At 34.6% G+C, this 72,089-nt stretch overlaps 3 protein-coding genes and 3 non-coding genes across 7 annotated transcripts; 4 read left to right on the top strand and 2 right to left on the bottom strand.

Moving 5' to 3' along the window:
* Positions 1-24,072: 24,072 nt before the first annotated feature.
* On the top strand, positions 24,073-24,199 carry LOC132643116 (U6atac minor spliceosomal RNA). Its single transcript, XR_009583560.1, has one exon. It is a non-coding gene; the product is annotated as a U6atac minor spliceosomal RNA (small nuclear RNA).
* A 545-nt stretch (positions 24,200-24,744) lies between these two features.
* Positions 24,745-27,103, top strand: LOC132639215 (EPIDERMAL PATTERNING FACTOR-like protein 1). The gene is made up of 3 exons (XM_060355682.1): positions 24,745-25,089; positions 25,385-25,600; positions 25,641-27,103. Exons 1-3 carry the CDS (start codon positions 24,955-24,957, stop codon positions 25,818-25,820), a joined length of 531 nt encoding a protein of 176 aa, XP_060211665.1. The 5' UTR covers positions 24,745-24,954; the 3' UTR covers positions 25,821-27,103.
* A 1,849-nt stretch (positions 27,104-28,952) lies between these two features.
* Positions 28,953-29,036, top strand: TRNAY-GUA (transfer RNA tyrosine (anticodon GUA)). The gene is given in 2 exon segments: positions 28,953-28,989; positions 29,001-29,036. It is a non-coding gene; the product is annotated as a tRNA-Tyr (tRNA).
* Positions 29,037-38,175: 9,139 nt separating this feature from the next.
* Positions 38,176-44,820, bottom strand: LOC132642314 (uncharacterized). 2 transcript variants are annotated; one of them, XM_060359548.1, is made up of 5 exons: positions 40,370-44,820; positions 40,100-40,298; positions 39,372-39,523; positions 38,662-39,293; positions 38,176-38,575 (listed from the first exon to the last, which is right to left on the bottom strand). In XM_060359548.1, exons 4-5 carry the CDS (start codon positions 39,049-39,051, stop codon positions 38,432-38,434), a joined length of 534 nt encoding a protein of 177 aa, XP_060215531.1. In that variant the 5' UTR covers positions 39,052-39,293; positions 39,372-39,523; positions 40,100-40,298; positions 40,370-44,820; the 3' UTR covers positions 38,176-38,431. The 2 variants fall into 2 exon arrangements, 1 of the variants encoding a protein (XP_060215531.1); XR_009583101.1 differs by having other exon boundaries at positions 39,372-44,820.
* Positions 44,821-50,200: 5,380 nt separating this feature from the next.
* Positions 50,201-50,273, top strand: TRNAE-CUC (transfer RNA glutamic acid (anticodon CUC)). The gene has a single exon. It is a non-coding gene; the product is annotated as a tRNA-Glu (tRNA).
* Positions 50,274-53,708: 3,435 nt separating this feature from the next.
* LOC132640520 (transcription factor MYB53-like) lies at positions 53,709-56,365 on the bottom strand. The gene is made up of 3 exons (XM_060357132.1): positions 56,198-56,365; positions 55,467-55,596; positions 53,709-54,931 (listed from the first exon to the last, which is right to left on the bottom strand). Exons 1-3 carry the CDS (start codon positions 56,328-56,330, stop codon positions 54,148-54,150), a joined length of 1,047 nt encoding a protein of 348 aa, XP_060213115.1. The 5' UTR covers positions 56,331-56,365; the 3' UTR covers positions 53,709-54,147.
* Between the last annotated feature and the right edge of the window lie 15,724 nt (positions 56,366-72,089).

Here is a 72,089-nt window from a genome sequence, read left to right as displayed (position 1 = left end):
ATATATATATATATATATATATATCGTATACTCCACATTTTATCTCATTTTCTTCATTTCCCCTGACCTCTACTTCTAGAAAACCCTCTCCAACATATCTAATCAATTCCTAAGTGAAATCAAGAAAAAAAAAGTGAAGATCAAGTGCCTAAAGGTTCTAAAGTGTTGTGGAAGCTTGTTTCTCCTCTTATAGTAGCTTTGGAGGATACTTCAAGGTGAAGTAATCTCGGAATTGAAGTGTTCTTGAGTTTTTGAGGTGTGTTGTTGTGACTAAAGAGATTGGAGTACTGGTCCAAATGATTCGTTGTGGGGTTGTGTTGACAACTTGAGGTATGTTAAGGCTAACTTTCCTTCTTTTGGCATGATCCTTATGAACAAAATGTAAACGTAACGCTACTCCATAATGAATCTATTCTTAGCAGTTAGGGATGTTCTACGTTGATTCATGTTCCAGTGATATTGTTCTTATTAAGTTTTTCTTCAAATTCAGTATGCTTCATAGAGTCACATATTGATGAAAATGCTATTTAATAATGATGTTACATCACTCCGATAGATTCAGGATGCACTCTTATCATATTCATGCATTGCATTATATATATACATAATATGACCCCACAAGCGTTATATGCGCCTATACTTATATTGCATCTATATGGGGTATGGGGAAGGTTACGGCGTTATATACGCACTACCACGTGATCAGCTGGTCATATGATGATGATTATGCCCACAGAGGCCGATATGATGATAATTATGCCCACAGAGGCCGATATGATATGATGGGATGCTCACAGAGGCTTGACAGGTGTTATATACGCATTTATATATATATATATATATATATATATATATATATATATATATATATATATATATATATATATATATATACACACACTTTGGAGGCAGTTCAAACATACATGTTGCATTCCTTTTATCCGATAAACTTCCATGTCTTCTTATGTTACTTTCATGCCTTACATACTCGCGGACGTTGCGTTTCAGGCCCGCAGGTTCAGGTAGACAGGTTGACGATCCACCTCAATAGGTTGTCGTCCAGCTAATATTGGAGCACTCCACTTGTCTCGGAGTTGCTGCCGTGTTTTGGTACGTTATATATTTTTTTTGTACATATATGTTACACCCCGTACCTCGGAGAAGCACTGGTTAAAAATTTGAATGTAAGTATGTCAAGTTATGGCTAGGTAAAACAACTTTGGAGTATGAGGAACGAGGCATTAATAAGTATATTGTTTAAGTAAAGGATGATTATGATCTCATAAGTCGTAATCGGGAAAGACTATTTTTAAACACAAGAACATGGCCATTATCATGTATAATAAATGATAAATATCATGTATGGAGAGTTTCGGAAGGTTTCGAGATCAAGCAAATTGAAGAAAATAAGTTTGACGAAAATTTGAGAAATGTTGGGCAGATTTTTAGTCAACTTTGGAGGGGCATATCTCCTAGTATATTAGGAGTTTTAAGTTGTTTCAAAAGCCTAAAATGAATTTCGCCGAGTCTAGTTTCTAACGCAACAAACCGCTCTTCGATAGGACATCGGAGTAGAGAATTATGAACGTTACAAACTGAGCTGTCAACGTAGAAACAGGGCTGCTACAGTGCCGCTACAGTACTGCTACAGTACTGCCGACCTTGGCTGCTATAAAAGGGGCTAAAACCCCATTTTTCTTCATCCTAAACCTCTCAAAATTTCCAGAAAATTCAGCCATCGAAAGGGTTCTTAAATCTCACATAGAATTGAGGATTTTGAGCAAATTTTAAGCTACGGAATACTAATCGAAGTCCGAACAACGTGTAGACGCAATTATAATTTCAAGTTGTGTGGAGTTAGCTTGGGAAGAAGAAGATATTGGAGATCTTGCTATCTTAGTAAAAATGAGGTATGAATCATTGAATCTTTTCTTTATCAACATTGATTAAGGAATAATTGTAAGAATAAAAGTTATAGTTGTTGTGTTGGTATTGTTGATTTATGGATTGAGGTTTGAAGAGAATTTTGGATTAAAAAAAATAAAAATAAAATATATATATATATATATATATATATATATATATATATATATATATATATATATATATATATATCTTGTAGAACCTTGAGGATGTTGATGTTGTTGGTATAGTTTGGGAATTGTTTTGGTATTTGGAGGAAGTCGATGATACAGGGGAAATGCTGCCCGAATTTCGACAGAATCTAAAGGGATTTTAATTAAGAGCTTAAGACGAGTGTATGATGATGATCCTAACAATAGTATGAATGGTTGTATATATAGATTACGAGGCTACGAATGATCTTAAGTGGATTGCAAGACAGGAAGTAGGTTGGAGGTCGAGAAATTGTCTTCCAGGTATGTTAAGGCTAGTCCCCTTCTTTCTAAAGGCATGATCCTTTCATTATAAACCTTTGTGTCGTCCTCATAATATCATTGGGTCCGCAAATGCTAGAAGTCCACGAATTTCGTGATCCTTATAACGTTATTGAGCTTCTAAAGGCATGATTCTGATGCTATGGCTTCATAAATGTTTCCATGTCTTCCTCGTTTTCAAAAGTTAAACGTTTACGACTCCAAGGCATAATTCATTTCCTAATAATTCATAGTTGTTTTCCCAAAATGCCGTATTTTCCAAACCAGAGATTTATGATTCTGTGAGCTCTTATGATAACAGCGATGAACATGTTTTTACGATGATAATGATGATGTCAAAGATGAGGCTATTTTCTATGATGATTTTATGGCTAAAAGTCTCAAGTTATGAGATCAATGCTTTTATGAGATGATTTTTATTCATAGAGATTTCCATGTACATGAGCTTTATATTATTATGAGGTGATTGAGCTTATTTTGCAATTTCTTAATTTCCTTCATTGTTGGTACTCTCACCTTATAACCCTTGTTCCTTCAAGGTGGGATAAACAATGATGATTGATCCATAATACAATCGGAGGCTACCGACCTTACGTCACTCCGATGTAGTTGTGGCTTTTGATTGGGCTCTTATGCATGCTTTATATATATGTATGTATTTTCTCACACCGCGCCGCGCTATAGTCGGCTGGGCATGGCATGTAGATGTGCACACCACTGCAGTGGGCATGTTATGATATTGCCCCGGACGCGGGCTAATGATGATAACACCGAGCCTTAATGGCTGGGCATGATACTATATATATGACACCGAGCCTTAATGGCCGAGCATGGTACTATGTATATGTATAGAAATGTTTTTTTAAAGGCTAAGCATGCATGACATCCGCCTTACGAGGCATTCAGATGTACAGATTATCTCTCTTATTCCTTGTTACTTTTCATATCTATGTTGTGTTGTTACTCATGCCTTACATACTCAGTACATTATTCGTACTGACGTTCCATCTTGTGGGCGTTGTGTTTCATGCCACGCAGGTGTATACGGATGAGTAGAGGATATTGCTAGAAGATGTTCCAGCCGGATTGGCGAGCTCCATTCTTTCCAGAGTGTTGCCGAGTCATAGTATCTATGTTATGGAATATTGATTAATGTTAGAGACTTTGCAGACAGAGTCACGTATGTAGCATGTCAGTCTTGCAAGCGACTCTGCAAGCCAATGTATCATTATGCATTATGTTACAAATTTCATATGATTACAGATTTTGCTTGATTTTAGAAAGACAAAAAGAATGTTTCTGAAAAGCTTTCATTATGCATTTCATTTCGTGATTTAAGAGTCCAGTGAGATTATGGATATAACGAGAACCAGCGGGTTCGCTTGGCCCTAAGGAAAAGGGTCGGGTGCCCATCATACCCTATCAGGACTGGGGTGTGACAAATTGGTATCAGAGCAGTTCGTCCTAGGGGTTGTCTGCAAAGTCGTGTCTAGTAGAGTTGTTTATGGGTGTGAAGCGCGCCACACTTATAAACAAGAGACTGCGGGCATTTAGGAACCATTGACCTTTCTTTCTTATCTTAGATCGTGCCATAGAGCTAAATCATAGGATATGACGTCCCTGATCCTAACCAAATGCTTTGATCATGGATGAGCGGTTGATTATGTCGCTACGAGGAAATTGCTTCGAATTGAAGTTGTTCATTCGAAAGGTATGTTTCCTGTTTTATTAATATGGATAGATGTTGATATAAGAACTTGAGCAAGATATTATGGTATTTGTGATTGCTCGGTAGGGCATTGGATGTATTTTCTGGGCTGTGTGCAGGAATGAGGTAGTAAGAATTATAGAGGAAACTCTGCCAAAATTTTTGCAAATTGAATTGTTTGCATGTCTATAGAGAAAGAGTAAAGGGAAAATGTGACCATCAGCCGTTTGGTAAGTCATGATTGAAGGAACAATTATGAGACGCTTTCAAAGAGAAATTTTAGAATGATCTTAATTTAATTTAAGAGAGGAATCCTGGAGGGAAAGATGATTAGTAGTTAAGAAACTGGGATGAGTAGCATCCGAGATTTCGACGGATTGGGACCTATTAGAAATATAAAGAAAATTGACATTAAAAACTCAAATACAGTGTTACGATTTATAGATTAGATTGGCTAGTAAGTGATAACAAAGAGATATTGATATGGGAAGGAAGTCAACGAGTACAGGAAAGTTTCACCCTAGAAGTATATATATATATATATATACTATGAAGATGGGTTTGTACTCATAGTGAAATGTTTTGCAAACTTCCAAGTAGATACTATGAAGTGGCAAACGGGAAAAAAGTACTTTAAGAGCAACGAAAATCTAGAAGGACCTTCAGGACAGAAGTACGAGAGAGTGCGGTCATGAATTGATTAAAGGAAGTTATGTGATTAGATAATATGAGAGAAAGTGTTGACTTTTACTGGTATGATATAAACCCAACTCGGAATCGAGAACTAAGAGTAAGAGGAATCTCAAGGGTGCTGGGGAAAGTATGTCTGTGAGTACTTATAAGTTGATGGAAATGCGATGAAAGTATGATTCATGATATATTTTTTTGATATATAGGCTCGGGTGAAGGGCAAGCTTCGATATAAGGAACTCTATAAGTGGTGGCTTGACGGATAAGGTATGTAAGGTGTTTGTTTCCTTCCTTCTTTGGCACGAACCCAACTAGAACATGAACATGAGCGTTCCGTAATAAATCCACTCCATTCCCATGCTTGGTATATCAAATCTTAATGTCTTGTTATTTGATCGATTCTTGGAAATATTATTTTACTCATCATCGATTACTCCTTTCAACTCGATATGAATTCCATAAGCTATTCGGAGACTATCGACCTCATGTCACTCCGAAAGGCCAAGGCTAGATCATTGACTTCTCATTCAAAAATCAGCCTCAGAACATTGCGCTTTCCTTCCGTGATGCGGAAGGAAAGCGGAGTCTTGCGCAGAAGGCCTCAGAACTTTCCGCTTTTCGTCTGCATCGCGGAAGGAAAGCGGAAGGTCTCAGAACATAATCCTGCACAGTTTTTTTTCGGTCCAGACCAATAATGGTATATACGTATGAATAAATGTAATGCATTATTTTACGACTTAAGGAGCATGGTATAGTCAAACATTATATAAGGAGCCTAACGAATTCTAATGTCACCATTGATTCATTAACCTAGGGGACTATTAGGCATGAAGGAAGGAAGTGGTTCGAGTTGTGTCCAATATGTGTGGACATTTGGCTTGATACAAGAATCCAGTTAGCAAAAGAGGAATAAGTCAACCCATGCGATAAAAGTAGCTCCAACATTATATGGACTAGAAGATTTGAAGGATCGCTAGGGTCGGTCAATTGAATACCAAAGACGGTCAAAACTCGAATGCTACTGGTATATGAGAACCTTCTTAGACGAATTAGAATATTTCCAAGTACAGAGGAGGGAAATGTACTGGCTTAAAGGAGCCAAAATTCGAGATGAACTAATATAGCAAGGATGTGCTAAAGAAAAGTGGAAATGGACTAAATGCAAGTATATTATGAGACAGACATGGGAAAGGAGGCATGAAAATATAATGAAGGTTTAGCAAATAAAAGAAACAAAGTTTTGTCAATGTAATACGTTGTGTTCCGGGCTATGATTCGAATCGCTCATACCAGAGAAAGTTTTTGTTACAATTAAATATGCAGAAAACGTATCCCAAAAAGGTAACGGAGGAAGTGAGAAGGCCTACAAGTGATCAAGGATAAGTATCAGGGACAGACGGGATTACTAAAGAAAAAAAGAAATCGTGGTGTTAGAAGAGATGAGAGTCTTAAAAGAGGAATATTTATAGGAATCTCAATGATCGTCAAAAGAAAGAAAGACAGTATGCCTATGGATAGCATGACAGGAGTACTACCTGAGATTTGAAAATATCTCCTGCGTCGGGAAATTATAAGTCACCATTTATATTAAATCGTGAGAGTATATGTCATAGGACCATATAAATAATCGTCCTGATAAAATAGCTAGTAAAATAGTGTGGAGACGACAATAAATATTTGAAGAGGAATGAAAGCTAGTTAAGTCTCAATTAGTCGCTGCTATAGGAGAGCCAAGGACTTAAAGAGGGAAGCACGCTTGTATTGAAAGGGAGTTGTAATTAAGTAAGATTTTATTTTAGTCTCATGCTAATTAGTTATTTTGTAATGATGTTCAGATTAGAGGAGAGGAAATTGGAGGAAAGATTCAAACAAGGATTTGAAAATATTTGGAAGAGTGGATTAGTATGTTGTAAGTATAATCTTGTGATAGGGGATAACAACGATGATAAGAAAATATTGTATACAAGAGTATAAGGAATGGTGCTGAGGATTGTTGTATGGGTCGAATGGGGTCCCATTTGAATATAGATCCCTTGGCCATGGTATTTTTTGACACATCAGATGAGTAATCTGAAGTACAGTAATTAAAGAGAATAATAAGCCATTGGCAAGGAAATGCTATTGCAAGCCATCTGGGCGCTACCATAGGTGGAACTATGATGACATTGTAAGGAATTAAGGAGTCCGACCAAATAATTGACAAGGAGATGAGATGATATGTATGTAAAATCGATTAATACTAAGAGCATAATCTAAAGTAGCACTAGAGAAGCAAGCAAGGAAAAATGTCACAGCTAAATAAGAAAGTTGCCCACTAGTAGAGAATAGAGGGCTGCGAAATAGGAGGGACTAAGTCAACGGAAGGTGAAGTCATGGAAGTAGATGAAGACAAGATCGCATGAAAAGGATTCAAGGATATAACTAAAGGAGATGGACATTTAAGGAATTAAGAGATCCACTTGATTGGTAAATCGAAATGACAGATAATTGCATCAAACTATGGGAAAGACTTATTAAGTGATAATCGGGAAAAGGTTAAAAGTAGAAGGAGAAACCCAAAGGAAATGATCAAGGGATATTGCGTTTGATTAGATCAATCAGGTGACAATGAAACCTCGTGGAACAAGTAACATGATGGCTCTTATTGGAAAAAGGGATGAATGAAGGTTACAGACAAAGGAAAGAATGAGAAGATTCGAATTCGCTGCATGACTAAGAATCTTGGTTATTTTTCGACAAACTTCTGAATTCACCCCTAACTTATTAGCCAAACTAAGGATCAGAAACTTTAAGAGAAAATTGAAGGAAAAGAATCATTAAAGAAGAGATTTGATAAATTTTTGATATAAGTACAAGAATTACCGTTAGTTAGCCAAATGCCAGAAGTCCAATTGAAAGAAAGAGAAATTAAGCGAGACATTTCGGTGTTAAACTAGTTGAAAGATAAATTACCGCAAAGATTAATTCGACTGCTATAAAAAGCAAAGGATGCTAAATGGGATCAGCCTTGAGGTTATCTTTAAGGAAGTAAGAATAAGAAGAGGTCAACTCCAAGGAGACAAAGGCTTGGGATATCTGTAAAACGTAAGAAAGGCACGTGGAGGTCAAAGAGAACAAGAATTTCTAAATAATAAAAAGATGGGATCAAAATTGGATACAAGTATATGGTAAGTACCGGATAAAAGATCATATAAGGATGTAAATTACAGAGGCTGAAGAGACAATGAAAGCGATAAAGCATGGAGAGTTAGTAGACAGACAAATAATAAGAAAATGGATGACCTCGAGTACAGGCGTAAATTTTGGCTACAAAGAGGAAGGATAAACTGCAAAATTCGGATAACTTCATTGTTAAATGAGCAAGTAATATGGCAAGTAAGTAGAGTAAATACCGACAAATACAGGTAAGAACATTGACATCTATCTCAAACCGAACTCTACCTCAACATTCAAGGACGAATGTTTTTGAAGGGGGGAGAATGTTACACCCCGTACCTCGGAGAAGCACTGGTTAAAAATTTGAATGTAAGTATGTCGAGTTATGGCTAGTTAAAACAACTTTGGAGTATGAGGAACGAGGCATTATTAAGTATATTGTTTAAGTAAAGGATGATTATGATCGCGTAAGTCGTAATCGGGAAAAGACTATTTTGAACCAAAAGAACTTGGTCATTATCATGTATAATAAATGATAAATATCATGTATGGAGAGTTTCGAAAGGTTTCGAGATCAAGCAAATTGAAGAAAATAAGTTTGACGAAAATTTGAGAAATGTTGAGCAGATTTTTAGTCAACTTTGGAGGGGAATATCTCCTAGTATATTAGGAGTTTTAAGGTGTTTCAAAAGCCTAAAATGAAGTTAGCCGAGTCTAGTTTCTAACGCAACAAACCGCTCTTCGATAGGACATCGGAGTAGAGAATTATGAACGTTACAAACTGAGCTGTCAACGTAGAAACAGGGCTACTACAGTGCCGCTACAGTACTGCCGACCTTGGCTGCTATAAAAGGGGCTAAAACCCCATTTTTCTTCATCCTAAACCTCTCAAAATTTCCAGAAAATTCAGCCATCGAAAGGGTTCTTAAATCTCACATAGAATTGAGGATTTTGAGCAAATTTTAAGCTACGGAATACTAATCGAAGTCCGAACAACGTGTAGACGCAATTATAATTTCAAGTTGTGTGGAGTTAGCTTGGGAAGAAGAAGATATTGGAGATCTTGCTATCTTAGTAAATAGTATCTATGTTATGAAATATTGATTGATGTTAGAGACTTTGCAGACAGAGTAACGTATGTAGCATGTCAGTCTTGCAAGCGGCTCTGCAAGCCGATGTATCATTATGCATTATGTTACAAATTTCATATGATTACAGATTTTACTTGATTTGAGAAAGACAAAAAGAATGTTTTTGAAAAGCTTTCATTATGCATTTCATTTTGTGATTTAAGAGTCCAGTGAGATTATGGATATAACGAGAACCAGCGGGTTCGCTCGGCTCTAAGAAAAAGGGTCGGGTGCCCATCATACCCTATCCGGACTGGGGTGTGACAATATGTGTATGGCGGGGCCCTTTCTCGACCTTGTTATGTCATGTACTCTATTAGAGGCTTGTAGACAGTTGTGGTACAGTTAGACGTTGTATGGCCCCCTCGGCCTATATTTTTTTGAATATTTGTCTATGGTCGCCTTGTCGGCTTATACAGTTTTTCACAGCATGGTTTTATATGTATGTCATTTGGGCTCGCTCCTTTCCAACATATTTCTCTTATGATCTAGCAGGTTGTATCTGAAGACCCTGGTGGTCCACCCCTGTTTATGATTATGATATGAAAGCATGATTAGCGGTGCTCGACAGGTAGGGCCCGGATGCCCATCATAGCCCTCCGATTTGGGTCGTGATAAACTTGGTATCAGAGCAGTTCCGTCCTAGGGTTGTCTACAAGTCGTGTCTAGTAGAGTCTTGTTTATAGGTATGTCGTGTACCACACTAATGAATAAGAGGCTATAGGGCATTTAGGAAGGTTGTCCTTCTTTCTCATCTTAGATCGTACGTTAGAGCCGTATCATTAGGATTCCTTTCTAACAACGTGTTCTGATTTTAGCGATGCTTGTGACAAGGAGCGCTTCAGTTGGCCAGAGAGGCAAGACTATGACAGATGAGGGTACCAGTCAGGTGCTACCGGTAGATACGGGCCAGGGTGGGTGCTAAGGTGAAGTCCCATCTCGATCTTCTCAGAACCCTTCCGTTCTAGATAGGTTGTAGCTGCAACAACCCTAGTTCCTCCACATGATATACCCGACCAAGAGATACAGAATGTTATTTGGTTATTGACTCAGTCAGTGGCCACTTAGGTCCAGCGTCAGGGCACGGGTACTGTTACGCCCCGAACCATGGCCTGGGCGAAACAGGACACTCGCTGCCTGACGACACGTGACCGAGCGAACCACATGGCTTGATGAATCATTATGAGGCATATCATAAGTGGAATATAACGTGAATGCATGATGAGACTTTATAAAACATAATAAGTCATAATCCTTAATAAGATACTTGTTTAAACATGAGTGCGGAAATAACATGAATGAGCCAAAGATGGCTATACGACTTTGAATATCTGACATGACATAACTGACTAGTCTAGTCTATGAAACCTCTATCATGAGTCTGAAATGGAAAATCATATTTGCTGGTTGAGATGGAAAATCATATTTGCTGGGACAAGGCCCCCATCATACCTTTAATGCATAACTACTATAGGATGAATGACTGACTAAACCCCGAAGGAGATGGGGCTCACCAATAGGCTGATATGAGGAAATTCTACTGAGCAGATGCGTTGTCCTGTAAATCCGTACCTGCATCATGAAATGCAGGCCCCCGGGCAATAAAAGAGACTTCAGCACATTGAGTGTATTGGTATGTGAAACAACTGAATGAAATAACATGGGACATAGAAATAATATCATAAAGGTTGAAACTAAAACTGAAGTCTAGTCATGAACATGAATACGTAGAGATATAACATGAGTAAAAACATTATAAGTAGGGAAAGCATAAATATAACCGACAACATGGTTCTAGTGCTTGCACCCTACCAGTAGAGCTCTCATACCTTTCCAGGGATATGAGATATAAATATAACATGAAAGGATCCAATCATTATTAAGGAATCGTCCTAAACATGGGCGGAGTGATCCTCATCCTACGGTGGCAAACGTAGTTTCAGGCTACTTGAAGCTTTCTCGATAATCTGTGCAACTCCCAAAAACATGAACATGAAAAATAGGTGGCACTTGAGCCCATGGTTTTCATAAATAATAACTTGCATGTATATGAATATCACTTCATAGTATTCTGGCATGAAAACGTGTAAAGCATGTAGAGTATTTTCTTGAAAATAAACATAATGAATTGTAACTTGCATGTAAGAACCCATGGAATGCAAAGTATGAGTTTTCACGTATTACAGACAAATTCTCTATAATCATAATGAAATATCAAGAACTCAATAATGGATTAATAATACCTCAATACTTAGTATAGCATGGTACATGGACCTAGGGTTATCATGAGCATAGTTAAAAACCCTAGTTTTCGTATAACTTCATACTTTATGGAAGAAGTGGCGTGGGGAAGAACAAATATGTTCTCACACGTAGATAGTGACCCTACATACCTGATAATGTTCCAAACTCGTAACAAAAATCTAAACTTTGTAGAAGAATTCCAAAAGGTTAGACCTTGAGCCTTGAGGTGGGTTTTCTTGAAAACCCTAGGTTAAGAATGATGAACTCTTATTTAGAAGTCATGGATACATGTTAGAATTCACTTGGAATGGTTGGAATAGGCTTACCTTGTTGTCTTGGATTGTTGGGAGAAGAAAACCTTCGTTCTAGGGCTTGGAGAATGTGAAAAGTGAAAAAAGAACTTAACATGACGTATTTATACTTAACTGAGTCGAGAAGTCATACGGTCCGTATAACTTGATAATATTAGACAATGATTAAAATTCCAGAAACTGGAATTTCCCAAATGAGTTTCACGGACTGAATATACGGTCTGTATAATATTATACGGTCCGTATAACATTATACGGTCCGTATCGAAGTTTTTCACAAACTTGGCAGAAACTTAGAATCTCCATCTGTGTTACACGGATTGGTTATACGGTCCGTATAATAATACACAGTCCGCATAACTAGTCGTATAAATGGAATTTTGCTGAACTGAGACGAATTTATTTCCCACACTTCCCATCTAGTTTTCTAAGTCTCAAATCATGGACGTAACCTAGATTAAAGATACGAGGTGTCACAAGTACCAGTTATACTGATAGGGCTATTAGTGCCAGGGTTCGAGACTTCATCAGTTTGGACCCTTTACTATTTACAGAATCGAAATCGGAAGAGGACCCGCATAATTTTATTGATCGGATGCAGAAGACATTGAGGGTAATGCATGTTTCTGACACTGAGTCAGTAGAGTTGGCTTTCTACCGTTTGCGGGAGTTTGTCGTTCAGTGGTATGAGACTTGGGAGTTGTCTAGAGGGACTAATGCACCTCCAGCAGTATGGCAGGAGTTCACAGAGGCTTTTCTTTGACACTATTTGCCAGCGGAGATCCGATGGGCTCGATTTGATAGATTTTTGAATCTACGCTAGGGGAATATGAATGTTCTAGATTATAGTCTTCGGTTTAACTCACTAGCCAGGTATGCTTCCACGATAGTAGCTGAGATGGAGGATCGGGTACACCGATTTCTGATTAGACTTGAGCAGCATTTGATTAATGATTGCATGATGGCCTCACTTCAGGAGGGTATGGATATTTATTGCATTCAGGTGCTCAGGGCTTAGAAGAGTGGAAGCAGCAGCAGCAGCAGCAACAGCGAGCTGATCGAGAGCGTGATAGGGACCAGAGTAAGAGGGCTAGATCTTCTGGTTCCTTTGGCGAGTACCGCGGTAGTCATAGACATCAGCTTTCTAGGCGTCCAGCCTATTTAGCGGCTAGTGCGCCTTCACAGTTTCCAATATCGAGATTTGATCGACCCACTTATTCTGGGTCAAGCCAGAGTTATAGGGCTTTCCGTTCCCAGTCTAGGGGTGCTTCCCGTCAGATGAGACCATCTCTACCACGATGCGCTCAGTGTGAGAAGTTACACGGCGGATAGTACCATTTGGGTTCAGATGTGTGTTATACTTGCGGTCATCCAGGCCACATTATGCGAGATTGTCCGTTGAGAGGTGGTAGAGGTGTAGTTCAGCCAACAAGATCTGCAGCTGGTTTTTCGTCATCGGTACGCCCTTCTTGTTATAGCCCGCATTTTGTACGTTCGGATAATTCAAGGTAATTGTGGGAAGTTAAGGGCAAGACCATTTTCAAAAAATTATTCTATTGCCCCAAGTTGTTATGAATATTATTTATGAACATTATTAATATGGAAATATTGAGAAAGACTAAGGGTGAAAAGGGAAATTCGCAAAATGGTTTATGGTAATATTGTGGAAAGGCTAGGGGCAAAATAGGAATTTCACAAAAATTGTCTTGAAGATTCTAGACCAAGTCAAGGCTTGGCCGTGTGATGTGTGTGTGTATGTGTGTATGTGTGGGTCCCACTCTTTTATGGCCATGTGATTGTATATATGGGTCAAAGCTTGCATAGCAAGACTTAATTATTCATCATATTTTAAGAAGTTTCAAGAAAAAGGGAGAAGACCCATGTGTCCATAACTTTTATTTGAGGGACTTAAAAATAAATATGGATAAATGGTGGAAAAAGAAGGATAAATAAGACATATTTCTCATCTTCCACCCTTAGAAAGTTCAAGAAACATGGAGAGAGACCAAGAGGGGCCATTCGGCCATGTCCAAGAGTAATTAGCCCCATGGAAAGTTGATCAAAAAAAATTATTTCTTCTAGGATTTCCACCCAATGGAAGGTCCTCTATAACATGGAGTGATTGTTGGAGCAATTAAACCATTTATTTGTGCAAGTCACAACCTTAGCCAAGTCAAGAAGATGAGTGAAAAAGGTATGTATTCAATCTTTCTTTACATGTGTTATAGATGATTTATGCATGTTGAAATATGTGGAAAAGGGTGAAATTCATGAAGTATATGTGTGTGTAGTATGGCCGAATATAGTGGTGTCATGTAGAATAAATGAAATGATTTTATTTAGCATTTTGATTGTTGTTGTGTTGTGGATTTTATGATGTTAGATGAAGGTTTAATGATTGGAAATGAGGTTGAAATCGTTTGTGAATTGTGGAAGAAGCTAATGTGATATTAGTATGGTTCCTTATAATTATAAGAATAGAGTTGCTAATGTGTAAGTTGCAAATATAATTCATGAATTTGGAAGGTGAGACATGTGGTTGGAAGATTGTAAGTTGGGTTATTGTGTTGAATTTGAAATAAGGAAATGTGCTGTTATTGTCCTTTTTGAATTTGGAAGGCTTTGGGGGAAGTAGAATGTTAATTGGGTTGTCTTGCATATTATGAGAATTGAATTGAATGTAAATGGAATGTTGTTGAATCATATGACAAAGGTTGTTAATATTAGAATGTACTTTGGATTGATTGTTGAAGTTGTTGGCATGATTGTTAGTATGGTTGTCGATAATTTGGCCGAGTTGCACTCTCGGATTGTTGTTGACAAAATTGGCCGAGTTAGATTCTCGGGGATGATGTATTTACAGGGGAGGTGCTGCCGAAATTTCGGCAGAATATAAGTGAATTTATTTGAGAAGTTAAGACAAGTGAATGACAATGAATCTAATGGTTATGTGAATTCTTTTGTATGTAGACTAGCAAGTTTGGATAAATAAGCGTAGCTAATAAGGCGTGGCACAGGTATGTAAGGCTTACCCTTTTCTTTCCTTTGGCATGATCCATATGAATAAGTACATGATGTATATGCATGATTTCAAAGAGATTCCGATTCTTAGAACCACTAGGATGGCCACTATTTGATCTCCGTAAGCCACTTCATATGGTTTCGATACGTACCATGATTTATTTGATAAGTTTCCGAAGTTGTCTACGATTCTTATTGGCCTATTGATATGAGAATACTTACTATGGTTAAGATTATTACATAATTGGATAATGAGCCAAGTAGAAGAGTTTATGTTTTAAAATGGTTTTGTAAGTATTAATGTTCCTAACTTTTGCATACAGTCTTGGATCGGGCCGAACGTTCCTCGGCAGTAATATGTTATATTATGGATCGGGCTGCACGTTCCGCAGCAATATATTGTATGGATCGGGCTGCACGTTCCGCCGCAACACTTTGTTTGATGTTCGATAAGTATGCATGCATGATTCTGTATATGTATATACGATATATGATGTCGGCATATTGATTTGATCCATAATAATATTCAAAAGGTACTTAATACAATTTTTGCTCCGATTTTCCCAAAACGGCTTCTGAAATGCTCGTAGAAGGTTCTGTACTTCAAACGCTTATAACTTTTTCATACTAACTCCGATTGTCTCGAAACTTGTTTCTGAGCCGTCAGATATCGGTAAGTGTACGTACCTATCGAGTCTTGATTTGTGTGCATATGGTTTCGCACTACTCTGTTCGTGCAAGTCTTAATATGTCTATTCACTGAGTCTCGAGCCAGGATATGTTATCGTGCGTATTCCACTACATCGTTCACCGAGTCCCTCATTAGAGGGCCGGGTACGGTATATGTATATGATGATATGATTATGGCACCGAGTCCCATGATGGGCCGGGTACGATATATGTATGTGATGACATGATTATGGCACCGAGTCCCATGATGGGCCCGGTACGGTATATGTGCACATGATTTCATTTACCGAGTCCCTTAACGGGCCGGGTACGATATGACTCCATTCACCGAGTCCCTCACTAGAGGGCTGAGTACGGTATGTATACGTATATGTATATGCATGCATGATGATATGAGCGCAGGATGCCATGATTTTATCACCGAGTCCCTTAACGGGTCGGGTATGGTATGTGTATGATATATGATGTTCGCACGCATGATTTCATTCACCGAGTCCCATAAAGGGCCGAGTACGGTATGTGATAATGATATGCATGATTTATGTTCTAAAGGCGAGAACTTTGGTATGCTGGACATTGTATATGTTTCTGTACTCCTTATGTCAGTTATGATTCTTTTATTATGATTCTTGCCTTACATGCTCAGTACATTTTCCGTACTGACCCTCTTTCTTCGGGGGCTGCGTTTCATGCCACGCAGGTACACCCCGATGAGTAAAGGACATTGCTAGAAGATGCTTCAGCTGGATTGGCAACTCCATTTGTTCCTGGAGTGCTGCCGAGTCAGGATATGTGTGCTATGATGTCGGACTAATGTTAGAGACTTTGCAGACAGTGTCGTGGGTATTGGTGTCAGTTTTGTAAGCGGCTCCCTCAACCGACATATCATTATGTGTTATGTAATAAATTTTATATAATTACAGATTTTGTTTAATGTTGAAACGATAAAAAGAAAGTTTTTGAAAGCCTTGTTATGTATGTCATATTTATTTGATTTAGAAGTTTGACAAGATTATGTGTGTACTAAGGGTCAGAGGGTTTTCTCGGCCCTAAGTAAGGGTCGAGTGCCCATCACACCCTAGTAAGGTTAGGGTGTGACCCACATCTAGAGTCGTCACTTGATGTTATTACAGGTATATTATTAGTCTCCTCCCATGACGTGTATGCATTGATAGATCCAGGCTCTACTTTATCATATGTCACTCCTTTTATTGTTGGTAAGTTTGAGATAGAACCTGAGAAGATTAGGTCTTTTGAGGTGTCTACACCTGTTAGAGACGTTGTGATAGCTAGAGGAGTATACAAGAATTGTGTAGTTATAGTCTGTAATCGTCATATCATCGAAGATTTGATTGGATAGGATATGGTAGACTTTGATGTTAGTATGGGTATGGATTGATTGGCTTCCTGTTATGCTAACATTGATTGTAGAACAAAGATGGTTCAGTTTCAGTTCCCAGGAGAGTCAATTCTGGAATGGAAAGGTAATACAGCTTCGCCGAGAGGTAGGTTTATTTCCTATCTCAAGGTAAGGAAGATGCTCGTAAAGGGTTGTATTTATCACATTGTTCGAGTCCAGAATACAGAAGCAAAACCACCGACCATTCAGTCTGTTCCAGTGGTTAATGAATTCCCAGACATATTTCTAGACGAACTTCCAGGCATTCCGCCAGAGCGAGAGACTGACTTTGTTATTGATGTGCTACTAGATACTCAGCCTATATCTATTCCTCCTTATAGGATGGCCCCTGCTGGGTTGAAGAAATTGAAAGAGCAATTGCGAGATTTTCTCGAGAAGGGCTTTATTAGTCCTTGTGCGTCTCCGTGGGAGCACCGATGTTATTTATAAGAAAGAAAGATGGCTCGTTGCGGATGTGTATAGATTACATACAGTTGAATAAGGTGACGATAAAGGACAAGTATCCGCTCCCAAGGATTGATGACTTATTTAATCAGTTGCAGGGTGCCAGATGCTTTTCAAAGATAGACTTGAGGTCAGGTTATTATCAGGTCAGGGTCAGAGAGAAAGATATTCCGAAGACAACATTCAGGACCAGATATGGTCACTTCAAGTTCCTTGTGATGTCTTTTGGGTTGACTAATGCGCCAGCAGTATTCATGGATTTGATGAACAACATATTTAGACCCTTCTTAGATCTATTCATGATTATGTTTATCGATGATATTCTAGTCTACTCTCGATCAGAGGCTGAGCATGCAGATCATTTGTGTGATGTGCTTAGGGTTCTTCAGGATAAGAAGTTGTATGCGAAGTTCTCCAAATGTGAGTTCTGGTTGAACTTCATGGCTTTCCATGGACATATTATATCAGGTGAAGGCATCAGGGTTGGCACCCAGAAGATAGAGGCTGTGAAAACTTGGCCTAGACTCACGACACCGACAGAGGTTCGTAGTTTTCTGGGGTCGGCAGGATATTACAGGATATTTGTAGAGGGATTTTTTTCTCTTTCAGTACCATTGATGAAGCTGACTCAGAAGGCGGCTAAGTTCCAGGGGACAAATGCTTGTGAGCATAGTTTTCAAGAGTTGAAAAACAGTCTGACTTCAGCACCAGTTCTGGAACTTCCATGGGGATCAGAGGGTTATACTATCTATTGTGACGCCTTAGGCATTGGATTGGGTTGTGTATTGATGCAACACGGTAAGGTTATTGCTTATGCTTCAAGGCAGCCAATGAAGCATGAGAAGAACTATCTGACCCATGACTTGGAGTTAGCTGCAGTGATTCATGCACTTAAGATTTGGAGACATTATTTATATGGCGTCCAGGTTGATGTTTACATAGATCATAAGAGCCTTCAGTATATATTTAATCATAAAGAGTTGAATTTATGTCAGAGGCGATGGTTGGAGCTGTTGAGGATTATGATGTTAATATTCTATACCATCCAGGGAAGGCGAATGTAGTAGTTGATACCCTTAGCCGCAGATCTATGGGTAGTTTGTCTTACTTGCGAGCAGAGAAAAGGGAGTTAGCTCATGAGCTTCATCAGTTAGCCAACCTAGGAGTTCGATTATTGGACTCACGCGATGCAAGAGTCGCAGTTCGGGATATAACGACATTATCCTTAATAGTTGAGGTTAAGGAGCACCAGTATAAAGATCCTTCCTTGATTCAGTACAGGGAGACAGCCCCATAGAAAAAAAAAAGTCACCCTTTGAGATTTTTAGAAACAGAGTTTTGAGGTATCGAGGCAGATTGTGTGTTCCGGATGTTGCAAGGTTACATCAGCAGATTATGGCAGAAGCTCATTATTCCCGCTACTTTATTCATCCAGGGTCGACGAAGATGTACCATGATATCAGAGAAATTTACTGGTGGAATGATATGAAGAAGGATATAGCAGAGTTCATAGCTCAATGCCCTAATTATCAGCAGGAAAAAGTTAAGCATCAGAAGCCTGGTGGCCTGTTTCAGGACATAGAGATTCCAACATGGAAATCAGAGGCAATTAATATGAATTTCATTACAGGCTTACCTCGTTCCCAGCGCAGGTTTGATTCGATATGGGTGATTGTTGATAGACTTACAAAGTCAGCACATTTTCTACCTATCAGGACTACTTATTCCGCCGAGGATTATGCAAAGTTTTATATTAAGAAGATAGTGCGACTTAATGGTGTTCCAGTATCTATTATTTCAAACAGAGGTACACAGTTTGCAACTAACTTCTGGAGATCCTTCCATAAGGGATTGGGGACACAGGTAAACCTTAGCACAACATTCCATCCCCAGACAGACGGGCAGGCTGAGCGTACTATTCAGACGCTCGACGATATGCTACGAGCATGTATGATAGACTTCGGAGGTAGCTGGGATGATCATTTGCTGCTTATTGAGTTCGCGTATAATAATAACTACTATTCTAATATCCAGATGCCCCCTCTGTATGAGGCCCTATATAGGCGGAAGTGTAGGTCTCTTATCAGATGGTTTGAGGTTAGAGAATCAAGGTTGATAGGGCCTGAATTGGTCTAACAAGCGGTGGAGAACGTTAAGCTCATTCAGGAGAGGTTACTAGCAGCTCAGAGTCGCCAGAAGTCTTATGCAGATAATAGAGGATGAGACTTGGAGTTTTAGGTAGATGACTTGGTATTCCTGAAGGTGTCGCCTATGAAGGGTGCCATGCGATTCGGTAAGAAGGGCAAGCTTAGCCCTAGGTACATCGGGTCGTACAGGATTATACATAGAGTGGGCTGAGTAGCCTATGAGCAAGACTTACCTTCAGACTTGGAGTCTGTACATCCGGTCTTCCATGTATTCATGCTCCGTAAGTGCATCGGGGATCCTTCCAGAGTTGTACCCGTAGATGATGTCCAAATTATAAGGCAATTATCATATGAGGAAGTCCCTATTACTATTCTAGATCGCCAGGTTCGTAGGTTGCGAACCAAAGATGTAGCTTCCGTAAAAGTACTCTGAGGAATAAGAATGTAGAAGAGATGACTTGGGAAGCCGATGAAGATATGAAGTCTAGATGTCCTAATTTGTTTCCGATCCCAGAGCAGATGCAGACCACGACATCACGTCTTTAGGTATGTATTATTTATCAGTTACTCTTGTTGGTCGTGTGGGACCATTGTTATTATTGATTGTTTTAGCCCTATGTGGCATTGTACTGTAATGTTGGTCTGTGTGGCAGGTTGATAGTAGTGTGATTATAGAGGACACTCTGCCAAAATTTCTATAGACTTCTAAAGGTTTAAAATTCGAGGACGAATGTTTCTGGGGAGGGGGGGGGGGGGGGGGAGGATATTGCACCCAGTACTTTTGTACGTTAAATATCTTCGTGAGTTAGTGCTTATAGATTTGGAGAGCGGAATTATCTTCGAGGTTTTATAAGGATAGACGTGTTCATCTTAAGTATGCGAAGGTTTAAGTTCAAATTTGGCATGTCTTGGAAGGATTAAGGGATAAACGAATTGAAGAGAATACGTTTAGTCGAAGTTTTATTTTGGGAAGTGGAAATACGGACCGTATATTGGAAATACGGACTGTACTTTGGAAATACGAACCGTATATTGGAAATACGGACTGTACTTTGGAAATACGAACCGAACTTTGGAATACGACTTCATTAGACAGAGAGGGTGATTTTTTTGTTGGAAATATACGACCCAAAAATACGGACCGTATATATATACGGGTATGGCAGGGCCCTGTCCCGACCTTGTTATGTCATGTACTCTATTAGAGGCTTGTAGAAAGTTGTGGTACAGTTAGACGTTGTATGGCCCCCTCGGCCTATATTTTGTTGAATAGTTGTCTATGGTGGCCTTGTTAACTTGTACAGTTTTGCCCGGCATAGTTTTATATGTATGTCCTTTGGGCTCGCTCTTTTCCAGTATATTTCTCTTATGATATAGCAGGTTTCCATTTAACGACCCTAGTGGTGCACCCTTGTTTATGATTATGATATTAAAGCACGATTAGCGGTGCTCGGCAGGTGGCTCGGGTGCCCGTCATGGCCCTCCGTTTTGGGTTGTGACATGATTTTAGTTCCCTTTTAACACCTTCACTTACAATAATTTCACATTTATAGATTTGTGCATCTGGCAATCAACGGAGGACATAACCATGCATATCATCGTAAGTGACCTTCTCTCATTTTATTCTTGATGTGTGTTACTAGTTGAACCGTCTCAGGGATGTACTCATTATAACTTTGTCAAATCTTGTATGAACACACATTCATCTTAACATCCGCATCTTTACGACATTCATATAGTAGATGTGTTGGACTTTATCCGGCCAATATTCACTGTCAACAACAACAACAACAACAACAACAACAAATCCACTGTAATTCCACATGAGGGGTCTGGGGAGGAAGAGTGTACGCACACAAGTACTATTTTGAAAAAAATCATTTCTGGTTTGCTTTAGCTTTTCCAGCATTCGCCACCCCTTCAATAGCCTTTTGCGCGGATCCTGCACCTGCGCTTCCAGACCTCAACGAGATTCCAGTAGGCCTTTCTCCTGCTGAAATTGCCCAATTGCATCGGGAGACTGAAGAGAATGCCGCCCAGTGTGGCAGGCTCTTGCAAGAAATATGTGGGCAGGCAAAAGATTTGTCCGTCAGGCAGGAGCGCAGGACGAGCTCACGCTCGAAAAATTAGCAGACGCCGTCAGGTATCTTGCAGACATGGACGAGTTGCCCGAAGAGGAGCAATCCCCACTCTCATTGAGTTCAGGGCCCAAATCAATACCATACCCCTGCCTTTAAAAGGTAGAAACGTGTTTCCAATAGACTCATTGTCATATAATATTACTGGTCTTATATACTCAATAGTGAACAACATAAACATCCATATAAAGCTTCAAATAACACAATATGTGCACTATGTACCTAAATTTTAAACAATGAGGCGGGAAGCCTCGGCTAGGCCCAACAAATTCTTAGCACAATCCACTTATCTACAATCAGCTTTCTTGACTTAGAGGTCAGTGTTGTTTAAGGGGCAATTCGCAGTAATGCACTTATTTTGGGGTGGTCTTTAACTTTTGCCCATCAAAACGAAAGTATTTAATTTTTGCCCTTCGCATAAAACCTCAGGGTTCCGGGTTTGAACCCTGCTCAAGCGAAAATTTTTAAAAAAATTCGCTAGGCAAAGGTTCCCCACAAACTCTACCCTATAGGGCAGTTTGCTTGCAAAAGTCTGCTTGAAGGCAGAGTTCGCAGGCAAATTAAGCTTGATAGGGCAGAGTTTGCCTGCAAACTATGCCTAAAGGTAGAGTTTTGCAGGTAAACTATGCCTTAGCAAACTCTACCGGATAAAGCATAGTTTGCAAGAAACTTTGCCCCATCAGGCATGCAAACTCTTCCCCATTAGTATAAGTGTTAGTTTGCAATCATCTGCCAAAATCCCATAGTAGTCCTCTGCATTGAAGATAACTATCTTGATCTGTAAGGTAGTTAGGCTATATTATACTAATGTGCATACGAACCAACATGGGTACATTTAATTTTGGGATCTTTACATACACTATACTTAAACAACAGCTTAGCAAAGCCCTCAATTTAATAGTTATACGAATCAACATGGGTACAAGATAGTTATACACTTATGCCTTAATTTTGCCTTGCGAATTTAAATCTCTGCTTTGCGAAATTCCTTTTTTTTTACTGAGCTGAGATTCGAACTCAGAACCTCAGGGTATTAGGCGAAGGACAAAAATTAAAGACCACCAATTTGAGAGATAAAGATTAAAGACCACCCCAAAGGAAAGGCAATCCGCGCAAAAAATGTTGATTAACCCATCATATGGGCCTAGTAAAAGTTGAATGGACTAATTGTGATCAATAACACACCAGAATTGCTTTGTACAAAATGTTGCCTATCCTTTTGAACTCATTGTGTTTGTGTGCGCGCTTTTCACGTGTGTCACTTTGTTCTGCGGGCAAGAATTTATCTGCACTGAGTATTTATACCAAATTAATAAATGAATGATATGTGTTGGAATATACACAATTATCACTTAAGTATAGTTAATAAGGTATATTTTTACTTTATAAAATTACTTAACTATGGTAAATTGCATTGGTTTGATATAAATATTGAATTTGAGTAATTAATAGCCTGTTTGGCCAAGCTTCTAAAATCAGCTTATTTTAAAAAGTACTTTTCAAAAAAGTATTTTTGGCTAAAAGCAGTTTGTGTTTGGCCAATTAATTTAAAAAACACTTTTGAACAGCAATTAATGTTTGGCCAAGCTTTTAAAAAGTGCTTTTATGTGTATTTTTCTCAAAAGTACTCTTCAAAAAAGTGCTTTTGGGCAAAAACTATTTTTTTTAGCTTCTAAAAAACTGCTTCTGCTACTCCCCAGAAACACTTATTTTCTCCCAAAAGCTTGGCCAAACACCTCATTTTTTTCAAATAAGTACTTATTGAAAAAATAAGTACTTTTGGGGGGAAAATAAGCTTGGCCAAACAGGCTATAAGTATTGTTTGACAGAGAGACAGAAGGGGAATAAATGAGGGTATCTGTGTGAAGATTCTTTTGATTGACTGATGATTAATAAGAATGAGATTCACAACAACAGCAACAAATATGGAAAGCTTCAACTCCAAAAGCCTCAACTTTCACGTCATGCCTTTATGCATTGTTGCTCATACTACGCTGTTAATTTGCTGCATATGCCTTAATTTTTACTAAAAGAAGCACCCTAAGAAAAACCAATCTTGAAGTTAATTAACAAAAGAACCCCCCCCCCCCCCCCCCCCCCCGCGGCCCAAACTCATCAAAAAGCAAATGGAACCATCATATTGTATTGTCTCCTCAACCCAATTTCATTTACTATTGTACCTTCACTTATTTACTACCCTTGAACCATGTTGTCCTTTGTTGGGGCCATGAAGGGCAGGAAGCTTGCACATGCTTCAACATTTAACAAGCACTAAATTTAACCAACGTACGTGTGGTCCATATCTTTGACAAAAAAAAAAAAAAATTCAAAGCAAAAATAATGGCATTTTAGCTGCCCTTTTTTATTTCTTAATTATATGCAATAATCATCTATAACAATTGTGGACTTCTTTAATCAGAGGTCTCGGGTTCGAGCTCTGAGTATGAATTTTTTTTTGGTAGGGAGCATTTTTCCCCGAATGGAGCCCTATGCAGTGAGAATCCGGATATAGTCGAGTTCCAATGCGAATAATGAACACCAAATATAAAACCAAAAAAGAAACATACAAAGATTTATGCTCTCTTAGACGGGAGAGATGATTGATATCTCCCCTGATAGGAATAGGAACAGTTTTCCGGCTTTGCCTATTATCAGACACATCCAGCTAAGCCTACCCACTCGGTGGATTCTTACCCAATTTTTTACCATTAAGAGTTACTCCGTGAAATGAATAGTCCCTCTGTTCTTGACCAGAGCTCTATGGTTTGACCCTTGGGCATACAAAAATGTCCTATAGAAGTCCTTTTAATGACTTTCACGCGACGCAAATCTGAATTAGTTGGGGTTCAATTACGTGGATACTTGAAAAAGAAAATTTATGTCAGTGTTGTAGAGTATAAATTAAATGGACGTCTATACTAAATTACTAATAATGAATTTTAACTAATTATTGTAGTAATAGGTTTCATAATTCAAGTTATTACTGCACATTTATTGTAGTAAATATTTATTACTTAGAATTTAAATTTAAATTGCTTGATAAACAAAGAGATTTTATGTTGGCAGAGAAGGAAATTAAAATAGGTGGTCCAAAGCTTCATTTTCCCTTTTTTTCCTGCCACCAAAATCTCCCTATTACTTTCTCTCCTTTTCCCTGACTTGTTCTTTTCACTCTTCTTGTTTTTTACCTCTGTAATTATTTTGTTTTAGAAACAAAAAAACATAAAGTGATGGAGCCCCCACTCTGCATCTCTTCCACCTCTTAATTTGTTCTTTTTATTTCCTTCTTCTCAAAGCTAAAAAACTTTCAACATATTTATTTCTCTCTCTCTCCCTACTCATTCTTTTTTCTTCTAGTTGAAATTTTGATTTTCATCTTTTTTGTTTCTTAATTGGTTTTTGCCTTTCTCTTGATTTTTTGAATCATATGAAGTTATATAAAATGCTACCAAGGCAACTATGAGTATAACTTCACTTATTTCCTCATTAATTTTCTCCATCAAAGAAATAGTTATTGCATTTCTCCTTCTTCTACTTCTCTCTCCTAATTCCTATTCCTTAAACCCTAAACATGAGACTCTAGACTCTACAAAGGTAAACCTCTTTAATTTCTTCTTGTAATCTTTCATCTAGTACTTGTAGTAATTATGGTACATGGGTGCCTATGCAGTTCTTTATTATGCAAATTAAGTTGGTGAATTCGAAAATTAGAATTAGTCAGAATGAATGTGATCTATTACATATTTATATTTTTTGAATATTTATTTATATATGTATGTATTCGAGCCGAAATAGTAGGTTTAGGTAACTCTGCGGAACTGTGCTATAGATTTAGATATGTTAGATATATGATTTTTCATTTTTTGTTTGTTTGTTTTGTGTTTTATAGGACGTGTTAGTTGAAGAGAAATCAAGGTTGGGTTCAATGCCACCGAGTTGTTACAATAAGTGTAACCAATGCCATCCATGCATGGCGGTGCAGGTCAGTGAGGTACCTAAAATTTATCAATTAATGTCAATTGATTTGTACAAGGATTTGAATTGGGATGTATTTTTCTTTAATTTTTATTTCAAATTATTGTTATATTTTTCGTTTATACATATATACATATAATTTAATTATTTTCACGAACAAGCCGTGTTAGTTGACACCACTAGTGCAGGTACCAAGCCTATCGAGTCACAAAGAAGTCGGACTAAGTGGCGATGTGACTCGAACCCAGTCTAGGTCCATGGACTACAATACTCTAGAGTCCAACAGGTACTCCAATTACAAGCCACTTGGATGGAAATGCAGATGTGGTGGTCATTTCTACAATCCTTAGCTAATAGCTATGCTTAATTAGCTCATGAGACCATTACATAATTAATTGTCTAATTGTAAAAATTGTAGGAGTAAGAGTTACAATTAACTTGTGGAGGATGTAACCTTTTTGCCGCTGATTAGAATATTAATAATTTTTTAACTACAATATTTTGAAAATTAGCGGAGGTGGGACAATGCATTAAATGAGGCTGTTAGGCAGCATTCACTACGGTGTACATGTTGATAATTAATACTGATTTTTACATAAGGTGTTGCAAATGTAATGGGGTAGGTTTTGACTATTGATCATGCATAAGATTTTTGATACCATCTACTCAATTTAATGGGCTATAGCACGTTGTACTTTATTTTTCGCATTATAACTATCATATTGGAAGCTTAATATGAAATATATTTTATTTGGTACTATGGGTGTATTTGGTCGAAGGAAGAATACTTTTAATTGGAAATATTGACTTGAAAAGTATGTGATTTTCTTACTTATTTGATATTTCGTAAGTAAACAGAAAATATTATTTCAAAAGATATTCATACAAAATTTATTCAAACACCATGGGATGAGGCGGGAGTATGGGTATGGCCTGTGGGGGTTGTGGGGATGAGGGTTATGGGTGTGGTTCTGGGGATGCCGAGGAGATAAATTAGTATGGAGTTATGTTCACCAGCATAAATATCAGAATTGGGTCGATGACCTTATTCTAGCCGATGTGGCTAGAGAGGAGACAAGGTAACAAGGACGGAAGCAGCCACACCAACAATCGTCTTGTATGGATATCTAGGAAGCGTTGCTTTTAGGTGCGTGTAGGGGTTGTATTTGTTCAAACCTCACTTCCTTTTCAGCTCTTTAGACCAATGTGATTTATTCCATGTGTATATTTTAGGGCATTTATGAGATTTGTTTTTCATATTTTTTACTAAAAAAGTCATTTTACACATTTTAAAATATTTATTTTTTAAAGAAAATGTTTTTCAAAAATTTAATCATCCAGGCATGAAAAAACTAAAAAACATTTTTTCCTCTGTACCAATTCCAAGCAGTACATACATCTACCTAATTTGATAGTATAAAAAATTGTATTGATAGTACAAAAACGTATTGATACGATAAAAAATTCTTACACTGTTAATTACGTAATACTTTATCTCGTTGAATCAGTAGGAAATCTTTATCTTCTTTTTTTGAATTCATTTCAGTACCAGGCACATGCATGAGCAGTGTAATTCCAACTGTCATGGCAGCCCACAAATTGGATTCTAATATTACTTTCATTTTTGGATGAATTCTTTTTCCTTTGTTGGATAGTCCTTTTTTATCCTCTTGGGATTTTCATGGCCTTCTTTGTCAATTCGTGAAGAAATTGTCACTGTAGATGACCTCATATGCATCTGTCAATTTACCAAGAAAACCCTGAATTTTTTGTGCATGGAAAAGACAAAAGGTGAGGTTATAAATGTCAATCGATGTAAGTAGGCAAAATATTTTATGGTAGCGTGTGAGGAAAAAAAAAAGTAGAGTATCACAAAAGTAGAAGAGGTAAAAGAAAAGTAGTTGTTGTAACGTCTCTTCAGATTTAATTTCACTAGTGTCCATACTTGCCTGTTGCCTGTTGCCTGTTGCCAATTGTAGTGGGCATTTTGGTTCCATGTCCGATTTACACAGTTTCCCATGCTCTAGACCCACTATTAGGGGTTATGATGAGATGAATAGGGATTATTTTGATGTTAACAAAAATTTCGAGTTCAGGATTGAAAATAGAAAAAAATAGACGGATTTAGTATTTAAAATTTATGATTTTTTTTAATAATCTCAAATTACCGCTATAATAATTGGGTCCCCACGCATACATATATATCAGACCTCTAGATTCACCTCAAGGTAGGGAATGCTTGCTCTTTTATAAGCCTTATGCGACTTGAATCAGGATCAATTGAGATACACAACGAGTACCAAACTCCGGGTGAAAAAAAAAAAGACGAAGAAGAAGAAGCTAGATAGCCCATAAGAAACTTCAACCTCGCAAGAGAATAACTGAAAGAGATTTGCCTGCAGTCTAGGGGTGGATATAGTCTTTCAGCTATGGGTTCGTATGCATTTACAACTTTCGATACGGAGTATAAATATGGGCAATTTGCACGATTTCCCTTCATATGGACTGGTCTTTAATTTTTGGCCTTCGCTTAAAAAGGTAGCCGAAGATAGTCTGAAGTTTTGGGTTTGAAACCTAGCAGAATAAAAAAAAATAAAAAAAATCACAAGGCATAAGTTCATAGAAGCCTATGCCTATTCGGGTGAAGTTACATAGAACCTATGCCGGAGAAGGCAAACTTTGCCTTGTAAGATAAACTTTTAGTTATGCCTAAAAGTCTGACGGAGACGTCAGACTTTTAGTTATGCTTTAAGACAAAGTATGCCGCATAAGACAGATTTTTTGCAAAAGCCTTATCTTGCAAATTTTTTTTTTTTTTTTGATTGAGCGAGAGTTTGAACCTAGAATCTCGGGATATTTTCGGCCACTTTTTTAAGCGAAGGACAAAAATTAAAGACCAACAATTTGAGGGACAAAAATTAAAGACCACTCTAGAAGAAGGGTAATCCGCGTAAAAAAATATATAAATATAGAGGTAAAATCGTACTACAATATCAAGAAATACTAGATTTGAACTCATAATTTAACAGGCAATAAATACAATACTAAAATCTTAAAAGTGTTAGATATATATCTTTGATCCCCCTCTGCCACGCACCTTATATTTATGTCCAAATTAACAAATATATACTCCCTCCGACACAAAATAATTGAGGTTTTAGACTTGGGTACATGAATTAAGAAATTCACTTACTCCTAAAAGTTAAGAGGTGTATTGACTAAAATATCCTAAATTAAAAGGGGCTTTGAAATAATAACAAGCGTTAAATTTGTTCATTAAATTAAGCATGTGTCAAGAATAAATTTGAAAAAAGAAACAAATACAGTCTTGACAGACTAAAACCTCAATATTTTGGACCAACTTTAGATGTTAAATCTTCAATTATTTTGGACCGGAGAGAGTATAAGATACGTTTTGCATATAAATTCCGTGTAAACAAAAACAGAATTAAAGATGGATACAGCTTTCAAGTTTCAAGTGACCGACCTTAGCTCAGTTGGTAGAGCGGAGGACTGTAGTTGTTGCTGAAATCCTTAGGTCGCTGGTTCGAATCCGGCAGGTCGGATATTTGTTTTTAGTTTTTTTGGCAACTTGTGTATTATAATCTTACATTGTTTGGCAAGTGGAAAAGGGAACAAATTCTCGTTAAGTTTAACTAGTTTAAAAAATGCGATTTTGAATTTTTGTATTTTTGAGAATTGAATTTCCCTTTTTTTTTAATTCAACAGTTGTTTAATCTAGTGCATAAGTATTTTTTTTTCTGCTAATGATGCTGTTAAGATGATTCGGGTGTTAACCTAAATTTGAATAAATACTCTTTATTTTTTAAGCAAATACTGTTTAAACACCTCGATCTAAAATTATACTCCAATTAAAATTTCTTACTCTTTAAAATTTTGGTTATACTATACGCCTTCATATCTTGAATCTACTCTTTTTCACTGATTATGTATCTATAATTTGATGCCCTGTTGAGGCTACATTTATTCACAATTCAAACACTATTATTTGCATAAATTTTAACTATGTGAAATAATTAGGACTTTTTAATGAGTTTGTTTATTTAATTATCAGATGCTAAAATCAATTCAATGATACTTCCTTCAACCGGGAAAAAGATATGCATATTCATTTAATTCTATCATAAGGTGGTGATTTTGTTTTAACGGCATGAATAAGCTGCTAAATAGAAGCAAAGGTAATGAAAGTTGAAATTTTCTTTCCAGTTGCTCAACGAAGACTATTTTTTTCAATATTAAATTAAAATCAATTCATAAATTCAATAATGACCTGACTACCCGATAATCATCTTGCAACTGCTGTAAGTACGCCTCAATAGCCTTACCTTACAGATGAGAGCCTGTGTCACTATATAAAATGGCAAGATTGTCAAGAGAAAGTCAAGGCAAATTGGTTAACTACTCCATGAGCTCTCAGTGAATTGCCAAAAGGGCATATTGGTAAATGTCCTGGCTGACCCGAAGCTCCTCTCTTAGAGGCTAATATAATAGTAGTAAAGTAATACTTAGCATAATTTGTTAAATATTTAATAGAGACTAAAATATCCGCTTTTGAACATGAATTGCATAATGAAGGATTGGAGGTCCTTAACAATAATATTCACTTGTTTGATCTTCGGCTTTGCATCACTAAGTGAGTAGTTTTATGTTGAATTAGCAGAAGTACTAAATTATACTGTTATATCCGAGCTTCTGTTTTTTCCCAATCAATAAAGACAATACTTATCCTGCATGTGAACTATTTTACTTTCTAGGATCTATTGAGTCCGCGACTTTTGTAGTACAAAAAAAAAAAAAAAGTTGAACCAAAATAGCATTTAAAAAAAAAAAAGTAGGTTTCATGCATGAATTTTGTGCGTGAAAGGACCAAACTGTAAAGTTAAAACTTTGGTCCTTTCATGCACAGATTCTGTGCGTGAAAGAGGCAACCTTTTTTTTTTTCTTTTTTTAAGCTATCAAAATTACGTTTTTTCCATACTTTGGGCAAAGATTAGTCATGTTTCAAAATCCCGAAATATCAATATTTTATAGAACTTAATATCTTTTTTTGCGTACAATAACGTCGGCTCATTACATCAAGTATACCTAAACATTTGGATCGTCGTTTTAGGGGTTGTAAAGTGTCCCGAAGTAAGTTTTGTTTATTTGGAAACTTGCCATCTTTAGATCTAAGTGTCATATTTTATAGGGTTTTGATTTAAGTGTTTTATTATTTAGTCAAGTCGAATGTACAAATAAAAATATTATATTAAAAAATAATTCATCCAATACGAGATGTTCAACTAAGGTATAATATATCTCATTCAATGTTCCCACCAAGGTTTGATCCCATGTTGTTGGCATAAAAAAGAAGCAAGTAAAAAAGAGAGGCTAAACCACCAAGCCAAATTGGTGAAAGCAACAAAATAGACACTTTTTATTTTTTATAATGTTCACTAATGCTATCTAACTCGTTTTCATAAATTGAATTTCGAACCTCGAAATTGACATTCAAAACATCATCACCACGGGAATTCCATCTTGAAATCTACTTTTTATTATCAGATTTTTACCAAGCAAGAATGAAAATTGTGCACCAATTTGGGGGAAAATTCAAATTGAATGGGATAATGAGTGTTTTTTGAAAAATCGGCCCGGCCAAACGCCCGGCTAGATCTCGAAGAAATACCCTAAGTCAAAAAAAAAAATCGCGCAAATCGGACATCCGAGCACAAAGTTATGACCATTTAAAGTTTCAACAATTTACAACTAGTTTTCTACCTATGCTTCTGTCCTTATTTTTTATTTACGTCAAATCTTCTATGATACATAAATTAATTAAGGTCATGCCACAACGTTAAGGGTTTGGAGCTACTCAAATTTAACATTTAACATGGGAATATATCAATTTTTTTTTTGTCTCATTGTAAACACAATTCAACATTTGTTTCCATTAGCAATCATAAAAATGCAAATTTGTCTCCCTCTATTTGGACAATTTTCAATGTATATACCTCATATGTATGGGCAACACGTTTTTTGGCCTATCATTTTTTGGCATCTCGTGTGGGCAACAAGACCGTGGTGGTGCGTGCAAGTATGTCTCGTGGTGGCTGTTATACCCCTTTTTAATCGAGTCAAAGCAGAGTACAACATATTAGTGATTCCTATATCATTTAACTTAAGGAGCCGCCACCTAATTATTTTTAAAGGTGAATTAGGACACCTATTTTAACTAAGTAAATGCTAAAAAATTAACTCCGATTAATGGTCTACTTAACTAATGTGATTCCGGGTTCTTAGTTATCCTAAAAGGAAGGGGTTAAGCATCCTTTAAGATTCGTTAACTACGATTAACCGGCCAAACTTAGGTTAATTAATTCGAAGGTCTAAAATTTAAGGAAATAGCTTTGAGAAAAAATAACTTATAACTAAAAAAAGTTTAAAATATTATTATATGAATGATAATAGTAAACGTTCAAGTTTCAAAGAAGATCCAAAGATGAAAATTCTCTCATGTCCGTGAAGGCTTTCAGATGGCAAAATAGCTACAAGAATGATTTGAGCATTCATGGTTTCTAGGAAAATATTTAACCATTCAAAATGTTTATCCAATCAAATGATCATGAAAGAAAAAGTTGTTAACTTAAAACATGGCCAAAATCTCCAAAGAAGTCCTTATCCTTAAAAAAAATCTTATTAAATGGAAGTTTAAATCCATCTGTTTCAAAGCCGTCATTTAGCACAAAAATAATATTTACGAAAGTATACAAGTTAAAATAGTGCACGTCATATAGTAAGTAAAACACTGTTGCTTCCAAGTTTAGCAAATGGCCGAGTAAATAACTATCCCAATAAACTATCTTTTATTTTTGATTATGAAGACAGGTTTTGCATTCTATATCGTGATATAAATACTTAATATTTAGAGCAGTAATCCTAAATGATAAAACTATTTCCTATATGTTACGCCCTATTTTGAACTGGTCCAAGATAGTTTGCAACTTCACGGTTCTTCTAACTGGTTTAAAAAAAGTTAGAGTCGCCACCTTATTTTTTAGGAAAATCAGGAAACCTATATATATATTTGTGTGTCTACTCCATTTTAGTCCACGAAACCTATGAGATTCTAGATAAGGGTTTTATTTACCCCGAGAGGAAGGTATTAAGCATCTCTCAGAGCCTGTCCGAAGACAGTCCTTAAACTTAGTTTAACTGAGCACTAGAGGGGGATTATCTATCTGTTTATCATTATTATTACCTGTTTTCAAAATGTTATGACTTCATGAAAAGCTACACTAGGTGATAATATATTAAGTATATACAGTGTATAAAAATGTATTCATATCAAGTATCAAGTATTCATAAAGAATATATAGTAAAAAAAGAATATATAAAAGAGTATAAAGAGAATGTACCTCGTAAGTATAAAAGTGTATCTGTTAGTACAAAGGGTGTACATATATGTTAGTGTGAAGAATGTATAACCATATTAAGAATATATAAAAAAAAAATGTAAAACTAAGTAAAAAATAAATATATGAAGGATGTAAAGAATGTGCGTCTATGTAAGAATGTATGGATATTAAATAAATAAAGAATGTATTTTCAAGAATAAAAGAGTGTATATCGAACATAAAATGTCTAAAGAATTGTATAACTAAGTATATTAGTCCATAAAGATTGTAAAAAATAATCTACGAATATTCATTGGTGTAAAGAGTTTATATAGCAAAATTATTCAGAAAAGTAAAGTTTATTTGACTTGTTTCTACCATTCAGTTAAAAATAGTGTTTGTTTAATGGATATCCTATCAAAAGAATAAGGAGCAACATCATTGTAAAAAGTATTGGTAAAAATTAAGTATAAGGAATTGTGGATAAAAAATGAGTGAAAATGTATAATGCCTCTAAAGAATAAAAGATTTGTAAATGAACGACTTAATATTTGCCTAGCGTCAAAAATGTGAATTTAACTTAATTAAAAAATGTATTAGTGTACACAAAACAATATAAAATGCAAGTTGTATTAAGAGTGTATAAAGAATCTAAATTAAAGGATGGACTAGTATTTTTGCCTAATCGTCAAAAGTGTGAATTTATTTAACAAAGTATTTATACCAAGTCAATTTAATCTAGTTATGAAAGTATTGACGGCCTAATTCTTGCCTAAAGCGAATGACAATTTTAAGTTTAACAAACAAGGTGACAAGTAAATAAATATATCAACCCGTCATTCCAAAAATAAAGTTTCCACTATACTATGAGTTTATGTTTTGTACAGTTATAAAAAATGCGGAAAGTAAATACAAACAGAAGTCTTCGGATTCCTTCTGAGTGTCGTCTTCGGGATATATCTCCGGGTACCTGTATAAACACTTAGTAAAAGTGTTAGTAAGAGAATAAATAACTATCGAATGAATTAAAGAAATAATGAATAAACTTAAAATAAAAAACTCGTCTTTTGTACATGGGAGGCCTTGGAAATCGACGGAAATTCTTCATCGGCCATTTGGGTTTAGTATTCGCCCAAATGATTTTAACAGAAGCGATAAAAGGAATAACAATGTCAACAACATTCCCGGGCACCGAGCTCGTAGCTAGTCGGCCGAGAAAGATTAAACACAATACCAATGGCCACCGAAGTAGTATTTTTCGGGCACAAAACCAACATGAGACTATCAAAATAATGTAAACAAAAATACCATCTAAAATCGTGAAGCGGAGGAGCAGCAGTGCAGTGAGAATGAAGCAAAAACAATGAACATCAAGAAGTTAGAAAGTAAAAAATATTTGCCCGAAAACAGAAAATAAACACAGCCGATCAACATATACAAACACCAATGTTACAATAACGATGATAAAACAGATATAGAGGAATATTAGAGCAGCAACGACCTCAAACCAAGCACAAAAAGAGCTAAATGGTTGTTCGCCAGAAGTGGGCCAGGTTGTCGGCTCTGGTGACGACGCGACGGCGCAGCTGCGGTGAAAGAGAAGAAGACGACACGGAGTAGCGGGAAGAGAGGAAAGGGGATGGGTTTGTGCGTTGGTGGTGGCTGTTTGGTTGTTCTTGGTTCGCCGGTGGTGGCGCTGATCAGTGACGGGGAAGAGCAAGGGGAAAAATGGGGGAAGGGCGGCGTGATGGTTGGCTGCTCCGGTTCACCGAAGATTGAAGCTCCTCACCGGAGCCGTGACAAGGACAAAAAAAAAAAGGGGGGGGGGGGGGGGGGGCGATGATGTGATGGTTTGCGGTGGAGTGGGCGAGAGAGAGGGGGAAACGAAGTGGTGGGGTGGAGAACGGAGGGAGTAGAGCTAGTGGTGTTGGTGTAGAATTCCGGCGAGCTCGTCGCCGGAGAAGATGGTGGAAAGGGGTAGGGGCGGTTGTTTATGGATAAGTGAGGAGGGGGAGAAAAATGATTTTATTAGATTTAGAAGAGGGAAGGTAAAATCTGAAAATATTTGTATTTTTGTGTGTATAAGATGAGAAATGAAATTAACCCCTCCCTTTTCCTTTATAATACAAAATGGCCTCTTATTTTGTCCAAAGCATAAAAGAATGCACCCCCTAGAACCCAACCCATCACCTCAAATGTCAACTTTTTAAAAGGTGACGAGACTTTGACTTGATCGAATTCTTGCTCTGTGTTTAAAAATTACTTGCTCCGATTTTCTCTGCACTGTCGGACTGTACTAAAATATAGTTAATTAATACATGTATAAATAATAACGTAAGTATAAAATATAAATATTAATGTGTAAGATATGAAAATGTATTGCTATAAAATTAAGAAACAATTATTAATTGCACAAAAATGGTAGTATTCCGCTGTACATGTGCAAAATAATGATTCTTGAAAAATGACAATAAATTGATAAAATTCCTAAAATAAGGATAATCATCAATAAATTATCGAAAATTTTAAAAATGTGTAAAAAAATGTATTTCGCGCTCTTTAACGAATTAGGATCACCCGAAACGTTAATTTCAATCACGTCGAGCCAAAATTAGGTGTCAACACTATAAATCATAAGTCCCTCACACCATTCAAAACAGGGACATATCCAAAGCACGAATGAATTAGCAATCATAAGGAAAGGTGAGATAAAATGAAAGAATAAAGATGCCATAAGCGGTCCCAAGCAATTTCGCTCGTTCCTTGCGGGTTCAGGAATATGAGATGTATTGACTCCATGCGCGAGTATGGTAATAGCATCGAGTGTCATTTCGAAACTCCGTTTTGAGAGGGTCCCGATTTATGACCCCCATTTGCTCCAAAGTGTACATGTGAAAGAAGGGGAGATAAAGATTAACATAAGGTTCAAAGAATAATAAGAGAGCGTCAAACAAGATGTTCTATTCCTTGAAAATGTAATAACTTGGTTCAAGATTTGCAAATAGGTAAAAATGACAAGAGTCAAGTTCCTAATTATCAGAATAATATAGTTCAATCTAATTCTAGTGAAAGCAAAATAAAACCAGCAGTTCTCATATAAATCGTGCTTCACTATGAAAAAGGACTAAGTGTCCAATTCAAAACAAGATTAAACTAAGATTATTATACTGAACTTGGACAGAATTGAAAAGCAAAACTGTGAGAGGAAACTGAGCCAATTCGTGCTTATATTTTTTAGGGAAAAGTATTCAAAACACACTCAAACTATGGCCAAAATTGCCATAACACACCTCAACTTTGCGGGGTCCTATGACCCCCCTAGACTTATTTTTTGTGTATTATTTACGCTTTCAAACGGTGACCTGGACTAGCAAGTGAAGCAACTCTCCTTCAGCGCGTAAGAGATGATAAAAACTATATGGACCAGTGTATATTTGCCACATGGTCGTCCAAATAACGTTTTTAATTCCCCAAATCCAATATCAAATCCCCTCAAACGGCTAGATCTTGTTCTCTTCTTCCACATTGATTTCTTCCCCAAATTTTGTGGTAAATTTCTTCTCTTTATGTTTCAATTCTTACCCAAGATTGGATTGTTACAATTTCTTTCCCCAAATTTCTAATTAAAAATTCGGGTTAGCTATGGAAGAAACAAGATTGGATTTGAATAAGCTTTGTATGGACAATGAAGATCCAATGTTGAATGCGGAGGTGCGATGCAGTCATGGTGTGTTTCTCCCATTGAAGACTTCCTGGTCGGACAACAATCCCGGAAGAAGGTATTGGTCTTGCCCCTACTATGGTTCGAAGAAGTGTAAATTTTTTCGATGGAGGGATCTTTCCAAAGTTGATGAAAGATCGAAATACATTATTCCAAAGTTGGTGAACAAAATGAAGGAGATGCATGGAGAATTAGCTTCAAAAGAGAAGAAAATTAAGGAGATGGAAGAAGGATGTGGAAGTTCCGAAATTGCCGAGATGTTGAAAGAGATTGAAATGGAAGAACAATCTGTCTCAAGTCATATGAAAATGAAGGAGATGGAAGAATAATCAAGTGTGATTAATCTGGGCGAAATTGAAAATGCAAAAGAGATAAAATCAAAAAAGAAGGGGATCAACAACTTTAGCTCTAATTTGATTTTCACATTTTGTATCTTGTTTTGTTTTGCTAGTTGGATCAGTTGGTTAATGCGAGGAAATGCTTCAACTTGTCATGACCAATTGCCTTAGTGTTTCTTGTATTTTTGAAGTTCTGGGTTTAGTTTTGTGCTTGATGTTAGGTAGGCAGTGCTTGGGAAAATGTCTTTTGTGTTGTGGTTAATGTTAGTTAGGAACTACTTTTCCCTTTTCTTTTGTCTTGTGGTTAATGTATGTTAGGAAATCCTTTCTAGTTTTCTTTTGTGTTGTGTTTAATGTAAGTTCGAAATTGATGAATGAAATCCCTTTAATTTAGAAAGCAAAGGTGTTACATGTGCTCCAACATAAACCTTGCTTAAATTGAAAACACGGAGACCAATCTAATCTATTTCTATGATCTCCTACTTTTTTTCAACAAGGAAGTGTATCCGGTCCCTAGCAGCGTCACAGGCCTTGAAACACAATACATCCCCTGTCCTGAATCCGTTAGCATCTATAAATTCTTTCCATCCTTGATAGAGCCACGTATGAGAACCAACTTTGTATTTCATTAAGTACGCACCTCTTTCAGAAATTACAACAGCTTCACGGTCATCGTCTGGGAGAAATTCAAGAATACTATTTGGAAGGATCTGCGAAAAAACATGTGATTACTAAAACTAAAATAACAATTGAAAATAACAAATAAATTAGATGAACACTTACGAAATCATCCTTGTCGACGTATGATTTGGTCAGTTTTTTCTCAAAATAAGCTACCATTTTCGAATTAAGGCTCATGTTAGAGGCTGTGTAGAATGCTATTTCATAGTATTAGTGTGTGAGTGAAAGCCTATATTTATAATGTGTTTTGCAATAAATTCCCCACTACTTAACCCCCAACCACCTTAGCTGTTGTTGACCACCTTTAAATCCGGTCAAAAGCTTGACCACATTTAGTGAGCAACATTAATTTCGTTAAAAATGCTTGACCAGATTTGGTGAGCAACATTAATGTAGTTCAAATGCATGACCATATTTCACTTGGTCCATAAACTGCACTTTCAAAAAGAAATAGCTGCACCAACATAGGTTGCACATTCTGGACATTAAAAATGTGCACTAACAATTTCAAATAGAAACAGACATTTTGGACATTAACTGCTGAATCAACTGCTGAAAGAGACAGGACTTAATAATAGAAACAGACCTTGCTATATATAAACAATTGCACCAATATAAGTTTGTACAAAAGTAGTGCAGTAGCATAATGTCACAAAACAAACATCTAAACCACAGCTACTTTAGTTTGTTTATGAACTGCAAAAACTGCTAACTACATTAATTTGTTGTGCCAACTACCAACATATTAACACTACTTCCATGGATCCTTTGTCTGCGAGTTCTGGGTTGCTGTCACTTTTTTCCTTTTCTTTACCCTCATATTTTCAAGCTGGCTTGATGTCATTGATGTTTTGCCCTTCCACCTCACTCCATTCCTTGCTTTGTGACCAAGGTCCCCAAGTAACATCAGCTGACCTTATATGCTTTGTTGGAGCAGCATCAATTATCCTACTACTTGGCAAGCCATGCTGTAGACAAAGCAAAATAATTGTTTATAGTTAGTAAACTCACTTACAACAAATATACCCATTCCAACAAATATTTCAGCTCTTACACTGTATGTTGTAAATCCATTTTCTGCGACAAATATACCCATTCCAACAGTCCTAGGCCTTTTGTAAGGGGTAGTTCTTCTTCTTTCATTATCAACAACTGTTACACTAGAAGCTTGAGAGGTTTTTCTTGGTCTTCCCCTCCTCACATTAGACTGAGAAGCAGCAGGTTGATCAGGTGCATTGGCTACAACAGGTGCAGCATTAGAAGCTTGAGAGGTTTTTCTTGGTCTTCCCCTACTCACATTAGACTGAGAAGCAACAGGTTGGACAGGTGCGTTGGCTGCAACAGGTGCAGCATAACTTGTTGCATTTTCAAACCATTTAGCAGTAATGGTTGTCCTCCTTGTTCCCATACCTCTTGTTGGTGCTTGAGAAGTACTTCTGGGCATTGCACTTGCTGTTGGTGGTGCTTCAGAAGTACTCCTTGGCCTTGCACTTGCTCTTGCTGGTGCCTCAAAAGTTAATGGATTTTCCTTGGCCTTCCCCTAGCTTTTGCTGGTGCTTCAGGTGCTTGAGAAGTCTTTCTTGGCCTTCCCCTAGCTCTTACAGGTGCAGCACTTGATTCAGCAAAGCTTGCCTGAGATGCTGCAGCAATATCTGGTCCATTACCATAGCTTGTTCTACCAGAATCCTACCAAAACAGTAGTGTCAAATCAAAACCATTACTACAAAGAGTATAAAAAATAGAGTTTACTTTAAAAGCTCATACCTTCAAAGGACAGCCTCTTTTATTATGGTTTTTACCATGACAAATGCTGCAAGTCATGTCAACTCTTTTTCTTGACAACTTATCATATCTTTTTGACTCAGTTGCTTCTCTTCTCCTGACCTTCTTTGGTCTGCCTGGCATAGGCTTTACAACTGGTGGTGCAACATAGGGGTTATTAGACTCAGGCCACATTTTCATATTGGTGACTGGTTGAAGAAAATGACAATAAGTCCTCAAGTAGGTCTTCTTACTGTAGCAGCTATCAACAAACTCAATGGGTTCATACTTCTTATATAATATGGAAGCAAGGGCATGTTGACATGGTATTCCCTTGAGCATCCAGGCCCTACAACTGCAAGTTCTATTTCTCAAACCAACAGTATGTTGATATGGCCCATCACTAATTACAAACCCTCTCTCACCATTGAAATCAATATTACATTCCATTGACTTCTTTATGTTGATTTCTAGTACCCTCAGTGCCATTGGAGATATATTGGTTAACCATGTTTTTGGAAATTGACTCAACTAACCTATTCTAGTCATTACCTTCACTCTAATCTCTTCAAGCATAGTGATAATGGTTTTATGCCTTGGTCCTAAAATCCAGGCATTGAAGCTCTCAGACATATTATTGTCCACACTATCACACTTAATGTCAGTTCTAAAGTACAGTTTACACCAAGTTTCAGGTGGGTAGTACAGTAAATCTGTAACAATATCCTTACCATCCTTGGCAGTACCAAGCTGTTTCATTTTATCCAGATTTATCTTCATCTCTCCTTCAAAGGTGCTTTTTGCACACTTCCAGAATTGGTTCCTTCTTTGAAGACCTCTCCATCCTTTTGCCCAGTTGGCTAGGATGTGTCTTGCACACATCCTGTGCTCCACCAGTGGTAACAATTCTTGCATAGTTGATTGAAGCCCCTACAATTTTGAGAAACAGTTATATATGAATGGACAGAAACTAAATGAAGAAAAAAAAATGATTGTCATACCTTTGCATGTCTGATATCACTGTGTAGTTGCTGCCATCTCCCATTCCCAAATCAGCTATCAACAATTTAAAAAACAATGTCCAAGTGTTCTTATTCTCATATTCCACTATAGCCCAAGCAATAGGCAACATTTGATTATTAGCATCTTTAGCAACAGTAGCCAATAGCTGTCCTTTGGTTATTCCCTTTAAGAAACAACCATCCAAACCAATACATTTCCTACAGCCACCTAAAAAGCATTTTTTCAAAGCATCAAAGAAAATATAAAAACTTTCAAACACCAACCTACCACTTTCACCAGAGTCATCAACCTTAACAACACAAGTACTCCCAGGATTAGTCCTCAACATTTCATCCCTATAGTCAAATATTCTTCCAAACTCTAACACATGATCACCAATGATTTCTTGGAGTACTTTAGCTCTAGCTCTCTTGGCAGTGGTTTTTCCAACATGTATGTTAAGTTCTTCCCTAATCAACTGCTAAAACTTGAAAATCCTAATGTTTGGCTGTTCTGTAATTCTATTCTTGTAATGCTTAGACAAGAACTTAGCATTGCACATGTAATTTCTAGTAGTCTTGACACACCTATGTTTAGGATTGTAGGTTTTGATCATGAAATCATTAGTCTTCTTGTCAAGACTTGCATATAGCAGCCATGGGCAGCCATCCCTACACCTCACTCTAACCTTTTTGGGCTCATTGACAAATTTCTCTAACTGCACACCCCTTTGAAGTGCATATTTTGTAACAACATCCGTAAACTCATTTACATCCTCAAAACCATCCCCAACTCCCATATCACTTTTTCAACAGTTTTGTCAAAAATTATCCTTCTCCTAGCCCTCCTAGACCCTGACTCATCATCTGTATCTGATTCAACACTATATGCATCAGAACTGACATACACTGGCTCATCCCCAGCAACCTTACCTTTCAAGCTTATGTCAGGAGTAGCAGTTTCATCAAAGCCCAGATCTGGACCAACTTCACCAATAGGAATTTCTCCAGGGTCATTTGGTATCCTTTCTCTTCTTTTCCTCCTCTGATATGACCTCCTTTCTGCCCTCAAATTTATGCACTCTTCATGAACATCATCACTTTCATGTCCAACATCATGTTCATTAAATAGTTCAGCTTGGTCAGACTCAGAACTATCATCAGTGGACTGGTCAGATTCAAGAATAGGAAATTCACTACTTAATGGGTTTTCAGAAGCAGCAGTTTCAGCAGCTACTGGTTCAGCAGGTGCTGCAGTTTCAGTAGCTGCTGGTTCTTTATTAAAAGCAAACCCATCCCCTTCTTGGATACCCCCATACCTTTCTTCATTAAAAACACCCAAAGATTCCTCATTGGGGGCTAGTGTATTCCAAAAAAGCAATGGGACCATCTAAATTATCTAAATTATCAACCATGCGACAGACATAGATTTCAATAGTATCCCCATTTTCAAAACTTTGTGAAATTTCCAAAATGTCCCTATCAGTTTGGATTTCTACAACATTGTCACTATTAGGTCTCCTAACACAAAATGAACAACTTGTAGTATACCCTAGTTCTTTAATATAATCCCATAGTTCAAAAAAGGACATCCTATCCACATCAATATCCAAAAACTCTGTTATTTGTCCACCCTCATACTTTGGTTGCCCACTATTGACATCCAAAACCCCACCATGACACCATCTCAATGTTACTAATACAAACCCACTCATACCTGAAATTACAATTCAATAATAGTACAAACAATCAGTACCACACATATACAATAACAATATATGGTCAACAACGATCATAACCCCACACACACATCAAATAACAATAATTAAATTCAGACTTCTGACAATACAAGGCCAAACAGACCCCAAAATCACATTTTGGGGTGAAAATAAATTGGACGCACTTACAACAGTAATACTACACGACATAAGATTACACATCTCTTAACCCCAAATAACCCCAATTTAAACTAGGAAAAACCCATAATTTTTTAACAAACCCTATAAATTCATACGACAATGTCACAAATCCTATATAATATAGAAAAAAATAAACTTTATGCGTACAATACTGACAAAGAACACTACTAACCTGGTATTTTTTTCAGTTCACTAAAAGCTTGACACTACCTTGAAGATAAATCGACGATTTCGGGTCAAAATCCACCGCGATGTTACCACCTAAACTTAGTTTAACTATGATTCACACTAATTTGCAGAACAAAATAGTATTTGAGTGATTAAAATGGTAGAAATCGAGTGGAAGGTGAGTGAGAATTCTGGATTTCAAATTTCGGAAAGCAAAATAATGAAAATGACCCGTCTGGTTTTAACTTTATGAGCGCGTGCATACACTCAATGTCGTTTGAGTGACTTTGTCCGGTTGAAAGCATAAATAATACACAAAAATAAGTCCAGGGGGGTCATAGGACCCCTGCAAAGTTGAGGTGTGTTATGACAATTTTGGCCATAGTTTGAGTGTGTTTTGAATACTTTTCCCTATTTTTTAAGATCTCTTATTCTAAACCAAATTATAGGAAAAGAATAACAAACAGGAATAATATCATGAAAGAATATATTCAGCTTGAAAGAACATGGTGAAATTAGTCCAGAAGCAAAGAAAACCAAAACTCCTTATTCTTTCCTTTTTTTCACAAAATTTCACTTAGCCAGTGTAGAAAAGAATCTTTTTTACAAGCAGAAAGGAACAACTTTCAATCATGCTGAAATCATACAGAACTTAGAACTAACCTCATGTTGAGCTTTTAGAAATCATGTAGATTTAGTGAATGCAATTGAAGACAAAACAGTTCTTTGAATCCTTTTGAAACTCTTTGGTAGAGAGATTTACACTAGATTTACACTTAGCTATGACTACTACATTATTCAAACCTTTCTAATTAATAAGAGGTAACCATGATTCAACTAATTTTTTTTTGAAAGGAAATGTTATCAAAGATAAATACCACTGACTACTGTCATTAACTTTTAGAGCTATGCATGATGTCTTTTGGCCTCATACAAATCACAAAATTAAACTTACTTCATAATGGAAAGGAAGTACTTGTCACATATTCCCCACAAGAAAAAAAAATCCAAGGATTTCAGGGGTTTAACCTCAGAACAGATTACAAAAACTTCACACCAAACCTGGTTCCCTTAACTTAAACTCTCCAATTGAGATCATTGAAGCCACAAGTGACACAGATCCTGAACAGCTGAATCAATTTAACAAACATTTGCAACATATATCCTACTTGAGTATAAACATCACACTCATATTCATCCATGTACTAAGTGCCATCCTCCTTTCAACTTAGCCTTTCAGTACTTATGCTAACTTTAGACAACACTTAAGTCACATACAGTTAATGAAAGCAAACATACAGAGTCACATACAGGGTCATACAACACATGACTAACAGATTTTGTCAACAGGGGACTTCAAACATCATTACAAGACTCAACAAAGCATTAGTACAAGTTCACAGACGCTAAACTAAGTTAAAAATGCCTTTAGCTCTTTTAAAATACAATCTGAGACTTATAATAACAAAAACCAATAACAGACCAAATAGCGCAGACCTCATAGTTTTTTTTTTTTTTTTTAAAACAGAGTCATTAAAAGGGGGAAGAGGCATGCAAAGGTTTGGTGCATCTTATTGAATCAAGTAAATATCATTTTTTTTATTTCAATGAATTCAGTTTCAGATCCAGTAGGCATGAGGGTACTATCCTAGTATCAACAATACATTTTGAAAACAAACTTTGACTCAAACAACATATCACAGAGAAACCATTCTAGTATATCAAACACCATAGGTCACAAGTGACCTTGAACTTAACTTAAACAAGTATAGGCATGCCTCAAGTATCAATATCAATTTACATATTAGTCTAAGTCAAAGAGAATGTTAAGCAAATATATGAGTTTATGTACCGCCTAGCATGTTTAAATCAGATTGAGCAATCCCCACACATATTAATGAAGATTAAGCAAAAATAGCCAACAAGATAGCCAACCACAGGGAACTTAAATTACATTGACATGCTTAGCAGGTTCCTAGATCAAAACTAAACATAACACTGATTAGACACACTCTAGTAGTGAGCCAAACAAACCCAAGTTTTAATCAATATTCAAGGATTAAATATCATCCTTCTGAACAGTACATAGGAGAAACAAAACAGGCATGAGATTGGTTCTTATCATACTTTAATCAGATAGGTTCAGATCAAACAAGTAGTGTCATAAGGCAGGATTTATGCATTTTGAACATGAATAACTGGACAAAGCAAATAACATGACTCCACACAGGCTTGGACATTTAACACTGATACATTTAGGCCACTTATAGTGCCATTATCCCATTTAATCAAACTAAGGACTACATCTAACACAGTACAGGGCTAAATCACATGCTCAGAAGATTAAAAGACAAAGACTAGGCTAACACATGCTAACAATAAAATTTAAAGCTAACAGCACTTAAATCATGCTATAAACACTATATTAATTAACTTATCTAACTAAAATGACATATAAAACATGCGTAACCATAAAATAAACTAAGTTAACACATAATCAACTGCAAATAGATAAAACAAAACATAATGCCAAAAACAAGAAGGGAATTACTGACCTTTTCTGAGTGCAGTGAAGTGGGGCTTTGGATCTCCGATCTACACTCGAACGCGAACGATGCTCAGATTTTTTTCGAGTGCAGCCCTTATTGAGAATGGAATTGAGAATCTCTTCCAAGACCCTCGAAACACTCAACCACAAAGAAAAAAGAAGGAAGTTTAAAACTCAAAAACCAAATTAGGCTCGGTTAAGGTTCCACTTAAAGTTGGATCCCTAATTAAACCAGGACTAAGTTAGAAAACCTCTCAATCAAGAATTTCAGTATATCAAAAAGTATGTGAACACTGGGGAATGGAGTTCTTTATATAGAACACCGAAAATCCTAGATTTGATGCCCGTTTTAGTGTGGGGCGAGTAGAAATGGAGGGGAAAATCCCTCCAATGTTGATCAGCCAATCACAAACAAGTATTTAAACTAGCAAATGGACAAAACCCATCAAGGAATTTCAGATGAAAAGCAAAAAAAGAGGGAAAATTCACCTCTTCAACGGTTGAAACATGGTGGAGGAAGGACGAGGCACTAATTTCCTTTCCCCAAACAACCACGCATAGTCTGTAGAAGCAAAAGGCTTCTGCACTTTTGCCATTTTCGTCTGAAGAGAGAGAGGAGGAGAGGCGTTGCTGATGGGTAATGAATGTAACCCAAGTTGGTTTTTTAGATGAACGGGTCGGGTCGGTTTAAATGGTAGTGGGCTGGATATTGGACCTATTTTTAATAAATGTTCAGATGGGCCATTTATTTGGCCGAATTGGCTACTCATTTTGGGCCATTATTGACCAAATTAGGATCATATTTTATATGAATTGGGCTAGTATGAAGCCTATTTGTCTTGGACTTAACATGCTTTCTTCCTTATAGTTATTTGGGTTCCTAAATCAAGATGAAAGACACTTCTTTAGTTAATTATATATTAACGCGTGGTAAAGTATTACCTAATATAAAAAATATATTTATTAGTACTCAAACAAAATTATACGATATCGGAATAGTCGCGCAATAATATTTTTTTAAAGTTCAACAGTAAGTAATGCTATCGTCTAGATATATAAAATAAATGCGATGCGTAAGATGTTAAAAGTGATGCAATATAACGAAAATAATAATAATAATAATAATAATAATAATAATAGTAATAGTAAAAATGATAATAGCTAATGACTATAGTAGGATAATGAAAAACGACGATATTAATAGAAAGCTAATAATTGCAGTAAAGTATAAATAACTATTCTTAAGTTGTCAAAAATATTAGAAGCGCAAATAAATATTTTGGAAGAAAGGCGGGACAAAATTGGATGTCAACAGTGGCAGAACATCTCGGAGTAAAAGAGCCTCTCGTCTTGAAGTTTTATTTTGAATATTTTGTTATTGTAAAAAATGATGTATTACTTAATGCAATGAATTTTTTTGAATTATTTTGAACCTCTCGTATTGGATAAATTATTTTTTAATATAATATTTTTATTTGTACATTCGACTTGACTAAATAATAAAACACTTAAATCAAAACCCTATAAAATATGACACTTAGATCTAAAGATGGCAAGTTTCCAAATAAACAAAACTTACTTCGGGACACTTTACAACCCCTAAAACGACGATCCAAATGTTTAGGTATACTTGATGTAATGAGCCGACGTTATTGTACGCAAAAAAAGATATTAAGTTCTATAAAATGTTGATATTTCGGGGTTTTGAAACATGACTAATCTTTGCCAAAAGTATGAAAAAAACGTAATTTTGATAGCTTAAAAAAAGAAAAAAGAAAAAAGGTAGCCTCTTTCACACACAAAATTTGTGCGTGAAAGGACCAAAGTTTTAACTTTACAGTTTGGTCCTTTCACGCACAAAATTCGTGCATAAAACTTATTTTTTTTTTTTTGTACTACAAAAATCGTGGACTCAGGATCTACTACTAAAATCACGCGAATTTTCGACAGAAACTTTCAAAGGAGTTCCATCAAAAATTGATTCGTCGTAAGATATTTCGACATAGGGTCCCATGCATATTTAATACATGACTTATTTATACAGAATATTCAAATTAAAGCCTTGCTGTTTATAAATTTGTCTACCCAAATTATTGTCTCAACAACCCCACCCCACCCCCCACTCCAAAACCCACCCCATGATCCAGAAATAAATAATTGAGTATCAATCTTTAATTTATCTACACATCCTATGCTTTTCATTCATCAAAATTAATTAATCAATGGATTGATAAAAACTACTATTGGAAAAGAAAGAAAAAGAAAACAGTTAAAGGTGTTAGTTGGCAAACTGATGTTAGAGGTGGATTTAAGATTTAAGTTTTGTGGGTTCAACCTCTAAAGTTCCTAGAGATAGTGGGTCACTGGCCACATTGTTGAAATATAGCCACCGTCGTAGAGTTTCAAATGTGAAACTTTATGATAATATATTAGAGTTCCAGTTGTGAAATTTAAAAAACTCAGTGTAATGCCTGGCTATTTTAATTTGACCCTTAAGATTATTAGCATTGAACTGATTGTATTTTTAAAATTTTGGGTTCAAACCTAATACTTATTACTAATAATTTTATTGATTTTTTACATATAAATTTGTACCCTGCATTGAAAGTACTACATTGACATGAAACCGGTATCACAATCACTACTAGAAACAAACGTTTTTCCCACCGAAATTCAGTGGGAAATTTGTGCTATAAAACATGATTTTCCCACCTCATTCCCTTTGAACCAGCTCATTGGGAAAACGCATTGTGGGAAACAGGTTCCCATTGAAATGCTGGGAAATTCCTAATTTTTCCCGTGTCAAAACACTACTCCCTCCGGATAAAAAAAAAGTGTCCACTTAGCCTTTTTTTCTTGGGTCAAAAAAAGTGTCCACTTATTAAATCAAGAAACAATTAACCTTATCTTTCCATATTTGCCCCCTATTAAGTGTTATGTTTAATTATGGGTAGTTTAGTCAATTTACATATTTTTTTTTCTTGGAGTAGTTTCTTAAGAGGTGTGCAAATGGCTAAGTGGACTCTTTTTTTGATCCGGGGGAGTACTATTTGGGTTTTTCCCACCGACATTCAGTGGGAAATAGCCACTAAACATTTTTTCAGTGGGAAATAAGTGAGAAAATAGATTTTTTTTAGTAGTGAATGTTGCATCCGCCTTTGACTAGTGCTTATAAATTCTTGCGTTGATCTTGCAAAATATATGTGTAAATAAAACAAAAAATTTAAAATTTAAAAGTAAAAAAAAAAACACTTTTAGTTATTTTTTATTTATTTATTTTTGGGTAATAACTCGTAAGACATAAGTAATATCTTTACTCGTCAGTGCAAAACAATATCCAGATGATTTTGGATGGTGTTTTAGTGGCACAATCATTTTAATTTGCTTCTGCAACGGATGGTGAATATGAAGCTTTCTCATGTATGTGCAATCTCTATTGGACGTATAAGTATAACCCATGAATAAATACATTTGAGATTACTAGTTAGCCTAGATGATGTCCGTTTTATATAAACTGATAATATAAATTATTTATACACTTTTAAGTGTAATTTGATCATATTACCTGTTGTCGTTAAATTACTTAACATGATCATGTAAAAATCATACACACTATTGGTGCACAGATCTTAAACTATATAAAACCGATACATTATATGATAAGCAAACTTTTGAAGTGGACTTGGAATTTTGTTTCGATTGATAAATGAAAATGTCACGAATTGGAACCTTACGTGGCGCAAGTCAAACTCATAAGTATTCAATACTAGATTATTTAAAAGAATGCTAGTGCGTCAAGTTCGCATTTTTAAGAAAAATTCAAGTGCTTCAGCTAGGGAATTTTAATAAAACAGAAACATCAACATTTTCATGATTAAATAAAATGGGTCTAACAGTAACTGAATCAAAAACTTCATTAGAACAATTAGTTACATCATTTCTTAGAGGTGTAAAAAGCAATCAGATTTTCGTATAATATCAAATGATCAATAGTATTCAAGTTCTCATACCTAATCTATATAATGATATTTTCAAATTTAACCCATTCAAATAGTAATATTATGACATACATAAAATCTGAGAAAAGGCCATAAATAGTCTCTTATCTATAGGAGTAGGTCTAAAATGGTCTCTTAACTATACACTTACCGGTTTTAGTCCTTTAACTATTCAAAAACTTATCAAATTTGGTCTCCGTCTATTTTTTTTATACAAACAGTGTACAAACTCATAAACCTTCATCAGATTAATCATTAAACCATTCCTCAGGCCTATATTTCTATCTCCCTGCTTCTTTTTCCTCAAGTTCCTCTTGTTTTTTTTTTTCTTAAAAAAAAGAAGGTAAAAACTGGTAAAAATCGATAGAAAAAAAATCGATGGAAAAAACCGATTGAAAGACCGACAGATTCTGTCGGTTTTTTCAATAATATTTTTAAATATTTTTTTAAGAAAACCGACGGACTGCGTCGATTATTTTTTACACAAAAATGCGCGAAAAAATATAATTATTTGTTATATTATTTTCTAAAATAAACTGATGGAGTCCGCCGGTTTTTTATTTTTATTTTTTATTTTTTATTTTTTTATAAAAAAACCGACGGAGACGGAGTCCGTCGGTTTTTAGAGCGAAACAACAGTATAAATTAAATCAATGTAAGTATATGAATAAAAAATATCAGTGGTCTAGTGGTAAAGCCCTTTAATACCAAGGAACATAGCCGAGTTTGACTCCAAATTCCTACAATTCATTCTTTAATTTTCAAAAAAAAAAAAAAATTGACGTGAGACCGTCAGTTTTTTTTTTTTTTTTTTTTTTAACAAAATCGACGGACTAGGTCGGTTTTAACTGACGCAGTCCGTCGGTTACGAAACGCGAGAGAGAACTTGAGGAAAAAAGTTGAGGTTAAAGAATAAACTTGAGGAAAAAGAAGCAGGGAGAGAGAAATATAGGTCTGAGGAATGGTTTAACGATTAATCTCACGAAGGTTTATGAGTTTGTACGCTGTTTGTATAAAAAATAGATGGAGACTAAATTTGATAAGTTTTTGAATAGTTAAAGGACTAAAACCGGTAAGTATATAGTTAAGGGACCATTTTAGACCTACTCCTATAGATAAGGGACTATTTATGGCCTTTTCTCCATAAAATCTTCATGCCACATGCTATGATACGCCTGGAGCCTTATGAGAACAGCAATCCGTTGTAGTCTAGTTGGTCAGGATACTCGGCTCTCACCCGAGAGACCCGGGTTCAAGTCCCGGCAACGGAATTTTTATTTTTGTTAGCAAAACAACTTAAATCACTTTACCATGGTAATTCTCGGTAATTTTTATACCAATCAAATGAATACATAAGATGTGTTAACCTAATTTTTTGTTGGAATAGTTAGTGTTGATGGGAGTGTATGAGAGAATGAACTTTGAAAAGAAAAGAAAGTTACTCTTTTCATAGAGAAGAAAGTTATTTTTTTATAAAAAAGATTTTTTTTTTCCAGATATTAAAACTTCGTGGTTAAGTATGAAATTAATTAAAACGTATTTGGTAGATGGCTGTAGTGCATATTCCTAAAGGATGTGTCTATTACGAAAAGTCATCTTTGAACAAACGCGTCTGCTGCGAACAGACACCCAAGGTATTATAAATATCTTGTACTGCTTCAGAACAAAGAATAACAGACCACATATTCTTCTCTTCTTCTCTAAATACTCATTACAAAACACAATTATGTTTTTGTGGAAAATTCAAGTTAATTGCTGAAACTTGAATTTTATTGGCTTTGTAAAATCCTGCAGGAATTCTGCCACCATCCCTGCAGCAACGAAGTGGGAGGCTTAAATAGGTCAGAGATTACGCTATTAAAGCCGGATTACTTCTTCCCCACTTCTGAAACCGATTTTTCTAACACTTTTATTGCTAAATCACAGTGAATTAGTACACTTTTTAAGTTTACCTTTGCATGAGAATGTCACATTTCATTTCATTAGATTGAAATTGAATGAGTCTCGTGAGATTAGAGCCGCTTGAGCCATTAAATACATTGTGTACACAAACAAATAAACTAGAACGACCAATAATCCACTAATTAAGACAATGATGGATTGGGTGATGAATTTTGCTTACTGTTTTATTGAAGAGTATCCAAAAAATAAAAATAAAAGAAATTGACTGATTTTAATATGCAATATGTTTATGTATGTATCCACAAGAACTTAGAATTTACTTTTGACAAGAATGACCTAGATCTTGACTTTTATCAAATGACCACTTTTTTCCTTAAAAGATAATCTTTACTTGTAATGACTAAATCAAACAATTGGACTCATTTTAATCTTCTAAATCATTGAATTAATCATCCTAGTTTTCTAGAACTTTATGCAGTAAACAAATACTAACATTATATTAATTTTCAAATGATTGTGATAGTCAATATCTTGGTAGAAAAGGAACTGAAGTGCACCTACTCACTAAGAAAATAACTGGCACCAAAGATAATTCTTTCAGCATTTTGTTTTATTTATTTATTTATTTATTTATTTATTTTATGTATGTGTGTATTTTCTTGATCTTCACGTATTCAGATCATCCTTTGGAGTTTGGATATAGCTTCATGACTTTCTTTAACATCGTTGTTATAGGGATCTCGTGGCATATAACCGAAACAATTCTCGCGAAGTAAATATTCTGTGGCTCGCAAAGAGTTACACAAGAGAAAGTCATATGTGTAATGTTAATCAAATTAATTAACACGATATTGATTCGTCCTTTTGACTGTTGTTGGTGTGGTGTCTTTTATTTTGAAATCGGCTTGGCTAAGTTCTTGAAATTATCGAAATTGTATACAATAATGATACTTTATGTGGATAAAATATGTTCTAAGAGATATTATGAATAATGTGATGTGTTTCTCTTCAGTCTTTTCATTAAAGTCTGAATCATGAATCAAATGATTAATGGGTTAGGGATGTTGTAGCTATCCATGCCCAGAGTTCATTTGTTAAAAGACATCAAAATAAGGGCTCGTTTGGCTTAGTTTAAATAAAATAGCTTATAAGTAAAAAAAAATAAAAATTGAGGTGGGCTATCCCAGCTTATTTTTTTAGACTTATTTTAAGCACAAAATGACTTATAAGCTGGCCAGCCAAACACTCAAAAAAACTGAAAACAACTTAATACTCAAAAAAGCTAAAAACTTCTAAGCTAAGCCAAACGGGCTCTAAATGAGTTCCTAGTTACTCCATTTCCCAACAACTTGGGACCCCCTTATCATTGAGAATCCTTTACATCATCCTTTTTGACTTTGCTGCTATGGTCAACTCTCCTCCCCCCTTCCCCCCTTTTCTCCCAACCCCCACCCACCTTCAGGCCTCACTCTTCTTCTCTTGCTTTCTCTATTTTTTCTTGGTGGTGATAAATAAAAGTCCAAACACTAAAGAGCTATAAACAAATTATATATATATATATATATATGCTTGTTAATGATCATATCATGGAATCTCTGTTACTCATAATTCACAGTAATTCCAATTTCCAGTAATAATCCACAGAAAATTCAAACATTATCTGCATAACATGCAAACACGCAGTATTCCTCCTGTATTAATTTATGTATCACACTTTCCTCTTTCAATATGTTAAAGAGTATGTGTCATACTTCATGATTTAATTAAAATATAACTTTAATGTGAGATTTGTGTTAAAAAAAATATTATTTTTTATTTAATATCTCAAAAATAAAAGGACTATTTCTAACGTTTTTATTGACTTTAATACAAAAGAAATATTGTTATTCATTATTTTAGTACTATATTAATGACTCTTTAATAGGCTAATTATTTTATAATATTATATCAGCTTTACTGTTTAAGAGATTATTTGACTATTTTAAGAGCCTTAATGGATGCTATATTAAAATGATTTGAATGGTCATAATGACATTCAATGTGGTAAAGCTGTTAATTGCTATCAGTTTGTAACGTTATGTTTGGCTATGGAATTAACCTTGAACCATTTGAGTTCTCAACCTATATATATACATATAGTATTTTCTTTTGGAGGAAAAACAGATCAATATATAATAATCTTACCATATATTATGTGTGCTGGGTTCCCTTTTTATTTAAATCTTTGTTAAATTATGCTCCTAATTTTGTACTAGAAGAGCTTGTTAAATCATGGGGGATACACCCATACCGGGTGAAATATCCTTAAGGACAGTCTCTTAATTGACATGCCTCAAACTTTCAAGAATTCCTTGAGGTGTTCGTGATCAAGTATTTTCTAACAAAATTTGTGATCAAGTATTTTTTTTGTAAGATTTCCACCAATTTGTTCGCATAACCAACAGTAGGATTATTATAAAGTGCGCGATTCAACTTTACGATGCTTCTTGTCAGCATGCGCAGCTGCTTTTTGCATGATTAGAAATCATCATGCATGGCTTGTTTAGTTGCATGTATTTAATACAGTGTACAAGCGTATGAAAATAAAGAAAAAGGGGATAAAGAAGATGAAGGACAAGGTAAAAGAAGATGAAGGACAAGGTAATTGAAAATTACATAACTTACATACTACTCCATCCGTTCCAATTTACGTGACACTTTTCGCTTTTCGAGAGTTAATTTGACTAAACTTTAAAGCAAAATTGGATTAAATTAACTCAATGTTTTATCATTAAAAATTATATATTTGAAAACTATATGAAAAGTACTATAAGTTGCAACTTTTCTCATATCAATTTGGTGAAAAAATACATCTTAAAATGTTGGTCAAAGTTCATGCAGTTTAAATCTCGGAAAGCGAAAAGTGTCACATAAATTGAGACTGAGGGAGTACTATTCTTTAATCAGTTGTGCGTTTATTCATTGACTCACTATACTATTGGATAATGTATATCCTATCTAAGAAAACCAAAAATAGGAAAGTGAGAAAGATGAAAAAAAAAAAAAAAACTGAAAGATGAAGCTCCAAGAAATTTATACCACACATTACTCTTTTAGAACTTTGCAATATCCGGGCAAAATGTTTCTTCAAGTAGAAGGTCAGACCAAAGAGAAGGTGGAGCTCTCCTTCTTTGTTGAGTGATCGTTCGCTATCTGGCTGAAAAAGTTGAAACTCCAAGCGACTATTTGACATATATTACTATTTTAGAACTTATCAATATCTTGGAAAAAAGAGTCTTCAAGTAGAAGCTCAGGCCAGAGAGAAGGTGGAGCTCCTTCGTTGTTGAGTGACTGCTCGCTATCTGGCTGGAAAAAATGGTCTGCAGCCTTCATCTCTTCTGGCAAGCAAGATGAGATCGCCATTTCTGAAGAATTTTTTCTTTTCTGATCATTTGTTACTGGTGGAGGAGGAGGAGGAGAAGGAGATAAAGAAGGGAGCCATGGAGAAGTCGGTGATGTTTCTCCATGGCTCATAACCGTAAACTCAGTGTTTTGAGGTTGAACCCTATCTTTATTTAGAGAATTTTGGAAACTACAACTAGGGGTTTGTAGTTCCGGCAAATGGGAGAAAGGGATTGAATCTTGAATAGCTTGATATTCAAGACTTGAAGGAATTTGATGAACTGTGTGATTTTCCAAATGATTATTATTAGTGCCTAAGAATTGGCTCTCTTTTAAAGAGTTTAAAAGATTGTAAGCTTCCATATTTTGAACAGCACTTAAAGTACTCATATTGTTGTGAGGTTGTAGAAGATTTTGCAAGTAATGAAGTCTCATAACTTGTTCTTCCCATGAGGGGTTTTCCATTAATTCCTTCAAATTTGTCAAAGCTATAAGATGTTGCAAGCTATTGAAGATGTCAGTTCTAGGCCTATGAGTCATTGGGTCATATCCCATTTGAATTAGCTTCTTCTTCAAATGAGTGTTCCAGAAATTCTTGATTTCATTGTCAGTTCGTCCGGGTAGATGAGTTGCAATTGCTGACCACCTTAAACAAGAGAAAAAAATAGTTTAATAAATAAAATTCTCTACATAAGTTATTAAGTATAGTGCTTGGTTTGCAATACTAAATAGTACCTACATTAAATTATGCGGGAATCAATATTTTAATATATATATATATATATATTTTTTTGCAACTATAATATGGAATAAAAATACATGTATTAATAATGCAAGGATTGATTAGACTATTTTAATTGACAAAAATACCCTTTTAGAGTAATTAATTAATTAATTCATGTATAATACTTTTTAAGTATTAATCTCCACATAAATATGAATTCATGCATTACAATTCCTTCATTATCACTGTATAAACAATCCGTATATTACTGATCTCCGCATGAACAATCTTTGCATTACTATTCCTGTATAATTTGCTTCTAAACCAATCTAAACGACGACCCCTTAGTGCATGCAGTTTGAATCTAAAAAGAAAAATATTAAAATTTCAAGCCATATATAGTAAATTTCGACAGAGCAAGAAAATAAAAGGAGAAGAAAGTGAGTTAAATAATTACTTGTTGCCAAGGACAGCATGGAGATTGAGAATTGTTTGTTCCTCTTCTTGAGAGAATTTGCCTCTTTTAATATCTGGCCTAAGATAATTACTCCACCGCAATCTGCAACTCTTTCCACATCTATTAAGACCTATTGGCAGTATCAACAACAGCAACAATAAAATTAGTTAATCATACATGAGAAAGAATTTTGGAATAAGAGCTTACAGATTAGAGTTACATAATTAATTAGATCACTCAAAGGATATATATGTACAGATAAGTCTTCTTAAAATATGAGATCTATAATTTTGAAAACAAGATAGATTACCTGCCACAACAATTAAAGGTGACTTAATGATGTAAAAATTCCTTACAATCCGATTGAAGAAACGAACGTGAGCCTATGCTTTCTCTTTAGACTATTTTAACAAAATAATGTTTATGTCAATCCTATGCTATGCTATGATTCCTCATCCTATGAAATTTTTAGTTAGATGCACAGTGTTCTACGTACAGCATATGACAGAGTGATCTTTCCCTTATGTAAAAGTCAATATTTCACTTTCAAAAAAGAGTCAATATTTCACTTTCAAAAAAGAATCTCGATGTGCCGGTGTATATCTAGCTCTACAGCAGAACTAGTCACAGTCCAGGGCAACCGACATACTGGACTGAAGATAACCAAGAATGTTGTGTAAGAAGTACCAAAGACGAGTAGGTGTATATAACTTAAACTCAATTATACATACCTGCAAGTTTAGGGAGGGCTCTCCAGCTGCCATGGCCATGTTTATTGATATAATCGGTGAGTTTTTGATCTTCTTCAGGAGTCCATGGCCCTTTCTTCAGACCTCTCTCATCACAACAAGGAGACCTTCCCATTTTCAAGAGTTTAACTAATTCTCTCTGATTTGGTTGCTTCCTTCAAGTCTTAACTACTCAAAGTTGATATGATTACCCTTATATATAGAATAAATACTTGTCTTTATGTTGTACAACATAACTTACGTGGGAGCTTATTATTTGTTTACACATTTATGCGTTGAAGTAGCTAGTTTCATATCAATTTTGTGTCTGCACATTGTTTATGTGCGGTTATTTTCATACATTGTCATTAAATTTTACCTCTTATATCAGTAAAATTATAAAATTATTATTTATCTTATTAAAGATATTGAACGTTACCTATTGTACCCAAAGAATTTAAAACTAATATTATGACATGTTTGATATCATAAATTTCAAAAATCTTTATGTAAAAATTGTCGTAGTATTTATTTCAGACAGCAAATTTAATTTTGAATATCTCTTTCTTACTATCTTTATTTCTGATTTCTCTTTTGAGAGCGGTGTATAATTTGATATTAGATTATGTAAATTTTATAGTAATTGCTAATTGTCTTGATTTAAATGTCCTTCAATTCCTGTGATAATAAATTAATGTAGGGAATTGTTGTGCCTTCCTTGAATATTTCGATACGTATAAGGTGTTAATTAATATGATATAATTGAGATGTTTCTTGAGAAGTCAGAGTTGTAATCATCTACTATATGTATGTCGAAGTCGAACAAATTGGTTACAGACTTACCGTACTTTATCAACCCAATTTAAAAGTGTCAAACCATAATTTTCAATAACGTATCGTACCGCACCGGGAACGGCCCTTATAACCATAATTTTTAAAAGTCTTCCGTTTTTTCTTAAACTCTATGCTCAGTCAAACTATGCTGCATAAATAAATTAAAAGGGAGTGAATCACTTTCAAGTTTCAATCGTTGTCTCTTCCAAAAATAATTTCAACTTTCAAGTAATATCAAGTGTATGATTAATCCCCCATATAAAGTCGAAATAAAAACAAGGCCATTTTTACGTCGGCACAAATTTTACTCTTTAAAAGAAACCCAATGAATTGTATTACCTTTCATAATTAATTAACCCCTTCTTCACGAAAGTTAGTTAAGGCTTTTTCTCCTAGAAAGCAACACTGACTTCAATTTTCATCCACATAAGATTGCTTCTTCCACAAAGGTTCTTTGTCTGGTAGACCAACTTAGATCACATTTTTTTTTTAGTTAAAACTTAAAAAAGTAAAGTTTTAATTTATAGAAAGAAAGCAAAGGGATTAGTTTAAAAGAGGAAGTGATGTCACCTAAAGAGAAATTGGAGTAATTTTTAATAAGTATTCAACATTGTGTAACTGTCAGCTAAACAACTTATTTGCTTGCTGGATTGGGTTTTCACCCAATACTGCATCTATACTAGGATTTTGTATGGTTCTATTTGCCACGTATCTACGTTCATTCCCATGCAGAGACCAGAGGCGAAATCGGGGAAATTTCATTAAGGGTGATCAAGATTAATATATATATATATATATATATATATATATATATACCATGGCAGACGAGATATTCTTATATTACTATATAGAAACAAAAAAGAATTTAACTTTGTGTTCAAGCCCTGGTTATGGAATCGCCTTTTAGGAAGCATTTGCTTCTAAGGTGAGATTTTTCTGTGCAAATTCAAATTTAGTTGGTCCTCAATGCGAATACCGAATACGAATGAGATTTTTTTAAAAAAAAGATTTAACATAAATACAATGTCAATATATGTTCGTACCGTAAACAAGGTTAGAAATTAGAAAATATATAAGAAATTGAAAAATACTCTCTCTCTAAATGACTGTGAACTCTTAAGAGATGAATACAATAAAGTTTTATGGAGTACTATTTGGTCAAGTATTTTATCCTAGAGGATTGGGTTGCTCCAATACAGTATAATGAATATTTTATATATAAGTGCAATTTGGTCTGCTATATATAACAGGTAATTATCTGATGGTATAGAAAACTATACATTGTCGGAGCGCAAAGAAGGAAATATTAAACTTATTATCAAATCTAATTGTGAAAAGATTAATACAGACAAGCTTAAGATATGTCACTCTAAAGATTAATTCTGTCATATTTTTATACCATACATTTCATAGAAGTCACGACCCACCAAGATTTCTGAATATCCAATATATAGTAGAAACTGGTATATAGATATTTATATGTATATTACGTACGTTTAGATTAAGATAGAGTGTGTATAGCCCTATATGTATAAGGAGATAGGACAACCTTGTATATTCGGTGGACATACATAGAAATAAGTGAATTTTTAGGTTTAGACTCAGTTCTGATTAGAAAATCACTTAATAATATTTAACTAAAAGAGCTAATATTTATACTAAATCACTCCAATGAACTCATAGAAAAATGTAAATCATTATGGAAAGAATTTATAGAAGTTTAATTTGATCAGATCATTTATTAGACAATGTTAAATTTGAAAAAAAAAATAGTAATACCTATTTGTTTCTTAAAAAATCATTTATTTTTGACAAAATTTTGAAAGACTAAATCACTTGCTATATATGGACCGAAAAATGACCAAAACTAACAAAATTTAAGTTAGACAGCTTCCTAGAAATTTTTCTGATTAGGTTTGATCCTTGTTAGTTTTAATCTTCTTTCAATTATATGTCTATAACCAGCAATATTTTGCCACTTATTTTGGGTTATTTCCTAATTCGTAATTATTCACTTTGAAATGACGATTCCCTGGGGCTATCTTTGCAATTAAAAACTGGTGCTTACCTTCTCAAATTTCATTACGACATTATCCTAAGTTGCTGTATTTGGAAATTAATAGCCATAATAAGTCAACAATTTAATAGAGTAGCTAAGGGATAATGTTTAATTGTAGGTGACCTGCTTGTTAAACAAGAACAGTGTATTGCTTGATCTCTGGACCTAACTTATAGCTAGCTATATGTTTTACGTACCAATTTTATGTACCAGCTGCTTGCAGAATTTTATCACGTAAGAGATTCAAAATATAGAAAAATAAACAGAAAAGGGCCAAAAATGCCCCCGGATAATCGGAAAGGTTTAAAAATACCCTTCATCCACCTATTTTGCTAAAAATATTTCTCTAGATACATTTTTGGCTAATTTAAATAAACTTTTTTAAAAATATTCAGTGTTGACCGTTAGTCAAAGGACATAAGTGAGCCAAAAATGTAACCAGACGGTATATTTAGTAAAATAGATGGATGGAGGGTATTTTTAAACATTTTCTGATAGTCCATGTGCATTTTGGGCCTTTTTTCCCAAAAACAATATATGAAGAAAAAAAAAATTATCATCTACTATGTATACATAAAATAAAATAATTTTAAACTTATATATACATTAAAAAATTTCGACCAAGGAATTCAAACCCCCTTGGGGCACCCTAGTTCCGCCACTGCCAGCTTGTCTTGCTGATTATAATTCTACTGCAAGTTTTATGTGTAAAAATAAGCAAACTCAAAGCCAACTCTGACAAAAAGTAACTATATAACCGATTCTTACACCATTAAATCATTTTTATATGTTCTAATAGATAACTTGTTTTGCTTTTAAAATTACAACATTGTTATAAAACTTGATAATTGTAAATAAATGAAAGAAGCAAACAAATAACTTTGTAGAGAGCAGGGAGAGATTGTATTATCACTTTTTTTGGTATTACAAATGAGAAGACAAAGCTCCTTATTTATAGAAGAAATTTGCTCCTCAACCTACAATATACAACTTGTGCAAGTTGATGGATTCAACTTGGTACAACTAAGAAACAACTAAGATACAACTTGCAAGTGTAAGTTGCAAGTGCAAGTTGTATTTACTACTTTCAAGTTGTATTTATCACTTTAAGTCAAGTGGTACAATATATACTTCTAGTTGTATAATCATTAATAATACATCCAAATTATAACTTGACAAATGGTTTATAACACTCCCCCTTGGATGTTTATTAATAGATAATGTGTCTCATTAAAACTTTACTAGGAAAAACCCAGTGGCAAAAATCCTAGTGAAGAAAAAAGAGTACACATATGTGGTAATACACATTTCCAGTTGTCTCATTAAAAATCTTATCAAAAAAACCCAATGGGACAAAATCTTGGTAAGGAAAAAAGAGTGCATCGCGTATTTTACTACCCCCTGATTAAAGCATCGCTTGATCCTTGAGATGATGTACTCCGATCTTGACTATCAACTTATTATATGTTGAGGTTGGCAGTACCTTTATGATCAAATCTGTCAAATCATCATTTGAACGAACTGGTTGATCACCTATGCCGCCATCTCTTGATAGAGTTGCATCGTTGTCATATAATATTGTTGGAACCACATCAAGACCATTCCTGGCTTGCTTTATAAACTGTTTTTATCTTGTCATGTGGAACATGGTATGACAGTAACCCCTCATGGGCATAAATAACATGTTTGGATCAAACATTTACGTCGATCATATGAATAACCCGCATATTCAAAAGCTTGACAATATGTGTTAGGATAAACACATTCATGTTGGGGCTTTCATTTGCAAGATGTAATTGATCTTACTTCAATATCTCCATGTAGGAGTAAAAAACTATATCATGTCCACAGTTATAGCAAGATATTTAAATGAATTAATTGCACAAAGATATGATACTTCAAGACCAATTTAATGTTCTAGTTCTTTTAGCAGATAATCTACTGCTTTTAGAAACCCTTCAAGAGCTAAAAAATATTCAAGTCATCAACTTGCAGAACAATATGAAAGATTTTGATTATTATAAAGAGACAAGGGTATACAAAGTCATCTTTGTACCCTTCGTCAATGAATATTCATTAAGGTGATTCTAGGGAATCAACCTTGATTCATTTGATTCATATTAAGTATTATAAACAAATTTTTCAAAAATTTGTATATGCTTCAGGCATTTTGAATCCTAAATTTTCATATAAATTTTGTCAAGTCAGCCATATAGGCTGTGACAACTTTTATTTAGTATTTAAATGACGTGACATCTTCGGATGCCTGGACTGCAGGTCCAAAAAACTTTACGCTTATCAGGATGCATCATGTCATTTGAAAATCATTTCGACGTCAGTATGCTTTAACAAACGTAGAATTTAGATCCTTACAATCTTCTACAATATTGCGCATCATATTGTATCAAATATATCGTCGATGAGATATCATTTATATCGGTTCGTAATTTGACATAACTAACTGAGATCTTATTACTTCATTATTCTCAGGTACCTGAACCTCCCATAAGATTTCATGAAGTGTTATGTCATAGGCTCTTCAAGAGCACATTACCTCCTTATTATGATCCTTTAAATCATTTGCTCCTCACCCTTTTCAAGGTTATTGTATTTGGAACCGATTCGTCTACCATGCTTCATGCATGTTATAGACTTGTCATTCAGGGACATTCAATAGGAGCATTTGCAGTAGAAATATGAGATTACCTTTTGGTCAGCAAATGCTTCCAACATTTAACTTGAATTATCTTTTGAATGAGGATCATACCGATGATAATTCACAACATATTTCTTAGCTACATATATATCTCCCCCTCATGTTAGAAAAACTAACATATATCCCCCACGCTATCTGAAGAACCATCTGTGTGGATCATGGTAGATCCATTAATCACATACCACACATCAAAATTTACTAGATGGACAATCACGGTTCCTGACCGTGAACCGATTGAGAGGGGGTAATTAATCATAATTTATTGATCTAATGTATATAAGTGTTGTTGTATGCAATATATCATTTCCCAAACCAACACATGAAAGTTTGTTCCCATAAGCAATAGTTTAGCCATTTATTAGAGGCATTCAACACCAAACCAACTTTGATATAAACCAACATTATCAAGATGAATTGTCTTGATTACATAATCTGGAAATTGTGCTCTTAAATAAATTATTTTGAGCAAGCAACTTTGTAAATGTCAAACTGCCGGTTGACGATAAACGCACATGTGACCGTCTCATAGACGCATCTATTTAATACATCACATTGCAGGTGAACGGGCCCATATTCACCTTTTATATTTTCTAGCATTTAGGGGATTCAGTCCCAATATTAGCTGGTATAATCAACTTATCATGAGAACAAGAAACACAAAAGAAATCTTGAAGTATCTTCTAGTTCTTCAATATATGTGTAATACTCAATATGCACATTAAGGGTGTACATGGACCGGGTTGGTTCAGATTTTTTAAACACCAAACCAAACCAATTGCGTCGGGTTTTTAAATATATACACCAAACCAAACCAATAAAATTCGGGTTTTTCAACCTCGGGTTTTCTCGGGTTATTCGGTTTTCTCGGGTTTTTTTCCGGAATAGTCTTGATACAAAACATATAACTTTTACTTCAAATATTTCTTTAGTTCTAGTAAGATACAACTACATAATTAAGGTGTTTCTTAAAAAAATAACACAAAATGTGAGAAGAATGATGACATTGTATTAAAATATTCAACAAAAGCTAATAAAATCGATTAAAATAAATATTGTTAATTAACAAGCCATAAAGAAAATGACCATAATCTAAAAATACCAAGTCATGCTAAAATAAATACGGCTAATAAGTATTAATTACACGACAAAGAAAAAAATTTAAGTTATGTATTTTCACTCTCTAAATCAATTATGCAAAACTAAAGAATAGATATCCAACATTATTGTCATTCCTAGTGGTAAATTGAATTTCTTTTGTTAGCATTAGTGTTGAGTTGCTTTTGGTTTGGACTTTATTTGAGTTACTAACATCCATAGGATATAAAACTTATTGACATTCAAAATTTTAAGTTCAAGCTTGAATAATATGATAATGGATAAAAAAACTACGAAAAAATTTAAGAAATATTTATAAATTACATTACAAATAAATATTTTTATGTAAAAATATTTTAAAAATTGAATACATGTAATGTCGGGTTGGTTTGGTTCGGTTTGACTTTTTTTAGTTAAAACCAAACCAAATCAATTATGGTTGGGTTTTTTCTTTCAACACCAAACCAAGTCAAACCAAACTATTAGTCGGGTTTTTTTCTCGGTTTGACTCGGTTTATCGGTTTGGTGTGGTTTGTTGGTTTACTTTGTACACTCCTAATGCACATCATATTTAAATTGGATGGCAAAATTGCCAACTGATAGAATTATTTATGCTAGTAAACTTCAAGTTTACACATGTGCTATTTGTTTTGTAAACTTCTGATTTACTATTGCATAATATTTAATATCAATAAACTTCTGGTTTATTGTTGCATATGATCTTATCATGCTCAGGTAATTCACGTACGTATTTCTTACCCGTTGTTTGGAGATATTTAATCTTCCAATCAGTTGTAGTCTCACTATGATAATCATTTTTATTGTCAATAAACTTCAGCTTTACTACAATTTGTGTTCCGATCGTACCAATTACGATCTAGGATGAATAGTGCTATCATTTATAACCTCTTCGGGAGACTTTAATTTATACCATAATCAAATATTATTTGGACACTATTGGTCATGTCATGATTCTTGTAAACAAACAATTAGCTCTTCTGGAGCCCTTGGAAGATATATTTGTATTACCAAATATTGCTTAGATACGGCTTGTATCATGAAAGAAAATTTGGTTAGACATCAATGGTGTTATGAAAGAAAACAACAATCAAATGAAAATTTAAAGACAATTTTAATTTATAAAGTACAAAAAGTAAACGTTAAGTTCTAAACGTCAGTATTTCAAATATCTCCTTCAAGGAGATTAGCCATTAACATCTGAATATTTTGCATCAAATCGACAACCACATAGTAATCACATCCTTCAGGAAAAGATACATTCATTGTTATATCCTTCGAGGATATCAATAACAACTAACCATAATGTATCGATGTAGTTATAGTAGAAACATTCTACTCTGATTTCTTTTGCCTTAGAATGGTATTTAATGAAATTATTCGTGATGTTCTACGTACGACAGGTACGTGTTGCAATGACTTTTGTACCACATGTATTTTCTTTGTTATTTTATCTCTACAGGAGGTAGATTGTAGTATATCTTCATTAGCTTCGGGAAATGAAACTAAATTATTGCGCTTGATAAACGATGTTCATCTTTAGCTCATTATTCTGCTCAAGCACAAGAAGTCATTGCTTCAAAAAAATTCTCAAATATTTTACCAATTCTTTCTGCTTCAGGAGTAAAGTTTAATGTTTTACCACTTCGGGAGTAAATTTTAAAGGTTTACTACTTCGAGAGTAAATCTCAAGGTCTTACTACTTCAAGAGTAAATTTTAAAATTGTACTACTTTGGGAGTAGATTTCAGAGCTTAACTCTTTCGGGAGTAGATTTCAGAATATATACTACTTCGGGAGTATATCTCAAAGTTCTACTACTTCGGGAGTAGATCTCATAGTTATACTACTTCGAGAGTAGAATTTGGAGTCTAACTACTTCGGGAGCAGTGATAAAATTTTACTACGTAGAGCTAAAAGTTCTATTACTTTGGGAGTAGAGTTCAAAGCTTGCTACTTTGGGAGCAACTTTCTGAGTTTGCTACTTCAGGAGCAGATTTTTGAGTTACTACTTCGGGAGTAAAGCATAGAATATTTAGATTCTTTTTTCTCAATTATTACCTCTTCTCGAGATGAGTCGTAACATCTTCACAATCAAGAGCACGTCCATATATATAAGCTTTACTACATATTGTCACATTCACTTCAGAGAATAGAGCTGTATTTGTAACACTTATCAAAAGTTCTCATTCTTCAGGAATAGAATATATTTGAATGTGCCTTAAGCATATCAAAATAAGATAGTTTATAACCTCTTTTAAGATATTGCTACTGCACGATCTAATTGAGACATACACATAATGTAGAGAATTTTCTCTAATATATCTCGAATTGTAATCACAATAAGTGTATGAAAATATTACCACTTCTGGTGGTTATAGGCGTAAATATAATTTAGCCAGAACAAAACTTAGTTATGAAATATTGCCACTACTGGTGGCCATATATTGCTTGTTAACTCTACAGGAGTTCAAGTATATCCCCCAATGGGAGATATCCAATTTATGAGATTATTGTAGAATAAATTCTACACTTATAACATATACGTAGTAACCAAACAACATTAGCAATATGAAATAGGACTTACCAAAAAAAAAAAAAATCTTTACTAGACTTGATTTGACGTGTACAAAAATAAAACAAAAATAAATTTAGGTGATAGAAAAATACTTACCTTTAAGGTGAGCAACTAAATTATAAATTCTAAGTTCAAACCTTCTTCAACAAAGGTTTTCGTGGAGAGAGAGTATCGATCAATACCATACCCAAACAACTCGTCAATTATGAATTACTGGAATCCAACTCAGTGGTGGAGTTTCGTGCTGATAACGTGTTATAAAACTTTATAGTTACAAATAAATAAAAGAAACAAACAAATAATTTTGTAGAGAGGAGGGAGAGATTGTATTATCACTTTTCTTGGTATTACAAATGAGAAGGCAAAACTCTTTATTTATAGAAGAAGTTTGCCCTCAACCTACAATATACAACTTGTGCAAGTTGATAGATTCAACTTGGTACAACTAAGATACAACAACTAGTTGCAGGTGCAAGTTGTATTTACCACTTTCAAGTTGTATTTATCACTTTAAGTAAAGTGGTACAATATACACTTCTAGTTGTATAATCATTAATAATACATCCAAATTACAACTTGACAAATGGTTTATAACAAATATCATTTTTTCTCGCAAAGGATTATATATCTGAAAATATTTTTTGAGAAATACACGTCATTATATATTGGAAACCGAACTCTTTTATTTATTTTATTATATGTTCCAGCACAATTAAACCTGTTTTTTTTTTTTTTTTGTGGACTTTCATGTGACTTTTTTTTTGGTGAAGGGCTGCTTTTGAGAACTTTCAATTAATAGAAGTGTCTATTAATTATATTTAATATTTTTCGATGAGGCCGTCAAATAATTCAACAGGATAATAACTATAGCAATCAACTTTTAAATTTGAAACCAACTTGAATGCCTATTTTGAAATTAGTGACAGATAACTTTAATCACTAAATAATAAAATTTATTGCTTATCCTATTTAATTAGTGACAATACTATATTTAATAAAAAAAAATTAGCGATAAATTTCGTAGTTAATTTTTAATATTTTTAGTCAATGTTGCCTTCAAGTGTTAGGTGGGAAAAACAAAACATAAGGACAAAGAATTCAAAAGTTGCATTAGATTTTCCCAATATTAATTAAGGAAAATTTTAATAAAAGGAAAGTTAATTATCAGCACTAAACAAGTCAGATTTTTCTCTCTGTAATAGTGTGCGATAATGACGGTTTTAGACACTAGGTGGGAAAAACAAAACATAAGGACAAAGAATTCAAAAGTTCCATTAGATTTTCCCAATATTAATTAAGGAAAATTTTAATAAAAGGAAAGTTAATTATCAGCACTAAACAAGTCAGATTTTTCTCTCTGTAATAGTGTGCGATAATGACGGTTTTAGACACTAGGCTAAATACAATTAGCTATAACGAACTATCAAATCTACATTATTATACAAAGAATGCCAATTAAACCACAAGTTTGAAGCACATCATATATACGTAGTACGTTGAAAACAAACAGTTTCTTACGTCCAATACACGTGAAACGTATATTCTTAGTAATGGTATAAAGTTTGATGATTTTTGCATTGACCAAACTTAAAAAAATAGTCCAACAACTTTGGTTGAAACCAGGGCGGATCTAGGGCCCGCCGAGGGTGTTCTTATACATATATGTATGTATATATATAGATTTTGAACATCCTAAAAATAAGAGAAGAGGTTGATTTAGTGATCTGTGTTAAAAATTCTCATTGAGGTTCCAAGTTCAAATTCCAATCACTATATTTTTATTTTTCAAACCCCCTCAGTGAAAATCCTTCATACGTCACTGGTTGAAACCCATAATAAAATAAGTGGGAGCCAATATCTCTGCTAATTTCATTATATATTCATATTTCAACTAGAAGGAAGTCTAGAAGAAGACCATCAAGGATTTCTCTACTCAGGTTAGAATCCTTTGAATAAAAAAATATCTTGATATACAAGCAATACTTTATTTCTTTTAGTAAATCTAATTCCAGTCAATGGCGGAGCCAGAAATTTATATAAAGAGATCAAAAAGTAGTTAGAATTTGAACATGTGATCTAAAATAATTTTTGAAACCCCTTTGTCACCTCCCTTTATGTTAAGGGATTTAACAGTTGCTATATAGACTAAGAATTTTCTTTTTACCTTATTTGCGTTACAAATGAGATTCATCCCCTTCCTCCTACAAAGTTATGTCCCTGCTTGCTATTTATCAGGATCATTCGAGGCAGTGAGTTCCGAATAATGAATGCCTCAAGATTAAGGACCCCTTTGGCCATAAGAATTATTCACTTTTTTTTGTAATTTTTTTTTTTTTTACTTTTTTCAAAAATTAGTGTTTGGCCATGAAAATTTGAAGTTGTATTTGAAATTTGAAAAACAAGAAAAATTTGTTTTTCTCTTTTTCCACCTTTTTCACAACCAAAACCTTGTTGATAAAGTATATTTCAACAAAAAAAAAAAAAATTGCAAAAACTATGGCCAAATATAACTCCAACTCCAACTCCAAAATTTCAAAAAAAAAATGATTTTTTTTTTTAATTTCTATGGCCAAACGCTTACTAAATTTTCCAAAACAATCCTGATATAAAAATAAAACTCTCGATCTAGTTTTCTCAACCGTTATTTCCAGCAATGTAGAAATAAAGATACTTTAAAAGCATATTGTACAAGAGCATTACCTAAACATACTTAGATTACTATTTGCTGAACCTTTCAAATTAAAAAGCATATCTACAATTCAACCTACTACAAGCTAGATCATTTCCTTGAGCCATCATATATATGCCACCGTATCATATTCCTTGACTTAAATTCAGGAGGCACTGACCTCATAAGAACAGCTAATTATATTGACACTGAATAAATCCGGTGATACTGACAGTGAATCAATTAGTAGTACCTACTTATTTTGCATTGTTAAAACTAAAACTTGGCCTAACAGAGGACACGCAAGAGACAATAATTAGCTATTTTAGCTGCATTTGATGTTTAATACTTGTGGTTTCATTACTAAGAAAAAGAAAAGCAAAGAGAAGGAAATTAGCACTCAATAATTTCCATGATCCTTTTTTTTTAATTAGAAAGTCTTAGCCCTTAAAATGTGTTGCAAAGAGAGGTCGAAGACAGAGATTTTCTATCACAATATGGGCACTAGATGAAAAAGACAGATAAAAAGAACAATTCACCTATAGATAGATCAACACTTGGACTAATAGAATCATACTACCGCTATCGATGTAGGTGTTGCTTGCCGATGGTCCTTCACTTAGCTCTCTGGAGTCAATGATGCCGCTTTTTTTTGTCACCAAAATGGCTATGCAAAAGATCAATATCAGGAGGGTCCTCTTGCCTAATAGAGCCCAATAACTTCCAACGAGTATAAAGGCACGATGACACCCTTTGTCAAGGGTGTAACTGATTTTTGAAAACATAATATGTATAGATACAATATACTGACAACAACAAACAACACCATATCCAGTGAAATCCCACAAAGTGGGGTCTGGGGAGGGTAGAATGTACGCGGACCTTACCACTACCTTGGGAGGTGGAGAGATTGTTTCCGGTAGACCCTTGGCACAACGACTTACAATATGCTGATCACTTTAAAATAATACAGAATAAACATCAATTAACCTTAAAACCACCACAATCTCATACTAAAATCACTTACAAAACGAATTACGATAATAGCCTGACACGGCTTGTTCAAAATTCTTTGTATGCCACTAACCAACTGAGAAGTTGCAAAAGCAAACAAATAACAAGATCCTTTCATGACAAAATGCATTATAGTTTGTGTTCTCTAAGCATTCTTTCTTTTATTTGTAAGATGTTTATTACTGTCTTTTGACAAAAAAATTAGCTTCTGATGAGTTTAGCGGCCACTGCAACTGATAAACTTTGTAAGAGCAAACAATTAACAAAATCCTTCATAGACCAAAAACATTATAGTTTGTATTCTCGGGATATATCAAGTCTTTGAAGTGTCAAATTATCCAGTCCTTATTTTCTAGTCAAATACTGCAACCAACTAATTTAAAATATAATGCTGGCTCCACAAAATCTTCTTTGATTTCATGATGCAATACAAGATCTAAGTTTGGGGTTCAAAAAACAATGTGATTTAATTTCCATGTTGCATTAAGATATCTACAAAATGAAGTTTCCACTAGGAGCTAAAAACTCAATTCTATACCAAACTTTAGTTTCACATATAAATGTTGTTATTAAGTTAAAATATATATCAATCATAAGATGTTAATTAGGATAGAAAGGCAATTAAATTGGGACAGACATTTTACCCCCAGAACAAAAATAGACCAATTACAGAAGAATGTACTAAAATTTTCCTTTCAAAAGGATATTTCAATAGTAAACACGTTAATAATTCTAATGTGCGATAAAATAGACATGCCATGATATTTGGTAGCTTTCCATTTTTAATAACTTAAGTTTCAAATTGATAATTTTTTATTTTCCTTTACCCTCTTTCATGAGATGCTAAATTAGCTGTTAAATTCAGTTGATATGCCTGCTTGGTAAAGGTTAGGTTGGAAAAATCTTCAAGCTTGAAAATGACTAGTCGGAAAAATCTAAGGAGAACCTTTTTTTCTTTTAACATTCAACATTTTAGAAGAATCAAAACAGTTTTAAGGCATTGTACATGAACCTTCGTAAAGTGGCCCATATGCATGTACAGAGGTTTTCTTTTTCAATGAATGTATATGGATCTCATCGATTGGGTCAGAATGTTCAAATAAGCCCTATAAAGAAATTAGGGGAAAACCCATAACTAGGCAATAGTTGAAAAATAATTCCAGGATCATAGCAACATTAGTTAGTTTTCATTTCATAGCAATTAAATATTAGCAACTTCCCAAAAAAATCCCTAAAATTAAGTTGAATGAGGATCAATACGAAACCCTTCCTATATTTTTGGACAGAGTATTTATCTTCCATAATTGAAATAATCATTTAAGTTTTTTGGTCCTTTCCTTTTCTAAGGTATATTTTGCAGAAAAATAAAAAAACTGACCAGCATTTGTGTATATATCTAATTATATTCGTAAACATATATATTTATACGTAACATATACTAGTGAAATATACTTGGTATTTTTGCAAATATATATTTATTAACATAAATATTCATGGTTGTTTCATAAAAAAAAAGTATTTATACCATAGATATACATTGTATTTTTTCAACTGAAACATATTTTTCATGTAGCATATTTATGGGATAAATATGCATAGTATTTTCACAAAAATATCTTTATACCATAAATATACACGGTATTTCACAAAAATATATACGATATAATAAAAAAATACATGATATAACATATATAACCAATCTGAAATAATGATAATGGAAATATATAATTATCTATTTTGCTCAATCATTTTTTTCCCCATCTATTTTGCTCAATCTAAAAACTACGATTCAACCTAATGACTATTGGGCAGTAGCACGAAGTTGGACACCAAAATAAAAGAAGAGAAAATTGAGATAATAAGGTGTATTGATTAAAGAAGAAAGAGAAAATGAACTGAAAACTAGAATTAAAATAAAATATTAAGATAATAATTGTGGATGTGGATCTCTAATTTAATGGAACGGATTTACTAATCCTCCCTGATTTATTGGAGTAAATGACAGTGAGTGAGTGTACTTAAAAGTAATTAAAGCTGTTATTTTTGTTCCACTTTAAGAGTTATGCTAATTATGTTTATAACTTTTAAAGTGTGACTAACCGTGTAAATTTCTCAAGAAATTAGGCTGAAGACTGTGAAAAACGGAAAAGTCACACAAATACAACTTTCAAATGGTAATAAAAAAGATTATAACTATTCTCAAAAAATTACATAAATATAACTTACTCAAAATTTTAACTTTTTAATTATAAATATACAACTTTTTACATTCCTAAAATATCAATAATACTTAATTTTAGGAGTTACTACCATTAATGCATATCCATTTTTTACTTTCTCTTTCTTTCAAAATCATCTCCCCCCCCCCCCCCCCCCCCCCCCGCCTCCACAAAACTCCCAAAAAATTTTTTATGAAAAAGGCATGAGAGATAATGTAATTTTCCAAATAAACAAAACATAATCAATTTCAAATCCCATGTTCCATCTACTGTTTAAAAAAAAAAAAAAAAAAAACTTTCGCTTCCTCCTCTTTATTCTTCTTTTTATTTTTATTTTCACTTGATGACTAATGCAATTATTTTTATTTTTATTTTCACTTGATGACTAATGCAATTATTTTTTTGTTAAAAAAAATTATTTGAATATATTAATATTAATATTAAGAAAAGTACACGAAAAGATATGGTATATTGTGTAACAAAAGTACATTGAAATATACCTAAAAAAGTAGATGGTATATTCAAATTGGTAAATTTAACTAAAAAGATGATAACAAAATATATGTGGATATAATAGTAGAAATTAGTATATCTAAGTTTGAATATTATAGTATATAATATTATAATATACTTAATATATGAATACATTACTCTACGTGCCAACCAATTGTCCTCTACAATAACATATATAGTAA

This window comes from Lycium barbarum, chromosome 5 (assembly GCF_019175385.1).
Source record: "Lycium barbarum isolate Lr01 chromosome 5, ASM1917538v2, whole genome shotgun sequence".
NCBI lineage: Eukaryota > Viridiplantae > Streptophyta > Magnoliopsida > Solanales > Solanaceae > Lycium > Lycium barbarum.
Note: the sequence above shows the minus strand (reverse complement) of the source record. Positions and strands in the feature narration are given on the sequence as shown.

What these genes read in the sequence shown, in the direction of transcription:
- LOC132639215 (XM_060355682.1), top strand. Translation starts at nt 24,955, where the DNA reads ATGAGTATAACTTCACTTATTTCCTCATTAATTTTCTCCATCAAAGAA. An exon ending in AGACTCTAGACTCTACAAAG is followed by an intron (nt 25,090 to 25,384) that starts GTAAACCTCTTT and finishes TGTGTTTTATAG; the next exon opens with GACGTGTTAGTTGAAGAGAA. An exon ending in ATTTTTCGTTTATACATATA is followed by an intron (nt 25,601 to 25,640) that starts TACATATAATTT and finishes AAGCCGTGTTAG; the next exon opens with TTGACACCACTAGTGCAGGT.
- LOC132640520 (XM_060357132.1), bottom strand. Translation starts at nt 56,330, where the DNA reads ATGGGAAGGTCTCCTTGTTGTGATGAGAGAGGTCTGAAGAAAGGGCCA. An exon ending in AGCCCTCCCTAAACTTGCAG is followed by an intron (nt 55,597 to 56,197) that starts GTATGTATAATT and finishes TACTGCCAATAG; the next exon opens with GTCTTAATAGATGTGGAAAG. An exon ending in CATGCTGTCCTTGGCAACAA is followed by an intron (nt 54,932 to 55,466) that starts GTAATTATTTAA and finishes CTCTTGTTTAAG; the next exon opens with GTGGTCAGCAATTGCAACTC.
- LOC132642314 (XM_060359548.1), bottom strand. Translation starts at nt 39,051, where the DNA reads ATGCCCAGAAGTACTTCTCAAGCACCAACAAGAGGTATGGGAACAAGG. An exon ending in ATGGATTTACAACATACAGT is followed by an intron (nt 38,576 to 38,661) that starts GTAAGAGCTGAA and finishes CTTTGTCTACAG; the next exon opens with CATGGCTTGCCAAGTAGTAG.